The sequence below is a fragment of the Protopterus annectens genome, chromosome 1.part0 (assembly GCF_019279795.1).
Source record: "Protopterus annectens isolate FY-2018-M chromosome 1.part0, PAN1.0, whole genome shotgun sequence".
In the NCBI taxonomy this organism is placed as follows: domain Eukaryota; kingdom Metazoa; phylum Chordata; order Ceratodontiformes; family Protopteridae; genus Protopterus; species Protopterus annectens.
In genome coordinates this window covers 1,374,045,941-1,374,118,029 of record NC_056725.1, presented here as the reverse complement: position 1 = coordinate 1,374,118,029, position 72,089 = coordinate 1,374,045,941, and positions in this window count along the sequence as shown.

The window sequence follows — 72,089 nt, the reverse complement described above, 5'->3', positions numbered from 1 at the left end:
AACAGTGAAAATCTTTATCTGTCCCTGCTTTTGTTCTACCCAAAGTTGTTTCACTTTCCCCATCAATTCTAAGCAGAATTCTAAGCAGAGGTTTAAACCAACCTTCCCTTTTTTATTTCTACTTCTTCTTTCACGTTTGTAATTAAAGTATCAGGGTATCCCCAAGCCAAAAACATACTGGTTAAACTGGAAGCCTCTGTCTGATAAATATCCTCTTCTGATACCAATCTTGTAAGCCATATATATTGTCCCTTATTATTGGCTTTTTTCTGATGTTCAGGATGACTGCTGTTGAAATGAAGACCACTTATTACAATATGTAGGTTTTCTATATGTATTACTATTAAACCTACTAAAATTGTCATCTTTAGATACTTCTACATCTAAATAACTAATGTTGGTAGTAGCAAAAGGAGAAGTAAATTTCAAAAAAGATGTGGTACTGTTTATATATTGAATAAAATTATCAAATTCAATAGATGTCTGTTTCCAGATGACAAAAACATCATCCAGGAAACTTAGGTAAAATTCCCAAGGGGTTGGTCTCATGGATTCAAAAACAAACTTGATTTCCCAATACACCATAATAATGTTTGCAAAAAAGGGGGCACACTCTGCCCCCATTGCCACTCCTTTCTTCTGTAAAAAATACTGGCCATGTAGATACACATAATTGTTTTTCAAAACTAATTTCATCAAGGTGACCAATAAATTAACTTAATTGTTACTAAATTCTAAAATAAATTTTAAAATTACACTCTTATGAAGTGTGATGGATGAAGTATTTTTATATTTTATGTTAATTTTACAAGACTGGATGATTTAAGAATGACTTAGATAAAATTAAGTTTCCACTGATTGGATGTGATTTGACTGGAAGGTATTTAAAAATTTGTTGTTGATTAAAAGCCTAGTCCAACCTATGAACCTATGATGAAGTCTGTATTTTAAACTTGACGAAAGCACTAAAATGTTTTTCTGTGATAAACTTATTAAATCTGCATTTTTATAGTTCTGTTTAGTATGGTTTGTACTCGATTTTTTGTTTTTGCAACCAGTTTTACATAGTTTTGTGTTTGGTTCTTAGTTTCATTATGTTTGATAACTTGCTCTTAGGGGGTGTAGATGCAGGTATGTGATCTGAGGAATGTGAGGGGGTTTGAAGTTAGACACTTTTGGGACTGTCACAGTCACTTTAATTTAAAACAAAAACGTTTGTTTTTAAGAACAGTCCCGTTTTAAGGGTGTTCTTCTTTAATAACAGTCCGGTCGCACACACCTGTCACTTCAAATCTGTGCATTGTCACACAGACTTCCTGTTCTTTCTTTCTGCCCACATGCACAGTAGAGCATCCATCCACGTTCACAGAATTTCTAAGTTAAGGGTGTGTGAAATTTTAAGGCTGCTGTTTTACTTGTGGGATGTCTAACATTCACAGAACTTGCAAGTAAGCCTGCTGCATGTGTGTGTTTGTGTGTGTGCAGAATGCCCCAGGTAGGGATGCCTGGTTGTTAGTGTTACTCAGGCTCAAACCCTGTACCTTAAGTACAAGAAACAAAAACATGAATTCTCTCCCCCTACCACCACTTGTGATTCAAGGAGTTGAGTCCACAGAATGTCTAAAATATTTGGCTTGGCTCATGCTTTTGGTCTGTTCCTCTTAAAATGTGTGGTTTTCTGGCAAATCAGTGAGGACTGAATTCACTAAATAATGACATCCATTTATGTTTCAGTCTTCCTATCTTTCAGGAAATGCATGGTAACACAAAACATTGTATTCTAGCAACTTTCTAAGATTATACGAGCAATGTTTAAAATGTTTCCCTGGTTTTGGGCCTTTGTCCCCCCCCCCATAAATTTTGGCTTTTTTCAGATTTCTTGTGCTCCAAAGTTGATATAGTTGAGTGACAAGTGCATTTTACAAGGAGCTGAGAGCTTCAGCAGAAGAGCTTAGTGCTGGTTATGCCAAGTCTGTCAGATCCCACCACAAGCTAATCACCCTAGACATCCACATCCCACCCCCACCCCCCATTAGGGAAACCACCGTAAATAATTTCTCCAAAGCCAGCTTCACGCTTCTTAAGACAGAAGTGGCAAACTTCATGACACCCATGCAGACGGACAATAGAGCTACGACTGCTGAATCCTACACAAATGCACTTTATAAGCACTGAAACGAGTGCGTGGATCATGCTATCCCTTACAGAACCAAGATACTATCCTCCAAAAAAGGAAGCCAATCTGGTGGTCCCCTGCCATAAACAAACTCTACAACAGAAGAAAGAAACTGTTGCAAAAAAAGAGTAAAATCCCATGATTGGAGGAACTCCCAGGTTAGCCTCAGTAAGAAGCTTAGATCCCTCATAAAATCCTCCAAAGCTACTTACGAAAACAAAATCATCACTGATTCTAAAGACAACCACAAAGCATTCTATACTATGTCAAGAATCTCAATGGCAACACTCAGATCTGCTCTGAGTTACAGCACAATGGCATTAAATATACAGAACCAACTGATATTGCCAACATCCTGGCAGATAGGTTCAGTGCTAACTTTACCCCCCTCTCACCCCTTAAAGAGCCTATCTCTATACCAAAAGAATGCAAAGTTCCTGTAATCACGGCTGCACAGGTAAAAACCACACTCTCCAATGTCAAGAACACAGTATCCATGGGACCTGACAACATCCCAGGCTGCATTCTACATGAACTACAGAATGAAAAGGCACCCCACCTAAGCACCATGTTCAATCATAGCTTCACCTCAGGCTTTGTGCCCACTGAATGGTGCACAGCGACGGTTATCTCACTCCACAAAGGGGGAGCCACCAAGGACCCTGGGAACTACCTCCCCATTAGCCTAACGAGAATGGTCTGCAAAGCCATGGAATGTATCATTGTGGAACTTATAAACAAAGACATTGGTAATCTCCAAACTCTGGACCCCACCCAGTTCGGGTTTGTAAAAGGCAGATCATGTCTCCTAAACCTGATAGACTTCTTTGAAGCAGTCACCAAAGCTGTAGATGAGGGTAAGGTAGTTCACACAGCCTATCTAGATCTCACCAAGGCTTTTGACACCATCCCCCACTCTGGAATTATAGATAAACTCACTAAACTAGGTATAAATCCCGGTGTCACAAGATGGGTTGCCAACTGGCTCACTGACAGAACCCACACTGTGAAAGTAGCAGACTCCAAATCCGACTTCAGACTAGTGACAAATGGAGTACCACAGGGTTCAGGCCTGGGTTCTCTCCTGTTTGGTATCTACTTTTCTGAAGTACAGGCTAACACAGAAGGTCTTTGGCTAATGAAGTTCACAAATGACTGCAAACTAGGAGCCATAATCAAAACTCCTAATGATGTGGACATCCTACAAAAGGGCCTCATTGAGACAATGCCTGGTGTCAAAACTATGGCCTCAAGCTCAATGCCAAAAAGTGCATTGTCATCCCCTTTGGTAAAAACTCTGTACCCATGAGCTATCACATAGGTGGTAGTCTACTTAACACCAACAGTGTGATAAGAGACCTTGGGACACAGGTGGACAGTAGTCTCTCCTTTGTAATCACATTGCCACAGTAATCAGTAAATCCTTCTATGTGGCACATATCATCACAAAAGGTTTCTCATCCAGGAAAAAAGAGATCATTGTTCCCCCTCTACTCTTCACTCATTAGAACCATTGTACCTCACAAGACATCTACAACAACTGGAAAGGCCACAGCAATACCTCACAAAGAGGATTACCAGCCACAAACAGCTGCCCTACGCAGACTGTCTAAAAAAACTCCAGCTTTACTCCGTTGCATATCACCTACTCAGAGGCGATCTCTGCCTAACATACAAAGATATGTCAAACTCAGAACTGTTGGACATGCTCCACTTAAAGAAATCCCAATCCCTCCAAGCTACATGCTCTAAGGACCTGAACCTTGTCACCACAATAAACAGAACATGCTAGAGGGATAGATTCCTGTTCCAGAGACTTCCCATGCTCTGGAACAAACTACCTATCTATATCAAACAAAGCTCCTCATTAGCACTCTTCAAGAAAAGTTTTGATGACTGGATGGGAAACAGGAAATTCACCCCAAGGATCACCTCTGTGGCTCTGCTCGACAGAGGCACAGGAAAATCATTTTCTTGGGTGGCAAAAGCCAGGGTACCTTTTTGGCTAGGCTTGTATAGGCCCTAGGGCCAATAGCCTAGTACCTGCCTATGAACCTATGAACCTATGAAATGTTGAACTGCCTCAGTGTTGAATTCCAAAAGCCTGAGATGAGAAAACTTGAATGTACAGATTACTGATGTTCAGAATATCAAATGTGAAGCTGTGTGCCATGGTATATTTGCCCAATAATTAATGTAGTGCAATCTCGGAGCCAATATATTTAATGTGCAGGGAGTGTGGTGGGAGCAGTCCCCCTGCCAAAACTTAAAAGAAAGTAAGATGTCTGAAATAATTAAGTCGCTATGGATATTATGCGGACATTAGGTTTATAGCTGAAGTAGTAATGTTTGTTTGCTTATAAATTAGTTTCTACCTTATATATTGGAGTTTTAAAAAAATAGTACTTCCATTTTTGGTAATTCAATTCCGTAGTGGTTTAGTGTAGGTCGTAGGAGTTTGTATGTCTTGTGCACCATGTTGGTTACGTTAGGTTTGAGGATATTTAAAGGGATAGAGTGTTATTTTCAGTAATGTGACTCTCAATATTTTACAGCTTCAGTGTTTTGAATATTCAAGTTGCTCGTCTCGTGATTTTGGAATTCTACATTGTGGCAGTTCGACATTTGAAAGTAGAACTGTGTAAGGGGCCTGTGATTTGAAAACAGCCCAAAGGTAAACTTTACCTGCTACTGGCCAAATGCATTTTCTTTGAATGTGGGTTTCAATGCTGTTTCAATGAATGTGAGTTTCAAGGGCAGAGTAGTTTTAATGCTAGGTCTGTTTTCATTGTGAGACTGTATTGCTTTGTTTAGCAGATGTCTATTAGTGATTGTGCTATAAAATTTAAAATAAAAGTTGTAAATTATATCCAAATAATCATTCTAGAAGTAAAGCATAAACAATATGCACGTTACAGTGTTTATGGTAAATGGGGAGAAATAGCCAAGTAATGGGACACTGGAATGGCTGCAGGAGGGAGAGCTGTATATGGGTGGCCCCATTTGACAATGATTTTGTGAGGGGAGAGGGGCGGCACAAACTCTAGCTATGCCACTGCTCTCCTCTACTATATTACCAACTATCACTATGTCTTCACCAACCTCACCTCCTACCTAGGCCTCTCTTAACTCTTTTGCAACTCATTTCATTTTTATCTCATAATTAAATCAACCTTTTGCTTTCCACCCATTGAGAATAACTCAGTACTCTGTATTGTGACATCTACTGCATAGCTATTTAACTATATCTGTATAGAATATAATTAGTATAAGAAGCCTTGCAACATCTGTATAGTTACTATCTTATCTAGTTTGACACTGCAAAATTTATTTAAATTGTATTCTGACACTGTTGATATTATATAACCTTAAAGATTTTGTTTGTACTGAATGAACTGGAGTTTTTCTCCTGGGTCTCTGCTGAAAAGGGGCCTTTGTGTCCAGACAGACTTACCTAGCCAAAACATGTATGTAAAATGAAGTAAATAATATTTTGAGAGTGCCATCATGTGCCTCTTCATATAATCCAGGGAGATTTTTTCTGAAGTTGTTTACTCCCACATGTTCTATGACTGTGTCATCTGTGTACTTGTGGTGTAAGGACTTGAGAGCATGTGCGATGTGAGGAATACTGGCACTTGAAAGGAAATTAAGTATGACCACTTCCTTACTCAGCATGGTGAGTGGTGCATTAGTGTGTCTCACTGTGAAGTCACCTAGGACTAGGATTTTGGATTATGAGGAGGTTTGCCTTAAGGGCCTTTGGCAGTTAAGACACTGTGAGTCCTAGATGCATGTTTCATGGAGAGTGCTATCTGAGTTGAGTGTTTGTGAGGTGTATGACAGTAGTTGTTTCTTAGGTTCCATTAAGGACGCCTTTGTGATTTAAGTAGGTTCCTTTTAAGAGCCTCAGCATATGTAGGTCTATGTACTTTTTCTGCATTGTGTGTGATAGGTATATGGTAGGTAGTGCTGTGTGTTACTGACAATCTGTCTGCTGTTTGTAGTGGCTTTATGTGTGAGCTTTGTCTCCAAAAACATTGTATAACTACATCTCTCACACATTGGGAAACAGAGGAAGTTCAAGTTCTCCCATACAGAAGATGAGCTCTTGCTTCAGGCCAACAATTCCCATATTCGGTGGATGATGATTAATGAAAGATCTTTCTAGACTTTCCACACATATGTCTGGAATGCTATCAGTGGTCAGAATTGAAACTATGGTCAGACAATGGGTCACTGACATGATTAGTGCAGCAAGTACTAAGGCAGTCGACCTGGTGCAGGAGCAGCGGGCTATGGAATATGAGTCTACTGAATGAACCACCACTGAGAGAGATTAAATAGTTCCTGGCATCTCTACATGGGAGTCCAGACAGTTCCAGCATCTGCAGTGGTGTGACTGACGGTGGTGCAGATGTAAGCAGGCCACTATGCATATCTGTTGATGAAGCCCTAGGTGGGTTTATCTTAACATGGATGACTATCTGAAACAATAACTCAATGAGCAGGTTAATAGAACTTACATCCATAACAACTTCATTTTACAGAAACAGCAGGGGTTCGAGTTCAGAGGTAACCTGGCCAAGGTATGTTACTTGTTATTTTTCTCTACCACTACATTATGTAGTAGTAGTTTACACACAGGACTCCAACTATTAGTTAAGGGTCCTTAACAAAGCTTGGGTGACCTCTTCTGGTATTTTCAAAGATGCTGTGTTATCAGGGTGCTCCACTGTGGATAAAGGGCTTCCTGATATCAGAAAACTGCCTGGTTCTGGTAATGATGGCAACCTAATCCTGGTATGGTGGGGGTGGTAATGATGGCAACCTAATCCTGGTATGGTGGGGGTCACAATGTCAGTGGTAGACATGAGTAATATGATGGTCACATCCCCAAACCATTCCATAGTCACATCTTCTGTGCTTGCATGACCCATGCCATAGACTCAGAATGACATTCATACACAAGCAAATGCTGACCCAACTGCTTAGAGAGAGACATCATGACCTGTGACACAATCTCCATTGGTTCATGCAAGCTTCATACAGCAGCAAGATGGCATCAGGGAAAGGCATACTGGTGGGTGAGCATGACATGGCTACCATCCAGCTCACAAGCTATGTGTGTGCATGGCCACTACACAGTATTTGTGAAGGGCCATACTATAGGGACAAGACATATAGGCATTGTGGAGCTAGATAGGATAGTAAGTGGTCTTTGTGATGACTTGAGGGAGTGCATGGGCTACATATGCAACAACATGGACATGTGGTATAGGGTGTTTGCCCACATTAGCTGCCCCTGAGTAGCTAAGTTTCACAGCCAATGGCTTTCCTGTGGCTGATTCACCTCCATCCCCAGTGGGGTGGCTCACCATGGAAAAGAGATGGAATGATCTGAAACACATAGTTCCAGCAACTTCACTTCTGTATACAGTGTTGAGAGTGCTGCATTGTGACATGGATGTACATACAGATGAAGTGTTCATTCCGTATTCACACAAAGCAGGAGCCACCATTCACTGTCACAGTGCATTCTGTTCTCTCAGTGTTGTGTGGGTAACGACTGTGACCGTACCAAGAGAGAATGTCCTCACCACATATATCTCCTGTGGTTGCCATAGACCTGTTCAACAGATCCCAGCACAGTATTGCAGTGTTGTAACATCTGATGTAGCTGTGACCCAGCACACACACACACACACACACACACACACACACACACACACACACACACACACACACACACACACACACACACACACACACACACACACACATATAGACAGAGTGAGCTATCTGCAATGCTCACCACCACACACTTGAAAAGCAGTGGAGACAGGACCCCCATCTGTGGCCAGTCTACCCTACCTTCCCAACTCTCTCAGACATGTCTGACATGAACAAACACAACAGTCCTGTTCAACCACATACCACAACACAGATTTCTCATTGTTGATGGTTGTCCCCACCTGTGCATATGATAATGACTGTGTCCTTCCCTCAGTACCCTGTTACCTGGGTAGCCTATATCTGATGTACAGTGTTGCCAGTCTATAAATGTTAAAGCAGAGCTAGGGTGTCCATTTGCATACACCATTTTTAATGTTCTGGATAATGCTTTATTCCAGCTCATAGTTATGAAGCTGATGCTGACTGTTAGTCCGTGCCATAGCATAGTCATCCTCTGCAGCTGGCTGCTACACAGGCTTCTTATCCAGCACCTGTTACAATGCTAAGTCTGATACTTCTTCCTCCTGAATGCCTCTATCCTGTTGTCACAGTTGGTGTATAATGATATTATGTGACATTGCAGACTGCAAATATTATACTGCATGTTTCAGAGTTGTACTGAAGGTAGCCACCAGATATATCCAGGCAACAAAAGTGGGCCTTCAGCTGGTTAAACATCATTCTACAATGACCTGGGTCTGTGACAGGGCAGTTTTAAAGTCATTCTCTGCCATGGTCTGGGGAATTCTAATAGGTGGCTGGTCATGGCTCCATGACATATCCAGTATCATCAATAGATGTCCCTAGGTAAAATCACCCCACATAAACTACTGGTGTACATTGTAAACCTGACCTATATGTGAGTAATGGACACTGTTCAGGTGACCTCCAGACACATTGCATATTATGCTCTATTTATTACAGACCACCTGGCAGTGGAAACCCTTATTGTTAATATATTTTTGTCCCAGCTCCTCAGATGGTATCGTTATTGCAATGTGGATGAAGCCTATGAGTCTCTGTACCTCAGGAAAATGAGCTATGTCATAAACAGCCTGCATGATGTTGCTTCTGTCTTCTGTGACTTGGAAACTACATATATATGCTCCCCCAAATGCTGTAGCAATGCATCAAAGAACTGGTGAAGTAACCTTGAGTCAGATGCCTGGGTTATGCCCATTGTGTCTCCCATCAGTCACTAAAAGGTTTCTGTAGTTAGTATTCACAAAGTCACATCTATCTTGGTGTTCATAGGGATAGGTATTCCATGCATCCCTCTGGGTCTACATATGAGGGAGCAGATCTTGACCAGCTCTTGAGTGGTGCCTCTGTTCATGTGGTAGCAGTCCACAATTTCTGTATTGTGGAGGGCTTGATATGTTAGGTGTGGATGGATGACTTGGCACAGCCAAGGACAATAATGCGCAACATCATGGCTACCAGCAACAATAACCACCTCCTGATATACAGATTTACTAGTGCAGCAGCTACCCTATACATGTTTATCAGCCATAATGCCAAGTACTAGCTGTGGTCAACAACTGTGGTGACAGTGTATCTCAGTGTAAAATATATACATTTCTGAATCCCTCTGCCATATTGTTTGCACTTGTTTAAATTCACTGTTGCCCTCATTTTAATACTATCGATCATTAATGGATCATTATAGGTTCATAGGTTCATAGGTAGATACTAGGCTATCTGCCCTAGGGCATTTATAAGCCTAGCCAGAGTGTATTTGGCTTCCTCCTCCCTATTAGATTAGCCTACTGTGCCTCTGTAACGTAGCTCACAGAAGGTACCCTTTTAAGATTAGTTTACTGTGCCTCTGTCTAGCAGGGACAGAGGAGAGATCCCAGGGGTGAATTTGCGATTTCCCATCCACACGTCCAAATTTCGCTTGAAGAGGGTCAGCGAGGAGCTATGTCTAACATGAATTGGGATTCGATTCCAGAGTGAGGGGAGCCTCTGGGAAATGAATCTGTCCCTCCAGCATGTCCTATTTATTTTTGTGCTGAGGTTTAGGTCCCTGGAGCATGTAGCTCTAAGGGACTTGGATTTTTTGAAGTGGAACATGTCCATTAATTCTGGGTTTGACATGGCTTTGTACTTCAGGCATAGATCGCCTCTGAGTAGGCGGTAAGCAACTGAGTAGAGCTGGAGTTTTTTTAGTCGAGCTGCATAGGACATCTGTTTGTAGCCCATGATCCTCTTGGTGAGGTACTTTTGGGGTCTCTCCAGTTGCTGCAGGTGTCGGGTAAGCTACATCCCAAAAGGGGCATTGTATTCAATTATGGGCCTGATGAGTGACGAGTAGAGGGGCACAATGACCTCTCTTGATCTAGATGCGAACCCTTTTGTGATAAGGTGGGCTATATAGAAGGTCTTCCTAACCACTTTGGCAACGTGATTATCAAAGGAGAGATTACTATCTATGTTGGTCCCCAAATCTCTAATTACTTCTTCCATACTTAATTGATTACCACCTATGTGGCAATTTGTGGGCACCTTGTTTTTCCCAAAGGGGATGACTATGCACTTTTTAGCATTTAGCTTGAGGCCGTGGTTCTGGCACCAAGCATCCATCTCTGTGAGACCCTTTTGGAGGATGCTTGTGTCAGCTGGAGATTTGATTATGGCCCCCAGTTTGCAGTCATCTGCAAACTTTGTCAGCCATAATCCCCCCATGTTAGCCTGAACCTCAGAGGAGTATATACCAAACAAGAGAGGTCCCAGAACTGAGCCCTGTGGGACGCCACTTGTAACTGGTTTGGATTCGGACATGGCACCTGCGATTCTGACCATGTGGGTTCTATCTCTGAGCGAGTTTGCAACCCATCTTGTGATATAGGGGTTGATATTTAAGCTGGTAAGCTTATTTATGATGCCCGAATGGGTATGTGTCGAAGGCTTTTGTGAGGTCCAGGTAGGCTGTGTGGACTACCTTGCCCTCATCTATGGCTTTGGTAATTGTTTCAAAGAAATCAACTAGGTTTAAGAGGCATGATCTGCCCTTAACAAAGCCGAATTGGTTAGGGTCCAGTGTCTGGAGGCTCCCAATGTCTTTGTTTATGAGTTCCATGATAATACACTCCATAGCTTTACAGACCAGACTAGTCAGGCTTATGGGGCGATAGTTTCCGGGGTCCGTTGTGGCACCACCTTTGTGGAGTGGGACCACTGTAGCTGTACGCCATTCTTTGGGTACATATCCTGTAGTAAGGCTAAGTTTGAACAGTGACTTAATGTGAGGGTTCAGTTCTTCTTGGAGCTCATGTAAGACTCAGCCTGGGACACCGTCTGGTCCCATAGATGCTGTGTTTTTTGCTTTGGAGAGGGCAGCTTTCACCTGTGCATCTGTGATGTCAGGGAGGTTACATTCAGTTGGGACAGGCAATTTGCTCCTTTGGGGGGGAAGGGGGGGAGAAGTTTGCGCTGAATCTGTCTGCCAGGATGTTGGCTATGTCTGTAGGTTCAGTATATTTTGTACCGTTATGCAACAATTCAGAGCATGCCATGATTTGCATCTTATGCAATCTGCAGAATTTCTCATATTTACGTAATCATGCTTAGTGTATCTCTGCATTGACCCAGCCCATCAAGTTGCTGTTCTTTGTGCAAAACTGTATATTGCAACACAAAAACTATTTCTGAATCCAAGAGGAAGTCCAACCACAAAGAATAAAACATGTCCTGGTTCATTTCTCAGACACCTGCTAATTTTCAGGTGTGATGTAAATTTCATTTCACAACAAAATGAGCAAAGTTGCAAGTGGAGTCATGAGTTAATTAAAGCGGTCGATAATGGTAGACTGATTTTATTTTGTTCTTTGTTTACTTTCCTTTTGCTGTACACTCCGCAGGAAACAGCATGCCAACTGTGCCTTAAATCATTAGGTTGTAACCGGACAACAAAAACCTGACTAGCTAAAGAAAATTAATAGCTTTATGAAATGATTTATTTTTATGTTTTTACAGTATTAAATGCATTTATCAAAACATGTGTCGTCCATACTGCATCTATCTCTGTGTTTTCCCTAGTCTGGCAAAAAACATTTGCTACGCCAATTTAGTGTACATCCCATGCATATTGTAATGCTAAAAGGCATACCTGTATGTCTGATACAGCTTACATGTTATCAACAGAAGGGAATGAACATCTGTGCATTTTATTTTTGACTAGTTCTGTCTCTCATAAGTATATGGAAAGGCAGAGATTAACAGCCTAAGCTAACCTGCCATGAATGAATTTTCCAGAAGAGTGCATCCATTAATGTACTTAACATTTGCCACAGCACAAATAGCAGAGACCAGGGATAGCTCATTGATATCACTAGTGACCAGATACTCAAAGTATGACATATGCAATGTAAGGTTCTTCCTAAGACTTAAGAATGAAACAAAAAAAATGCCGCTGTATCATTCCTTATATGTCCTACTACAAATGCTTGCACTCCGATATTATCATCATTTTAATGTTTGTTTTCTTCCTTTTTGTGTATTTTAAACATTTGTCTCTTCTGTAATTGTTTTTGACTGTACCCATTATTATTGTTTTCATTGTTTTTATACAAATATGTTACTCTTATTTTTGTGGTTATCCTGGGCTAAACCTGCAATTGGACAATCAACGGTCAGTGTGTTACCTTGGTAAACAAACAATAAGCAAATAACTAAATAATAAATAAATAAGGAAATTGACAGATTCCATAATGTTACAGAAAGTTACCTGATATGTTTTAATAGCAGGTAAAAAAATCTGCAAAGATTTGTTTACCCTATATGCACTAAGGAAATCAGATAAACTCATTTAAATCTGAGAGCCAATTATGAACCATTATTTAAACAACAAAATACCCCTTTTTTCAGCATATCACTTACTAAGGAAGTGATATATAAGGCATCAGTAAAGTGTTGTTTTTTTAAAAAAATCACCTCTCAGAGTATTACATGGCAATGCATACCATTTGGTGAGAGTCTTATGGCTGATATATATGTCTGCACTGGAATGAGCTCAAATAACTACTAATTTATAAACCTGTTTTGGGGCGCAGAATTAATATGGTTAATCGATGGGAGACTGCTTCTTGATTTAATGTGATGTAATTTCATACATAACAGTGCTATAAAATAAATGATCATAACATCACACAGCATTGTTAAAATCAGATGTTCATTGTTCTACATGTTACCAAACTACCCCTGCACACAAATGCACATGAAGAGAATAACCAGTGAAACCATCACATCCTGTGTGCTCATGTCAGTAACCTGCCTCTCGAATCTGCTTCACTTACTATTACAAAACATTGTAGAGGCCACCAATGACAGCAGCAGTGTGAAAGTCTGCTGAGAGGAAGGAAAGACTTCCAGCAAATAACCTGAAAAATCTCTAACTTGAAGTTACCAAACACAATGCATCTCTCACCACATCTCTTTTCACAATGCTTCTTCAGCAGGTAGGGGCATTAAAATGTTATGTGCTGCATTCATAGTGGGAAGGCAAGAAGGCTTAAAGCATCAGTTATCTTATTTAACTATCATTTTTTTATGAACTTAAAACAGCTTTACATTAACTTTAAAAAGTAGTTGTGATTTGGGAAATTATATTTCTCCCAAGAACACCTATTTTCTCGTAAAGTACAGGACTGAATATTGGAGAGATTTTATCATTTAAAAATATAACTTAACATACCACAAGTTTAAGAGTAGGTACATTCAAGTGTGGTAAGTCTAATGTTTGTAAGCAAGTATATATTACAAATGGTAAAATACAAAGGTCTACTCAGCATTACAATTGTTTGTCAAATAAAGTAGTTTATGCTACAAAATGCAGTTGCATTGAGACAAAATGGTATAGAGGTCAAACAAAAAGGCCAGTTAAGGTTAGAATACAAGAACATTTTTCCTGACATAAGGAACAGGGATACAAATAGTAGTGTGGCAACACACGCATTACAATGACATGGTGGTGAAACAGATGCTTTTCATTTTGTGATATTGGCTAAAAGTATTTTGTCTGGGGGTGTGTGGTCCTTGCCTTATATCAGCTTTAGGTGAAATTGATTATTATATATCATATTATGTCACCCCTGTGGATTAAATGGGTCTATATTAGTTCCACGAAAGACGTATTAATTGAATAAGTCTTCAGAGAACACCAGCCGCCGAAATTCACTTCAGCGAACCGCAGAATTTTTCCCATGGTTCAAAAACACTTAGTCATCACCTCAACTTTGCCCTTTTCCCCACTGTAGTGCATTCTCAGAATTGGTATATATAGTTAGGCAGGATGTGGGGCGGGGGTGCAGCCACCTCATGTTGGGTGCATTTGATTTAGTCCGTTGTGTGTTCCGGAATTTGCTAGGTGAGTGTTTGCAAACCATGGGAAAAATTCTGCAGTTTGCTTAAGTGAATTTTGGCAGCTGGTGTTTGCTGAAGACGTATTAGATAAATATGTCTTTTGTGGAATTAATATAGATCTGATTAAATAATGCCATTAATTTGAAATGTTTAATCTAGTTCAGTTTAAAGCAATGAATTTAAAATGTCATAATATTTGATAAAAGCAGATTTATTAACCATAACTACAGAGGGATTAAACTGATTAGTCACAGCATGAAGTTATGGGAAAGAGTTGTGGAAGCTAGGATAAGAAGCGAGGTGATGATTAGTGAACAGCAGTATGGTTTCATGCCAGGAAAGAGCACTACAGATGAGTTGTTTGCTCTGAGATTGTTGATGGAGAAGTACAGAGAAGGTCAGAAGGAGTTGCATTGTGTCTTTGTGGATTTAGAGAAAGCATATGACAGGGTGCCTAGAGAGGAGTTGTGGTATTGTATGAGGAAGTTGGGAGTGTCAGAGAAGTATGTAAGAGTGGTACAGGATATGTACGAGGGTAGTCTGACAGTGGTGAGGTCTGCGGTGGGAGTGACAGATACGTTTAAGGTGGAGGTGGGATTACATCAAGGATCAGCTCTGAGCCCTTTCTTATTTGCAATGGTGGTGGACAGGTTGACAGATGAGATCAGACAGGAGTCCCCGTGGGCTATGATGTTTGCAGATGACATTGTGATCTGTAGTGAGAGTAGGGAACAGGTGGAGGAGGCCCTGGAGAGGTGGAGATATGCTCTAGAGAGAAGAGGAATGAAGGTCAGCAGGACTAAGACAGAATATATGTGTGTGAATGAGAGGGAGGATAGAGGAATGGTGAGGATGCAAGAAGTAGATGTGGTGAAGGTGAATGAGTTTAAGTACTTGGGATCAACAGTTCAGAGTAATGGTGAGTGTGGAAGAGAGGTGAAGAAGAGAGTACAGGCAGGATGGAGTGGGTAGAGAAGAGTGTCAGGAGTGATTTGTGACAGATGAGTACCAGTAAGAGTGAAAGGGAAGGTCTACAAAAGGGTAGTGAGACCAGCTATGTTATATGGTTTGGAGACAGTGGCATTGACAAAAAGGCAGGAGTCAGAGCTTGACGTGGCAGAGTTGAAGATGTTAAGATTTGCACTGGGTGTGATGAGGATGGACAGGATTAGGAATAAGTATGTTAGAGGGTCAGCCCAGGTTGGAAGGTTTGGAGACAAAGCCAGAGAGGCAAGATTACGTTGGTTTGGACTTGTGCTTAGGAGGGATGCTGAGTATATTGGGAAAAAGATGCTAAGGATGAAGCTGCCAGGTAACAGGAAAAGAGGAAGGCCTAAGATAAGGTTTATGGATGTGGTGAGAGAGGACATGCAGGTGGTTGGTGTGACAGAGCAAGATGCAGAGGACAAGAATAAATGGAAACAGTTGATCTGCTGTGGCGACCCCTAACGGGAGCAGACGAAAGAAGAAGAAGAAGAAGATGAAGAAGAAATGTCCACATGTTTATTGTGAATTTTTTGTCATGTACTCTTTTTTTAATTCAGGAATGGTACTGATTGATTGTGTATTTAAATGCGAAGTAAGAGATTGTTGTCAGATTCCCTTGGAAGGCATTTGGCTAAGGTGCTAGGGAGATTTTAATAAAATTCATTGTTGGGAGCAGTATTAACTATCAAGCCTATTTTGTGATTTTAAATATTGTATTGTTTATTTGGATATTTACTAAATTATTTCTTGCATGCAGAAAAACTAAAACAATATCCTGATATTTTGGTAGAAAAAATGTTTTCAACATATATTTAAGTATCTCACGGCACTATATCTGAAACAAGCAGCACAAACTAAATAATAGAGTAGGTCAGAAGCAGTGCCTGAGTAATAGAGGGGTTAAAAGAAATAAAGTAATAAACATCAATATTGAATAGCAGTATTAAACATTAATTTTAATAATATTACTAGTCTGTGCCCTGGCTGTTTGGCATAGACAGAGAATCCCCTGATTATGAGACAGACAACCTGAGTTTGGCTACCGGCTCAACCTTGTGAAGAGCCAAACAGGGAAGAAGAGGAATGAGTGGCAAATGCCAACTCACCTTCTTTGGGAGAGTGACTGGTGGTCTGGGGACTATTTTACTGCATGTAAAAGAAAGCTTGTAGGTGAAATAACTATGAATGGAGATATGGGCTTGGCATGACAAGCCAGTGATGGCAGCCCTCCTTAACATGAGGGTAGGAGCACTCATATGCAGTGGAAGGGTATAGCAGGCCATCACAGTGGTGCAGGTACCCACAACAGGCCTGAAGAAGCAGACTTAGAGACTAATAAAAAAGAAATTTACAGATGTGCAAGTGATAGCCTCTATGATTGGTTTTCACCTTGTGGGGAAGGAGAGGGCTGAATGATGGCAAAGGCAGATGGTTAGCAGGCAGTGGGGGTATAAGAAGCATACAAAAAAAATTGCCATCCTGGGGCCAGCTGGCTGAATTTAGGCAGCCAGCAACAGACAGCAATCTGATAGATTTCTAATTCTGTTTCTGTCTCATCTATTACTCAGAAAGAACATCTCTTGTAAAAACCAGTAGTGAGCATAGGAAGAAATAATTATATTTTCTAATACTGTACTAATCAAAAGGAGTAATTAGAAACCAAAGTTATTGTAGATTCTTAGATTCATGAAGCCTAACCTTACATCCCCATGGAAGTTTTAGTCTTTATATTTTGCATATGAATAACCCAGAGGTGTGCACAACAAGGATATGTTTGGACATTTACTTGTTGCCTCTAATTATGAGAGACATGGGTGCTGAACTGGCAGGAAATCTGCATGTTCCCATCCATTTTGTCTAAATCACATTAGAATAAAGTAAGAGAAATACTTTGTTTTATGTGGAGTGGAAAGCAGTTTCATAGGAAAGGTATCGTCTGTGATACTTACCTATCTCTCTGATACATTCTATTTATGCTGCAAAAGAGACTGAGATCCTTTCAGCAGGTGTTACCTTTGGACTTGCAGATGTAAAATAGGTCTGACAGGATAAGACCTGTTGATGTTCTATATACAAGGCAGAGGTTGCCTCTTTGTAGCCTGTATGATATTGTGAAGCTAGACAAGGCGTTAAGATGATCTGAATAGGTTTTTGTGATTTTATGCCCTTAATTTTTTTTAGTGAAAAAGAATTGCGGCCATTCCAGCTGTGACAAGTGCTTGAGAACGAAAGGGGCATTACATTCAATGATCAGCTTGATGAGAACTGAGTACAGTGGAAAAATGACATCCTTAGAGCAGGACTCTGTATCTTTAGATATAAGCTGTGCAATGAAAAAGGATTTCCTTACAATACCGGATACACAGTGATCAAACGACAGTTAGTTGATGACATCCTGATATACTATCAACTTTCAGGGGTATGTTGTCAATGTGGTAGTTACAAGGGAAGTCATGCTTGCTGAAGGATAGTATTATACTTTATATATATATATATATATATATATACACACACACACACACATATGTGTATATATATATATATATATATATATATATATATATATATATATAATATACATACATATATATATATATATATATATATATATATATATATATATTCACTTTATAATCTCAAAATACTGAAACATCGAATTTCAGTGTGTCAAGACTATAAAGTCAAATCTGCAAAATACTGAAACCCCAAAAACGCAAAATTTAAAATTGCGAAGTTAAACACACCATACACCACACGATACACCAGCCTACCCACACTACAAAAAAACAAACAAAACACAAACACAAATTAACAAACCTACATTACAAATAAGCAGGGGCAAACCCCCCCTGTACCCCCCCGCTACTTATATATACTAACTTCGAGATAACACCAAACAGAAAAAGACAGTAAATTCACAACCAAACATTCTACAGTCCCTCACACACACACACATCACATATTTACAAACACCACCACTTTCAAAACATAAACACTCATACTTTTACCTGCCTACCCTAACCCACACGTACAACTTCCAAACATGCTCACATACACTCAAACACCTACCCAAAACCCTTACAACATAGTCAATTTCCTTAAATTCCACCTAAATCCACACACTAAACCTTTTAAACCATGGTTTTGACTCCAGCTTTTTGTTTGGGGAAGGTCTTCTTGGAGGAATTTGATAGGGAGTTTATGATGGCACCATGACTGCAGTCATCTGCGAACTTGATCAGCTATAACTCTTCGCATTTGCTTTGACATTCAAAAAGTAAATGCCAAAAAGGAGTGGTCCAAGGACTGAACAAAGAGTTACAATGCTAGTGAGTTTTTTCAGAGGAGGTGGAGTCATGCACCTTAATTTACTGTGTTCTATTTGTGAACTGATTTACTATCCAATGGGTTACATAGGGATTTACATTTAGTGTGGAAAGTTCAATACTTGAGTGTGGGGTGGTGTCAAATGCCTTTGTGAGGTCTAGATATGCGGTGTCTACAGATTTGTCCTTATTCATTGCTTCAGTAACCTTCCTGAAGAAGTCAAGCAGGTTAAGTAGGTAGGATCTACTCTTGATCTACTCTTGATGAATCCAAATGGCTTGGGTCAAGAGTTTGTGGGTTGTTTATGTCCTTATTTATTAATTCCATAATGATCCTTTCCATTGGCTTAAGAAGAGTCTAATCAGACTTATGGATCTATAATTACTTGGGTCCATTGATGGCCAACCTTTGTGCAATGAGATGACTGTTGTGTCATCCAGTAGAGTTGAATAACATCTGCAAGGGAGTTGACAAGTCATGTTTCAGGATGACCAGTAGGCAGCCCAAGTATGTTATCTGGCCTCATGGAAGTAGTATTTCTTGGCATTGGATAGCGCTCTGAGGACTTGTTCTTGGGACATTTAAGAGGGATGTAGATGTGAGTATGTGATCTGTAAAAATAGGAAGGGAAGGAGAAGTGAAGTTTTTAACTAAATTTGTCACTAGCAGCTAGTAGATTGGCTATGTCCTCTGGGACCAAGTGTGTGATATCCTTTACTCTAATCTCTGTGCAGTGCTGGGCATAGTTTCTGTCATTTCTAATGTAGTTAAAGAAGGCTTTGTGGTTATCCTTCACCTGGGTGGTTATTTTTACCTTATAGCTGGCTTTGGTTGATTTGATCAGGGTCTGGAGTTCCTTATTAAGTATAGCAAGAGTGTTAATGGTATCTTGAGAATTAAAATTATTTCTGCATGCATTTTTTCTTTTATTATAGAAACTGTTATAGAGCTCCAACAAAAAGATTTTTTCTCAAATTTTGCATTGTTTACAAGGTGCAAAGTGGTGACCTCTGCCTCATGTATAGATTTTCAGCTGACCCTGTTCTGTCAGACCTATTTCACATTTGGAAGTTTAGTAGTATCAGAAAAACCTGCTCAAGGGACCTCAATCTCTTTTGCAAGATTAACATAACATGCTGGACTGATAGGTTTGTATCACAGAGAATACAACTTCTGTGGAACTGTTTTCCCTTCCATATAAAACAGAATGGTTCTTTTACTCTATTCACATGTAACTTGGATGAATGGATGGGTAACCACAAATTCTCCCCTAATTTAGCACTTACTACTAGAGAAGTGCCACGTCAGTCAGACTTTCCCAGTAAACAAATGTTTAATAATAAATGTTGTGTCTTTCGGCTTTTCCCGGTTAGGGGTTGCCACAGTGGAACTCTGGTCCGCTAATGATTGGCAGTAGATTTTTACATGCCAAGTTGCCGGCCCTGACGCACAACCTTCAATGAAGGTATGCCCATTCATGCATGTCTCCACACAGAAGAAGCTCTAGCTGAGAATCGAACAGGACAACATCTTACTGTGAGGTGACAATGCTACCGCAGCACCTCAACCGCAGTAAATGTTTAATAATAAATAAAAATAAAAAAAAAAATCAAACTTAAAACACACACCTGGTAATTGATGTTATTTCTTTTATTGTTGTATATCTTAATACATTTTTCTGGATTTAATTTTTTAATTATACATGCTTTAATTTTTAAACTGCTTTCTGCAGTTGCATCTCACTATCTTCCTTTCAAATGTCTGCCTTATGTTATCTGTATCCTTAACAAAAACTGCTGTGTTGCCTTTCATTTCCAACCTGATGTTGCTAATAAAAAGGTTAAAAAGAAGCAGAGACACCACTACCGCTCTCTCTGGCACTTCTCTAGTAGTAAGATGTCATCAGTTAATTATGATAAAAAATGCAAATCTGCAAATGAATAACAACATACCATCTCTCTTGAATAACAACAGAAGTGATTCAACCTATGATACCATAGTGATAACAAACATATGGTTAGTGATAGAGAACAGCAGAATGAATAGGTGAACGTCTGCTCAGCAAGCATTTCAGTTATTGTTGGATCTGTGTCTCTCCCACAGAACATAAATGACAGATGTTTTTCTTTCCTGCTTTGTGTTTTATATGGAAAACAGTAACGTTAAGCATTAGGAGCTTTGCTTGGAGAACAAAGCTGTCAGCTACAGTTGCCCTTTACCTCCCGCATTTGGCAGGCCAGAGGAAAGTCATTACTGCAGCAGAAATTATTTTACAATCTGATTTTAGCATATTTTTTTATTTGCTTTGCTTTATTAAACATTTACCCATTTTCAGGAGAAAGCTGGAAAGATTTACATTTCAGTTACATCACAAAACATAGTATAACAACGCACCCCCCATCAAAAACCTTTAGAAATGATTATCATTGTGCCTACTTCCATCTCAAGGAATAGAGCATAAATGAGTGCACAGATCAAAGAACATTTAAACTGATTCCAAAAGTAGTAGTCAAAATAGATAATAATTTGGTGCACAAGTCACTAGAATAGAATGGCCTGGTGACAGTGTATGTTCCTGTTGTATACATATATAATTCACAGGAAAACCTAATATCTATCATGGATCTCATACATAGTGTAGAAAAGTAGAAAATGTGTTGTGTGTCTGTGTGTGCACGCATCTGTGTTGTGCATGCGTGCGTGCATGTGTGTGTGTGTGTGTGTGTGTGTGTGTGTGCGCGCGCGCGTGTGCATTTGCTTGAGGGGACTACACACTCACAATATTGCTGAGAAAAGCACAGATAGACTGTACAACATTTAATCAAGCAAAACAAAGTTTGAATGTTGCAGACTGATGTCAGTTAATATTTGTTTACCACAGCAGGACATTCAGTGTTATGTGCGAGGTTTTGAGATGAATTAAGAAATGAACAGGTAAGGGAGTGGGAATAACTGAATAAAAAATACATGCTGCAATTTGTTCAGTTGTACTGTTAGCATGATCTTTAGCACTAAGGTAGTACCAGTTAATCCACAGTACAGCTTCAAACATTTTTAAACACTTTTATTAAATTATCACCATAGGCACACAACCATTAATACAAAAAGAAAACAAACCATATCAACATTTTTTCCATTTATATACACTAATTATGCTTTCTTTCTTTATAATAACTGCCATTCTTTAACATTTTCTTCCCTCCCAACTTCCAAACTTCCACATGAATACCATCTGTTCTTAGAGGCTTTCCTGCAGATTGATTATATATCATAATTTTATCACATCTCCTCCCATCTTAACTATTAGTTGTTGAGCATCATTTACCTCTAATATTAACATAATTAAGTATTCCATATATATTTCCATTGTGCTCTTTCTTGCTATCCACATTCCTCTGATTTATACAAAGTTTCATAAAGTTTCCAGTATATCTCTAATATTGCTATAGGATCTCTGGTTATTTATTTTTTGTCATATGCTCCTAAGTTTGACCACAATCCTTTCTACTTTCTGTTGCCTAAGTCACTGTGTCAAAAGTTTTTGTGCTCCGGAGTCGCTATCAAAAAATAGTTGCTTAATAGCAATCTTTCTAAACTCATGCATATTTACAAATACTCCCTTATTTTCTCTATAGCACTCTGCAATTGCTCCCTTTTATTTCTGTGTGATTCTCCTTATTCTGCAATACTTTACCTTTGTCAGCCACTCTAAATAGTTTTATTGCTTCTTAACCATATCTCTTTCTCCTTCATTTCTACCCTATTTTAAACTTCATTTTCATTTTATGCCACTTACTAGCCATTCCTTCTTAAGGAATTTGTATCTTCCCTAATAACTCTCAAATAATTTCCACTACCAATTTCTTACATTCCACTCTTTTTAACAGGTAGGTGGAAAGCACCAGTGTCTCATATTTACTTAACTGCCTTGCACTTTTATTGTGGTTTTTACTGGTACATGATCTGAAATAGTTATCGGATGTGTCAAAGCTTTCAATTAAATGTGCATATTCCTGTAAAGTATAATTTCTATTCAGTCTATCCCACTTACTGTACCTTGAGGAATAATATGTAAATATTTTCTGAGTTCCTACTACTGAATTGACATTTTTCATACCAAATATTTATATAAGTTTCTTCAGAAATCTATCCTCTTTTCTTATATTTTCTCATCTAGGTCCCCCGATACACCTTCACTGTTGCAAATCAAGTTTTGGACCCAACCTACAAGTAATATTCCCTGCTGAATGCTGATTGTTTCTCTCAGAATTTTCTTTAGCTCCATAATAGCAGCTTTTGGTGGAATGTAAATACATGCCAGTGTAATCTTCCTCCCTTGCCAATCACCCCGACCACCACATATTTACCATTATTATATTTTCCCTCTTCTATCATTGTTGGAGCCCCTCAAATAATCAATATTAGTCTCCTTTCCCTATGTCCCTGATATTCTGCTGAACATCCATCCTGAAATCCTTTCTTTGCCAAATTCATATGTTCATTTATTTTCAAATGTGTCTTCTGTAATATTTCTGTTTGCACTCTGTATTTCTTAAAATAATTCAGTACTTTTTACTTTTTGTTTATACCTGTAAGGCCATTATCATTCCAGGATAATATGGATATTGTAGCCATTATAGTAAAAAGCTATTGTTCCCACGTACTATACATGAACGTTTTTTTGAATGTGCATTTACTACTTGTGTATTAAGTGCACACACTTATGTTTGTCAGGTTGATCTTTTATACAGTTGTTTCTTCCCATCTCCATTTCAACCAATGTCACATTTCTCTGGAGTTTTTAATATAATGAAGCATAGCTGTAAGCAATGGTCTTCTTTTAGGAGGGTCACTATAGCAGCAAATCATAACATTTGGGTTTACCTACCTCATTTGTGACATCTCCCGATGAGAAATTGAAAAAAGCAGTGACATCTTCCTCTGAAGAACCAGCGCAGGCCTGCTACTAGCTAGGTACTAGCATAGACTGACATGTGGATCCCTTATATAGCACATATTGCTCCTCATTCTTTTCAGTTTCTCTTCAGTTTTGAAGCTCAGACAACTTCCATTGTGTAAGAAAAAGATTTGTTCTTGTTGTTTTCTTTAATAATAATAATAATAATAATAATAATAATAATAATAGTTTATTTTTCAAGTGACCCTCTTTTCATATTTTTAATTCATTGTACTTTTACAGTTTTTCATCTTCTTCTCAAGTTTCACAGATAGCATCAGCTATGTTACTTCATAAATGTGCTGCAGTAGACAGATAGCGCCAAAGCATTTTCATTCTTGGTGTTTTTCTACCTAGGCCCTCAACATAAAATAATTATGAACATTATAACATATTTAAACAGACAACTGAAATGAGATGACAGAAAGTTTTATACTTTTTTCTAACTGAAAATATCTCAGATCCTTTGAAATCAGTGAAAAAATATACAGTACATCCACTGAAAATGGAAAAAGGCAAACCACTAGTCCAAAGAAAGCTACAACCATCAAAAAGAAAGACTTTCACTTCTTTGGACTGATGTAGGTCTTGAAGTACTTTCCTTCTAATGCTATCTTTGAGATTAGCATTTTATTTTACCAGCTCACAATGTCAAGGTTATGAAGACAGTTTATTGTGTGCTTGTTGCTCCTCTGCTGACTGTGGTGCATATTAAATGCAAACAAAACTAGGTAACCTCATCAATACCAGTGCTAGTCCAAATGTCAGACATTCCAGGATTGATTAGAAATAATTCAGTCTAAACAAATAAATGTTACAGCAGTGAAATTAAACAAAATGAACAAGATTACATTAGGAATTTTCTACCCCATCCCTTATTTGTATAGTAAATACTTTCCCTAGGTATACTCCTCCATGCTTGCATATTAAATGACTGCAACAGCTATAAGTCCCCCTTGTTTGCATGCTAAGTATTTATCCCACAATGTTGAATAACTTGTCTCTTCAAACTTCACAGCCATTTGAGACTTCCTATTGATGTACAGTGTCCTCAAATCATCTTCTCCTCCCATTCTACACTTTCTGTGATGCACTTTCATATACTTTTATGTTGCTGAAATCCACATTTTGATTAGCATCCTCTGTTGATGATTTGGAATCACTGAATTACTCAGTCATCCTGGTCAACCAGTTTTTCCCTAATCCACAGCCTCACATCCATTTTAGAAGTAAAAGAGGTGGCTGAGCCTGACGTTTTTGTTATAGATGACCTGTGTTTACTCCACTGTCAAATGCTGTTTTGTCCCATTCGAAAGGGATGATTTTTTGTGCTTCCCATAGACTACAAGAGGCTAACACTAAAAAGAATACTGGCTTAATCAGAAAAAAAAAAAATCAGAACCAGCATCTGACACTTTCAGACACTAATGTAGGTCCGAATTTTGACTGCAACAATCTAAGTTACATCAGTACTGACACAGAACTTGGTTAAGACAAATAAAAGACCTAAAAGTGTTATTGATTTAGTCTGTTGAGAAGTTTGCCATTTCTGCTCCCCATTAACATATTTCTGACCATGGAGATTCTTATTCTTTCTTTTTCACTGTCCTTTGGCTCACTTCCACTGGACATTACATTTAATGAAATTGTAAGCCCCATACAGGAGAGTTATATCTTGCCAGTGACAGGAATTTCATTTGTAAAGAGGAGACTCTTGCATTTATTAAAGATACCAGAGTCTGTGGGAAGAATTCCTTCTGTATTTAAAACTTTCCATGTCTTACAGAACAAAAATGTTTTCATTCTGACGTTTCTGCCCTGTGTATAGGCCTATTAATCTGCTACCCAAATAAGATTAAGGTAATTATTATCTTTGCTTCAGACTGAAACTTGACCAAGCCAGTTTATCTACTGCATCTTCTTCTGAATTTTCTAACACATCCTCTGTGTCTGGTTAATGGCAGGAAATTTGTTTGGGAATACTAAAGACCATATTTTAAATGTTTTTGTTGCAGATATCTTTCTGTTTGGTGGCCTAGCTGCAGAACTTTTAAAATCTGTTCCGGAAAAATAAAAGATTTCAGAGCATCAGCAAGAAGACTTTCATGAATCCATTCCTTCAGCCCAAATAAATTATCCATCTTCTAGGAAATACCTTCAAAGAAAACCCAAGCCTGTCTAACAAAACCCTTTCCTATAAGTATTTCAGATATGTACCTCATAGATCACTACACACAAAATATGACTGAAGTGGTACTTGTTTAAGGTACCAGTAGCATGGTATCTTCCAGTGCTTATGTATTTAAAGATGAACTTGCATCATGAATATTGTAAATATCTACTTTGTCTCTGGACTTGAAGTATAATGCTCACCTTCTTTCATGGTTCATAACAAATTACTAATCTTCTTCTTCTTCTTATTTCAGCTTTTCCCAGTTAGGGGTTGCCACAGTGGATCACCTGTCTGCTCATGATTGGCAATGGAGTTTTACGATGTTGAGTTGCCCGCCCGGTGCCCACCCTTCCACAGAAGGCACACACACACACACACACATGCACTCATGCCTAGGGCCAATTTAGAGTGCCCAATCCACCTACAGCATGTCTTTGGGATATGGGAGGAAACCTATACGACCACAGGGAGGACATGCAGACTCCACACAGAAGGCACCCCAACTTCATAACAAATTACTAATAACTGTATTTTACTTCATCCAACATCTTGAAATTACTATGGATTTTAAGTGGGATTGCTTATTTTGCTTCTTTGTGGGCGGCAGGCTAAAACAGCTTTTTTAATTTGCTCAGGTATAAATCTTAAAGGACCATTTTCTTACTACATTAAACCTTACAAAATATCAGAGTACTTTGTTTACTATATACTCTGACCCCAGGATTCATGAAGCTTGCACCAGGCGCAGGCGTAGCGTAGGCGGTATAATGCCAAATATGGCCACCGAGCGATTCAGGTACGATCCAATTCCACGTGCACGACCAGCATACGCCAGATCTGCGCAGCCCTCAGCTCAGGTATGCTAATCACCCCATGCGCAGTACTGCACCATGAAAATGAAGGTACATAGCGATTCATTAAGTGGTGCAGGTGTAGCGTAAGCCTACAGAAATGTAAACCAAAAAAAAAAATGGTTTACATTTTGCCAAACAGAACATCGGAGCTATGAAAGCGGACCAGACTCATGTATTACAAAGTTAACATATGCCAATGGCTAAATATACAGCCAATGGCATAAGAAAAGATGCACAACACCTAAAAAACAACATTTAATGTCATGTCCACAATAACACAAAGTACAACTGCAGGGCATGTGTGCACAAACAGGAACACAAGGAAAATATATACAAATGTCATAAAATCGCAATGTAATACAAATCATGATTTCACCATAATACTCAATGGAATGCATGGTGCACCACAACCAAGCTGCAATGGTTGCTAAGGGTCTGTGACAGTGTTCGGCGCGGTAACTATGAATTAGTAGTCAATGCTATGCAAATGAGGCAAGTAATAGTGAATCGCAAACGTCCCGCTGGACTAAGGATGTACCATACGGCGCAGTACTACAACACCGAGGAGTGGTTTGGAGGTATACATGACATCAGCAGTGGGGTGTGCCACTGTAGCTGTAAGCACATTGGAGCAATGCAAATCCAGGCTGCCTGTTGCTAAGCAAAGCCGCAGGATAGGGGTGGGGATGTAGGTATAACATTGTTTAGCTGAGAGCACACATGGTGCCCGAAAGCACATGTGTACGTGGATGAAAACGTGCCCGAAACCCGGTAAGTGGATGCACGTGCTACGCATCACAGCTCAAAGAGGAAGGTTAGGGGAAGAAAATAAGGAAATGCCGCAGTAGGGTAACTGGAGTACAACTGAGCAACCAACACCTATTAACTCACAGTGGGCAATCGATGGCAGCTAAGATGTCTGCTCGCAGCAACCTGCAGAACAGGATAGGGGAGGTGTCAGATTGCAAAGAAAAGAGAACTGTCACCACAGAGCAAAGCAAACATGCAGTAGATCGGCCATATAACACATTTCGCAAGATAAGCCAGATTTTGGAAAGTACAAAAGAAAGCAGGCTGCTGGATGCATGCCAGAAAATGGGAGGGGAAATGTTAAGAAATGTTAAGGGAACAGCAAGAGGTAATCCACGGCAGCTAAATGTAATTCAACACCAAAGGCACCACAATAGCAGTACCTGTGGTAAAGCACATAAGATACCCTGTAGCTCCGATTGTACATACACACCCTATGACATCATCAGTGTTCAAAGCACAATAGTATAAAGTGTGAAGGCACCTCATACACACCTGTGTATTCCCAAACACTGCACCATCGGTGTAAACAGACGGGGAACTTTTACAATGTACATGTTGGGAGCTGCCATAGCTGTGATTTATCACCATGTGTTAGAGACTGAAGGTGTTGTGGAGAATGATGCTGACAACCACCGCAGGCCCCGGAGGAGGAGAAGAATGTTCAGACCAAGGGTAACCTACCAGGGGCTACATGATCTGGAGATAGTAGAGCATTACAGGGTGGACAGGGACATCTTACAGCAAATAGTTGAGCTGTGCCGGCCACTCCTGAGATCCAGAAACAACAGAGGGGAACCCATCCCAGTGGACACGAAGGTATGTGTAAGCTTGAGAATACTAGCCACAGGTACCTTTCAAAGGCCAACTGGAGATATAATGGGGAGCTCACATGCATCAGCATCCAGGATACTACACCAGTTCCTGGATGCCATGTTACCACATGCCAATGAGCATATATACTTCCCCCGAACTCAGGAGGAGTTGGCCAGCAATATGCGTCTCTTCCACCATATGGCACACTACCCGGAGGTACCGGGTGCTATAGACTGCACGCACATACATATCAAGTCACCACCCGGTGAACATGGTAGGCACTACGTAAACTGCAAGGGATACCACTCCATCAACTGCCAGGTCATGTGCAATGCCCAGGGCATTATCATGGATGTGTGTGCTGGCAGCCCTGGAAGCTACCATGACTCCCACATCTGGCATGCCTCACAGCTGTATCAGGTATTTGTCAGGGGGGACATCCCATATGGCCACCTTGTGGGGGATGCTGGCTATGCACTGGAGCCGTGGATGATGACTCCCATCAGAAATGCACACACCCATGCAAGAATGCCATAATGAGGCACACGCACAAACCAGAATCATTATAGAGCATGTGTTTGGGATGCTGAAATCACAGTTCCGTTGCTTGGACATATCTGGTGGAGCCTTGCAGTACTCTCCAGGCACGTGTGCCCACATCTTCATAGTATGTGCCATGCTACATAATATAATCCTGCGGAAACAGCTGCAGCAGGGACATAATGGTGAAGGCCCTCACAGCCCACCACAATTGCCAAGGCCATCACAGGCACAGAGGGATTCAGACCACGAACACCCTGTGCCAGCCCCAGTAGGCAGACGGAGGCATGTCCAATATGCCCATGCCTTGGCAAAGAGGGAATGTATAGCACATACACTGACAGTGTAGGCCCCTATGGACTGGCACACCTCTCCACCTGCACACAGAGTAAACTGGATGGCACACACACATGACCACCTGTAAATTGTAATGTATAGGTGGCCTACTGTGTGAATCCTACATAGGCAGCCCTCAACCATTGCACACACAACAGCTATTGGAACAAGGAAAGTCAACACCTGAACAGTACACACACCTAACAGCATATGTTGATACTGTATGTATAGGTTCCTAGGTACATCGGTAGGTACACGCCCAATTGGCAGAGGCCATTCATCAGCCGAGGCAAACAGTGTCTGCTGTTGCCACCACATCAATTAGCCAACTGTCCCTCAGTGGAGCAGAGCCAATTGCGGGATCCATGTGTGTAATCACTGTTCCCCACCCACTCTGCATGGATTCCCTGGTGTGTTAATGAGGGGCTCCATATAATGTAATCAGGGATGTAGTGGCAAAGCATGGGGAGTACCCATGACAGGTATCTGTCACCCCAGCATGCTCCACCTATGGTTGTGTGAAGGTGTAGCACATTATAGTGTGTGGCTCACTGTGACATAGATTCCCAGTGCTGGAGCACATCCATTAAACATCACTTGGACATACCATTAATAGGTCTCATCCATATGTAAACTAACTGAGTTACACATTTGATTGCAGTATGGAGTAACAGCCATAGTACAGTCCACATACAAAACCCCATAACACGTGTGCAAATCCCAGATGCCCAAGTGGTAAAGGCACTGACTGTCGTGCATGTTCCCGGTTCCACATCCTGCAAGGGCCGTTATGTAATCCTGAAGGCACGAATAATGGATGTTGGATGCAGGTCATCAGATCAGGTTTAGCACATGTTAGCTAGCGGGTTTATGTGTTGGCAAGTGCTGGTAAGCGTCGTTTAACCATGACTATACAGATATGCGTGAAACAGGGCTAAGCTTTGCTGAATATCACGCAGATCATGGTTAACGATGTCCAGAACAGGTGAAACTAGCATTATTCACCCCTGTACTAATAGTGCCTGCTCTGAAAGGTAAAACAACCACTGCCAGGAGTAGAACACGCAATCATGTACACAATCACCTAACACTAAGCTACCTGAGATGTACCAATGGCAGGTGTGTATTGTGACAGGTTAAAACACAAACGTGCAGAGTTCAGGAAACAGTATACACCGCCATGTACACAACAAAAGGTGTGTTCACTCTCCCTCTCACTCTCTCTCTAATATATATATATATATATATATATATATATATATATATAAAATAGAGATATAAAGGGTGATAGAGAGATATATGTCGATATATACGGATTCACCTATATCTGCAAATATATAGATATGTCAACGACATGTACGCAACCATGGAGGTACAAATAAATAGGATACTGCCAACTACCGAATGTTTCACATACAGACACGTGTAATCACGAGGCTTAAAGACCGAAAGACCACAGTACCGGAACACTAGGACCGCGAGTAATACTATCACGATATTAAGGGACATTTAGTTATCGCTGCTGGTGCTGCGGTCCAGGTAGGTACTGTGTTCAAGTGTGTTTGTGATTGCTGTAGTCTGTGTACGTGTGTGCTGAGGGTGCCATGTGCGTTTCCGTGGACTGTAATGTGTGTGTGTGTGTTTGCATTGTGTGTCTGTTAGTGCTAACTCGGAGGTAGATCATTACGGTAGGTGTGGTCATAGCTGGCCGTAGGCATACGGTTACCACCTGTCCCACTTTAAGAGGGACAGCCCTTCCTTGGGCAGTTGTGTCCTGACAACAAATATTACAAAGGGCAAACGTCGAGATTGTAGGACATAAATTATGTCCCATATATTATGTAATAGTTGCATTAAATAGTTATTCCTGTATCTAAAATACATAAATGTTACAAGAAACATGATAAGTAGCTAAAGTGCTACAAGAATAAGTATGTATTTAGGATAAAAGTACGTTCTATCCTGTGTACTGACCGTGGGTATGTGTCAGCCTGTAAACACCGATGTGTGTCCTACAAATGTCCCACTATGGCCATTTGAAAAGGTGGCAACCCAAGCCAAAGAGGTTCAGTCACCAACACAACTGCAATGAGTGCAAATATCTGTGACAGAAATACACGAGACAGCTGTCATTTAGTAACATTCCCTTACATATCCATGTATTTCCGGAGGGATTGAAGTATCAACCTCACCTGCATGCTATATAGGAACCAATTAACAATGGCTCAATGTATAAGCCTGCAACAACCATAGTTTTAGTCTACTAAATGATAGGTCTTCAATTAGGGAAGGAGCCCACACACACATATGGAATATGTAGAAATGCAGTCCCCACAAACCTGTATATGCTATGTACACCCACCTACATCTCCCCCACACCTGAAACAATTGCAATACAGACTGTAATAACATCACAAACATCCACTCACTCAATTACATCTGCAGAAGCGTTAACATACCTTGTAAGAGACACACTTGTAATGGCACCATGTGAAATTGTAGCTGTTGTATAATGGAACAGATGACGATGTTACAGGTTTTGTTTGCAATAGTCCCTTATCAGACGGTTGAGATGACAGGTACACTCACATGTAAAACCACATACTCTAGTCGTCACACAAAATCCACGGGGGACATGAATTTAAAATATCCATGTCTCTCCAAATAGCAGTTTCAATTCCTCACAACAAAACACATACAGACCGTCTCCCTCAAAGGTAGGGCAAAAGGGCAACGCCCGAGTGGAGTATTCAATTATACCCCACTGTTGTTGCGTAATTGGTGAATGGAGTAGCTGTGCATGTAATAATTTACTCAGGAACACCAATTGGCGGCAGGATACCACATGTTACAGGTATCTACGTATATAAGGGTGCCTTGCCATATATTCAAACCATATGCTCATACCATAGAACCGTTTAAACAGGAAAGGTGTAAGAGAGATATTTACGAAGACTCGGAACGCTAACAAGGTATGTAGAACACTCAGTATGTTAGTGTATGTAGAGCCTGTTTTGTATTAATTAAAGTGTACGCAATGCATAAAGTGGGAAAAGGTATTATGTAGTGATGTCTTGTTGAGCAAAGTAACGCTTCTAGAAATTGTGTGTCCTGCTGTGGGCCACAAGGTAAACATCTCATACACCACAAGGGATGCTACATGAGGGCTTTAAACACAACAATTCCACACCACCCGCCGTCAGTGGTAGGGTTTGTCCAACAAGTATGTGCCATAACAGGGGATAGTATATGTTGATATACTGTCACAGTAGGCATGCGTATGGGCATATAACGAGAATAACATGCCTAAGGTGGTCCTGCTGTGCAAGTATGCTTTGCATTATGGGATAATGTTTAAAATATGTGTAATGTACAGTATTGTAGGTAGATATGTCAGATATGTTACACAGCATAACTGTTATATCATGCAAACATAAGGTATGTCTATTGGCATGTACAATACACAATAACAGGATACATATGGCTTGTAGTCACGGGACAGTGTAACAGCATGATAGCTAATTGAAATGGAAGATCTACTCAATTATCCATGCACAAAGGACATGTAATAGCTTCACAGGTTCCTAGTTAGGTGCTATGCTGTCTGGCCAAGTCCATTTGTAAGCCCAACTACAGTGTTTTCACAGGCAGCACTGCCCTAGGGTAGTGTCCTGTGTCTGTGAAGAGCAGAGCCATTTGTTACCTACACCTGTGTACAGTACAGCCACTGCAGTGATCCCTGGCGTACATGTCTGTCTCCCATCCACCCATTGAGGTATCTCATGAAGAGTGCTAGTGAGGGTCCCTGCTTGATGTACATAGGAATCATGTTCCAAAGCATGGTGAGTGTCCGGTTCAGGAATGTATCCCTCAAGCATGTCCCACTCATTGTTGCGTTTGTGTACATATCCCTGAGCATGTTGCTCTCAGTGGCTTTTGCTTATGTTGCTTATGTGGAGTATATCCATCAATATTGTTGTGGACATCAGCCCTGTATGTTCAGCAGAGGTCACCCCTGAGTATGTAGTATGCAAATGTGTACAGTTGTGGTGCCTGTAGTTGTGCTGCATATGTCATCCTTCAGAGGTCAATAATCCTCATGGTGTGTTAATGTTGTGATATGTAAAGCTGTTGCTGTTCTGTAAGGTACACCCCAAAAGGGGTGTTGTACCCTTGAACATGTTTCATACACAGAAGTATAGAGGTACAATGGGTGCCTCTGTTCCAGCTACAAACCCATCACAGATTATGGTGGCCAAGTAGAAGGATATCCACGCCACATTGGCAATATGGTTATCAAAGGACTGGGTGCTATATACGTGTGTACTAAGATCCCATATAATGTCACATGTATGTAGGGGACTACCACCTATGTGATAGTCAGTGGGTGATTGGTGTAATCCAAAGGGGATATCTATGTACCTTGTGTCATGCAGCTTGAGGCCATGTTATTGACACCAGGTATCCGACACAGTGACACCTTTATGAAGGGTGTCTGTATCAGCTGGTGGATCAATCATGGCTCCTTGTTTGCAGTCGTCTGGAAACCTATTCAGGGAAAGTCCCTCTGTGCTAGCCTGTACCTCAGGGAAGCATATATCGAACATGAGGGGCCCTATGACCGATGACTGGGGTACGCCAAGTGTAACTGAATTACAGTAGGTACTATGGTATGCTACCCTCACTGTGTGGGTCCTGTCTGTGAGCCACTGTGCATAACATCTTGAGATGTAGGGGTCGATGTGCAGGTGGATGTGCATGTTGTCAATACCAGAATGGAGAATGGTGCTGAAAGCCAATGAGAAGACAAGGTAGGCTGTGTGGACCCCCTTACCATCATCAACTACCCTGGCAATTGTATCAAAGGAGTCCACCAGGTTTAGGAGCCATGGTCTGGCCCTAACAAATCCAACCTGGGTGGTATCAAAGGTCTGGAGCCCACCAATGTCTCTGAATGATTTCCATGATGATGTGCCCCATAGCCTTGCAGAACAGTCCAGTCAGGCATATAGAGCATTAGTCCCTCTGGTCCATTGTGGCGCCATCTGTGTGGAGTGTGATAACTGTTGCTGTGTGCCATTCAGGGGCCACAATCCCTGATACAAGGCTATTAGTGAATCTGGTGGCCAAGTGGGGAGCCATGTCGTTCTGAGGTTTGTGTAAATCGCAGCCTGGGATGTTGGACGGTCCCATGGAGTCTGTATTCCAGGCCTTAGAGAGTGCAGGTTGGAACTGTGTAGTTGTGACCGCAGGGACTCTGCATTGTTCTTGTATAGATTTTGGCCCTGTAGGGAGTGAGATGGGTGTAAAGTTAGCATTGAACCTATCTGCCAGGATGTTGCCAATATCAGTCGGTTCTGTAATGTTCCTGCCTAACTGTCGTATGTCAGAGCAGATGTGGGTATTGCCATCGAGTACTGACATACCTCCATAACACTTTGTGGTAGTCCTTGGAATGTGTCGCAGTAATGTTTACATAGTTAGCTTTGCAGGATGTGATAAGGGATCCCGGATTCCTACTGAGGCTGACCAGGGAGCTACCCCACCCATGGGATTGTACTCCACTTTGCAACAGCCTCCACCTTTTGTTGTACATTATGTCCATGGAACTGGACCCCCAGAGTGGCGTCCGTTATCTGATGGGTACCATCATGGCTCTGTTTGGGATCGCATGATCCATGCAGTCGTGTAAGTGCTAATGAAGTGCAGTGGTGTATGTTTCAGTGTTTGTAACTACATTGTCCATCTGCACGGGTGTCATGATGTTTACTACCACTGTCATAAGACGTCTGAAGTAGGCCTTGTAGAAATATTGTACTGTGTATTTCGTGAAGGGTGTGGTGCCGGGATGTGGATAACAAGGGTGATTAGCATATGTTCAGAAACTACCAATGAGGGGATAACCCCAGGTGTGGAACACCAGTCACATGTTGGTAATGTCCATGTCTAGGATATTGTTGGCCTTGGTGGTGGTGTGTATGGGTTGATCCAGCCGATTGGAGGTTATGAATCCAAGAAAGCGTTGGCCTGATGTGTCGGTACATGAGTAGGTATCCCAGTTAAGTGTGGGGTAGTGTCAGTCTCACATCACTAGTTCCTGTCTGAACCATACTGTCCAGTACACCAAGAAATGAGGGCCAGTAACTGTGGGGTATGGTGTGGAATCCGTAGCAAGTTACAATGTGTATAGCAGTTCTGGCCACAGTTAGTTGCACATGGATTACCTCTGATGCATTGTGCTAAGTAACCAGCCTGGAGGTGTGTACATCCTTGTGAAATATGGACACACCTCCACCGTGGGTGTTCTGGTCCTGGTTACATGACTGAAAGGTGTGGTCTGTGTATAACCTGTCAGTGCAGGTGTGCTCTCTGGAGCCTAGAGGCAGGTCCCAGTCACTGCAGAGATATCGAAGTGGTCCATTAGAAGGAGTGCCTTGTCTGAGTGTGTTAGAGATGAAGATGTCAAGCATTGAGTAACATTACCCCAGGTTTTGCTTGCCTGTTCCTGTTCTGGTGGTGAATATGTTATTGGAAACTGTCCAAGAGAGGCAGTATAGGAGCAGCAAGAGCTTTACATGTTATCCGTAATCCCAGGGCTGACAGATGCAGGTCATCTGTGCCAAAGCATCGTGTTTTGTTGACCATGTCATTCAAAGCAGACAGATACTGGATGCCTGTGGAATGACAGCTGAAGCATAGGCAACTGTTGAAGTGAAACATTCAGTCGTACAGTGGTATCAGTCTGGATGAATGCAGAATGCTTCTCAGGGCTTGGGCAATACCTTCTGGGCTACAAGACCGGAGAACTATTGCATGTCCCTGTACATGTAGTCCAGGAAGTTACATCTCAGGGCAGTCACACTAACATGGAGAATGACAGTCAAATTGTACCTGGTGAGGTGTGGCATGGGTGCATAGGTTAAGTTGCGGATCCTGTAACCCGGTAGCCAGATGTAAGCGACTATCGCCTTGTGTAGCCTGTTGAGTGGGGCATCAGTGTGACCGCCTACAGAGTCACCTATGACCGGTGTGTTGGGTATGTTATGACACCCTATTGGCTGTAGTTGATGGCCATACATGAGTCTGTGGGCTATAAGTAATTGGTGTTGTGTTTGGTGATGGGGGCTGCCTCTGTTGCCTACACAGAGAGTATGGAGAGGTTCTGCAAATGTAGTCATACTATGTGTGGCCTGTGGTGGTGGAGATCTAGTGAGACTATGTGATGAGTGGGGTGTGTTGCAAATGTTTAACATCCCCACATGAATGTCAGGTTCAGTCTGGGTTGGAGAGAGCATTACCTCCAGCATGGCTACATATGTGCATCTCCCACAGGCTGTAGTGTCGTATGTTGGGAGGTGAGCATTGACTGTGTACATGAGACAATTGCTATATTGCCTCATGTTTGCCATATTCATCATATAGACAGGCAATAACACTGGTAATTGACACTTGGACATGCCTGTATATTCAACCATGTCTCACAAGATATGTGAGGTACGTGTGTACAACAGCTGTTGTACTGTAAGCAAGCTGGAAATGTAAGGACAGACAGTGTACTTGTAGGAAATGAGTTGGAATGGGTGCTATAGTAATTAGTAGCTCATGAAGTGCTTACATGTTCTGAACAAGTGCTGAGCATGAATATGCAATACAGATAGGGTGTTGGATAATATAAACCCACTGCAACCCACAAGTGGAGACACCAGTCATAATGGGAGGCACTGCACTATTACCCTGCTGAGTATGGTCTGCAAGTCCATGAACCTTTAACAACGTAGATGTTAGCAGTACAGATGTAGATGACAGTACGGATGATTTCACACTGCATAGCATACCTGTGACAGGTCACAGGACATCATCACCCATACTATGTTCCAGCTACACTGAGTATACTAGATGTACCTTCATATGTCACAGGAGTGTTCTACCAGTGGCCTGTTGACAGAAGCAACACTACAAAAGATGTCTGAGTGACATGTGCATATCACACCAGTGGCAGCTACAGTAAAACAGGGTTAATGTTTTGTACTCCCCCCTCATTGTAGCCCATACCACACAGACAAATGGGAGGCATCTGCATATGTAAGGATGTGAATGGCCATGACCTAGGAGCAATAGCTGTCTCAGTGTTGTGGACAACATACAGAATAGGCTTTGTGGGTGAGGTGCGTGACATATGTGCGCAATCTGACAGCCGCTTATAGCATTGTCACCACTAGGTTAATAACTCTGTACCCATTAACTACCACCCAGGCAGCGGTCAACATTATGGACACTGTGTGTAAGGGATGGTGCTGTGCAGTTTACCTCCCTGAGCTGGTGATGTCTCCAGGCATATTAGGTAGTCATACGAGGCACCCAAGTCATGACAGGGTGCCATCCATGAGCATGGAGATCATTGGACAGGCATACTCAGCACTTGGGTGACCAATATCGGATCACATATCACCTTTAAGGGTATTGGCCATGCATGGATGGGTGACACCAGCCTTCACAATCCTCACCTCCACTATGCAGCATGCTGGCTACCTTGCATAAAGACATGTGCAACACTGTGATGTTGGACATGCTACACATACATATCCTGATCTGAAAGACATACGTCATGGACAGCCACCTTCCTACTACAAGGATCGCCACATGCTGGACAGATCCCTGTGCCATACATGTTACATACTCCTGCCATACCATGCAACCCTGTCCATCAAAGCTGCACATGTCATCTCTGTCATACATGATGCGATGACTGCATGGTAGATGTATCATTAACTGTCTGGATCAGTAATGTGGCACTGATGCACCTGGTGGTAGCAAAATGTCTGTCAGATATAGCTAGAAAACCTCACATCCTATGCCCATACATGGCCCAGGGCATACACACTACTGCATGACCTTGTCTGTACATGCTATAGTTGATAACCATCCCTGCGAATAACATCCAGCTAGCCAATGTCCCATGTGTATCACATGTGCAACACAGGTGATATGTGGCAGGATGTTGAACTGCTGTAGAGTGCTGTGTAGATGTATATGGCAAAACACATGCATGTAAAGGTTTCTGTGTGCATGTCTGCATTGTCACTGCTCATGTCCGTTAAGGCAGTGTATGTGTTGATATGTGACATATACACAGCATCAAGGCCAACAGCATTACTGTGGACACATCCAGGCATGTGCTGATAGGTAAGAACACCAGTACAGGCAAATAGACATGCCTACATCAAGGCAGCATTTACATGGAGTATGAGCTAATGAGGTGACACACATATATGGTGATGATATCCAATGCACAACGGGTGTTACATGTGTGTGACACAAACATGTCAGTCGTGTCAGTGTCATGACGATTTGCAAAGATAACTGTTCATATGTACTAGATTTAATACAAATGCATGTGCAGCTGTATCTCTGTACATCTCTGTGATACTGTGACCTGTCTCCATCATTATGTCTTCCAGATAATGCCTTGTTCACGCCTGCCAGCATATAGCCACCTGGAGGATGATGCCCTCATACCATAGCTCCATGATAACTATGAGGTATTGTTCAGCCATGTGCCACAGCATGCCCAGCAGCGTGACGACCTGTGGCAGGAAGTTCGCAGGAGGGTTAATGATGTGGGTGGCCATAACCGCACATACCAGCAGGTGCACAGACACTGCACGGACCTGATACGACATGTGAAACAGCGTGCCAATACAATCGCCAGGGAACAAGGTAGAACAGGTGGTGGGCCACCAACCCAGCCCCCACTCACACCTACCGAGGAGCTACTGGCCAGCCTGGGAACACCCTCAGAACAGCATCCACAAACACTAGCTGCCATCGTGGAGGTGGGTGTCTCCCAACCACCGAGCCTGGAGTTGCCTGGTAAGTCACTACTGCATGTATAACTATTATATCCCATTTAGCTGCATGTGTCGCTGTACAATATGTAATGTAACATCATATGCAAGGTATGTTTACACACATGCCGCATACTATAGTATGCTACCCTGTGTATGCACACATGTGCATACTATATGCTATTGTACAGGCGAACATGTTAACATGCACAGTGCACCCTGTAGCTGTCATACAGTCATGGATAATGATCAAACTGCTGTGTCACCCCTATACAGGTACCTCTGGTGTGCTGCACAGACAGCAGTCCATTGCAGGTGAGACAGTTATCAGTATCAGGCATGTTAATGCATAGATCTATTAGCCATGTGGCCAGTTAACACATGTACATATAATGTATCGTGCAGTCACAATATACAGGTCGCATCTGTCATCAATCACACTGGCTACCCATGTGCAATATATACAAATTAAATGAAACACCAACATGAAACCACAGTATCTGTCATTGCTAGATGTGTGGACAGCTGTGCATACAATGGTGGAGGTGTTGTTCAATGTAGGAATATATACTATACATTGGAACAACACATGTGTGGTACGCAAACAGTACCACACAGTGAGCTGGGATATGGGCAGCCCACAGGATTCACCATTGTGGAATATGCCCCTGCAATGGGTGCACACATTATGATGTGCCATCTGACATGTCCCAGGCATGTAGTGTTCTGGCTGCAACATTGTCTCACTATACCATTAAACATACCCCACATACCAAACATACAACCCTTTGTCTGCATAACCCTGTGGACAGTGACCTATCTGACATCTATGGGTGTATGTCATATGGGACAACACAGACATGTGAGATAGATGGCCATCACAAACATTTGGCCAACACATGTTCACACATAGCCATGGAGGATGGCCAGAGACATGTAGCAACACACAGTAGATGTGATGTCTATACACCCTGTTGCATATTGTCCACACAACTATAGCCTTTGTTGAATGGTTATATAGTTGATGTGCAACACTGGACATCCTAAAAGCCTGTGCACAGCTTGTGGAGGTGTCACTTAATTCGACCATATACGATGTGTTGAACATCATGACTGTGTCACAGCATGACAGTAGTCACCTATACAGCTTCCACAGACATAGACACTACATCAGGCCACAGATACTGTACTTTTCCCTTGCTGCTGTTGGACATCGCTGTCAGCCGTGCACCTCTTGTGTGTGGTATATAAATGTCATGTGGGGCATGGTGTATTGACAAGTCTGCCATATGTGGACATGGTTGTCAGGCAGCTAAGACATTTTAGTAGTTGTGCAGGGGTGTCATCCGTAGGTCTTCTGGTGACCTGTCACATGACACAGCATGGTTTAGTATGTATACACCTCAGCGACGTGGGTCACAATCCACAGTATTTATGTAATGTGTATGCATGCAGTCATGGCTATGCACTGTGTGTGTATTCCACACTGTATAGCAATATAGATGCCTCATGATGCCATGCAATGGCACAGTGTCTGTACTTCACACTGTATAGCAATGTAGATGCCTCATACTACCCTTCAATGCTCATGCACATCTGCTAAAAGTGCATTCTATCTGTAGGGCATACAGACAACACTGCAATGTGATACCCATTACACCACTGTACATGTGTCAGGACACCATTGTGTCAGACATGTATGCATGTCAATGCACATGTCAGCAGATTACATGTCATACTATATGTTAATGTCAAGGTCACATTAGCCATGTGTACTGTTAACCTGTGCTGGTCCACATGGTGTATCACAGGGATGCATGCTTACTACCATGATTGTGTGAACCGCATGGCTTCTGATATGACACCTGCTTGCTGTTGTGTGCAACCCAGGGATGTATGCTAACTACCACTATTAATGTCTGAGCTGCATGCCATCTACTGTATCACATGCATGCTGCATGCCTTCTGTCAAATCACATGCATGGTCTGTCTCTGTGTCTGTGTGTGTCTGTCTCTGTGTGTGTCTGTGTCTGTCTCTGTGTGTGTTTGTGCTCATGTCTGTCTCTGTGTGTGTCTGTCTCTGTGTGTGTCTGTGCTCATGTCTGTCTCTGTGTGTGTCAGTGTCTGTCTATGTGTGTGTCTGTGTCTGTCTCTGTGTCTGTGTGTGCGTGTGTGTGTGTGTCTGTGTGTGTGTGTGTGTGTGTGTGTCTGTGTGTGTGTCTGTGTGTGTGTGTCTGTGTGTGTGTGTGTGTGTGTGTGTGTGTGTGTGTGTGTGTGTGTCTGTGTCTCTGTCTTTGTGTGTGTGTCTCTATTGTAATGTAGAGTCTTTCTTTGCATTCACAGGTGATGTAGGTGCGTTACCCTCCTGTGTTCCATCTGACATTAGTGTCCTCACAGACTCTAGCAGTGATGAACATATGCTTGAGGTACAGGCAGGGTTGTCAGGGGCTGAATCTGTGCCAGTGGTTGCCATCCCAGCTATATTCCCCTCTTCCCCGCACACAGTTCTCATGCCAACACATACCCCATCACCAGTGGCCATAGAGGAAGGACAATCAGTGTGTATTAGTTTGGAACAGGAACGTGTGGTGGCTACAGAAGGTGTGTCTTCACACCATGGTGTCAGTGTAATGACTGCAGATGTGCCACACAGGCATGTGGCCAGTGCTGCTTGTAGGAGGACCTCTGGCAGACATGCACCTGCAGGACAGAGCACAGCAGCTGGTGTCACCAGATGCATGTTTCAGACTGTAATGGTGGCACAGGCACGTGCTGAATGGCAGAACAGAGAAGGGCAGAGGCTTCAGAGGGCTGCTATCCATTCTTTAAATGACAACATCCAGGCATTGGCAAATGCTCAACAGTAGATTGCTGACATTCTGGACAGGCGATTGGGTGACATGGTTGGAATCCTTGACCGTGGCATGGCAATCCACGAGCGTGAGCTGCCTGTGCTGGAACATCTGGTAGGAGTGAGGCATAGGCCACATGGACGTAGGCCAGCTACACCACCTGATGCAGGTCAACATGAACAAGCTACCTTACATGCCCACTCCCATAGTGCCGGTAGCAGTAGCAGTGCAGCTGGTGCTGCACTGTCCACACCAGGACACAGCAGGCCACGTGGACATGGCCCTGGACGTTCCCAGCGGGGACACGGTTCCAGTGGACATGTGTCATCGGACAGTAGCCAATCTGTACCTCTGCCTGGTAGTGCCCATGCAACTCCTGGCAGGCACAGGACACGTGGCTGTGGCCAGACACAGTGAGCTGTACATTCTGGTCTGTACAATCTGGAGCTGTCAATAATACCCCTGTGTAGGCCGGACACATGGCAGAACTGTGTGCACACATACACGCACACAGCAGAAACATCTGTAGGGCACCGCAACACCCACATGCATAACAACCACACATGTCCAATCAGATCACTGACCCTAACCCACACACATGATGTCATCCACTGGTGCAGCCTATGCCCCTGGCAAACATTATCACCCTGTGTATATGATGATGCCTGTGCTGCATCCCTGTCATCCACATCTTCAGTGCAGGGACATGCTCATATGGTCTGATGCACAGGGTGAACAGAATAGTGAGATAAGTGTATATTACATTTGTTGTGTACTGTTGACACGCACCAGACATACCATGTAGTACAGGTTTAGAATGCATTGTTATATGTTCGCAGTATGTGTCTTGGTAACAACAGTAATAGCATGTTGGTATTTATGCCCTGCTTCCCTCCTTAAGGTCTAATTGCATATGCCATTACATTACAGTGTTTGCAATTAGAATGCATTGTTGTATGTTCACAGTATGTGTCTTGGTAACAACAGTAACAGCATGTTGGTAATGATGCCCTGCTTCCCTCTTTAAGGTCTAATTGCATGTGCCAATAAGTACCAGTGTTTGCAGTTTCCCATGTGTAAATGTGGAGTACTCACAGGCATGTATGGCAATACCAGCATGCTATGCGTAGCCTCAACCTCACTGTTAGAAAGACTACCATTCCACAGATGTCCACACATCTACTGATCCAGAAGCATGTGAGCTGTGTAATAGGCTACAGTGGCTAGAGACGTGACATCAATACCGGGTCACATCACAGGTACAGTGACATGGTGCAGGGGGTTTACACAGCAGTCTGGCTGATGTCAAGGGTAGAGGCCAGTTGATAGCATGAGGCCTCACTGTGTAGCAGTAATACACTGTCACATTACAGGATGAGAACATGCACAGACATACACAGACACACACAGTAACATGCCCACACTCATGGGGTCAACAGCACTATAACGCACACTTGATAGTGTTGAGGTGAGGACCCCTGCCTATGTGGTAATCACCTTCACAGTACTGTGTACCCACATGAAGCGACACATAGAATGAATATGTACAGGTAGGCAGTAAGGCTGAGACTGACGGCATCAACAGGGTAGTAGATTGCATCACCATGAGGGGTTAGGGAACCTGTCTGTTCTGTATGGTAGCATACACCCTCACTCCATGCACCAGACAGCCATACATACATACATACATACATACACACACACACACTGTGGAGTCCACAAATGTCATTCACATAAAGATAGCTGACATGTGTGTGATACACACACCACCCCTGCCTATGTCTTGCTTTCTACACTGCAGTATGTACAGATCTCTACAACAGTGTACAGGGGGTGTGTAACAATTGGGATGTATTCCTCACCATACGTGGCATATATGGTCACACAAGCAAACACACATGGCAGTACTGTGAATCATACACCTGCTATATGATGATACATCTGACAGACATGCAGCAGTATTGGCCGCATTATGTGCACCAGTGCTACCTTCGGCAATTGTGCTGCTATATGCACATGGGAGGACGTAAGTGTTACAGGTGTCAAGTGATTTACAGTCAGTGACACCCTGACCGCTGTGTAGGTTGTATGTCTTCACCTTCAAGTAACAGCAACATAGCATACTATTTGCACATGTTATGGTAGGACAGCTTGTGACACACCTGTGAGCTGTCTTCAGCAAACATCCATCTGCAAAGGTAGACCACTGCTTTATGTACACACATCCATCCATACCTAATGTACATCCTACCGTACTGTCAGTATTTCACCATATACAGGTGTCAATAATGGGGCTGCATTGCAACTGCATGTTGTAGTTAGACACAGATGAACTGCATACATCAGCTACTGCACATGCATGGTAGCTGAATGCACACCACTACATGTACATGTGTGTTGGTCCTACATTCCTGTCATGTAGCCATGTTTGTATGCATTGCAATTGGTGGGCATGTGTGATGACATACATGACACATGGACTGTTGTATGATATGATAGTTGTCATGGGTAACTAGTACAGAGGGAATGTTACCTCAGTCACCTGTTACCTCTGTTACCTGTTAGCATTCGACAGCCATGGACCTACCTTCCATGTGCATGCGTGTGATTGCTGTAGCCACTTGTCTGCACGGAGGACAGCAAAAGCTATGCTATGTACATATGTGTTGTATGTGTGTGTGGGCCATGTAGATATCCACAGCAATTACATGTATGTCATATCCAAACATGAGTGTTTTTTGGTGTACAGCAACAGTTATCTGTTATAGCTGTATAAGACCCAGGGCCCCTGTTATGTGTAGAGCTGACCTGGTTATGAACAGTGGTATCATTGCATTGCATAACACATGATGGAACCCTGTCAGTACATGTGTAGTCTGCATAGTTGCTGTAGACTTATGTACAGTCCACTGGTCATGAGTAACATGGTGTTGTACTAATGTATGGATGTGTGTTGCTAGTCCAAGGACATGGTGATGTCTGAGGGCTACATAGTAGAATGTGGCATTTGCCACTGTGATCTGCACCTGAGACATCTGTGATGGCTCTTGAGTGTGTACTGGTCAGTACATGTGAGTGGCCTTCGTGTACGTGGGGACACTAACACCTGGAGCAGTCCATCACAGTCTTATGGCCCACATGTCTGTATCTGAGGTATACAGTGGTAGTGCTATTGTGCACAACTGTGCCATATGCCAGGCGTTCCTCACTGCAAAAATGTCCGTATTCCCCATTGTTGGATCTGGATTGTCAGCTGTGATTACGAACGCTACACATCTAGCACTGACGACCGGTGTCAGATATATGTAGTGCAGCATTCATGCTAACAATGTTCACTATCGACATACTGTGCCCTTCCGTGTTTAGAATCCATGTGCATACAAGACAGCCCTTTGCTACTACTAAGTGTGTGAGCATGCCCAGTACGCCATTGTGTAGATGGACACATAGTACATTCCAAATGGACGTGTGCTACTAAGTGTGTGAGCATGCCCAGTGACACCTTGTGTCAGTTATGTGCCTCTGTGTATGGGCATGACCATTGAAATCCTGTATAGCGATAGTGGTCATCCAGGCAACAGATGTCTATACCCCACGTCAGGATAGATTCCTACATTGAACACACTGGTTGACTGTCTTGAAAGGTGTACTGTCTGTGGCGCGTCTCTTATCTATGTAGTGTTGTAATAGTGCTCTGTAGATAGGCAGTTGTCCTGCTCACACCACTGCCGTGTGTTGGTCTCCGTCTGCCTTGGGACAGTAATATGCTTTTAGACTGCTCACACTCCATACAATGCCTATCGGCGTTTGTTCCATTCTTGATGATGTCATCCACCTAGATGTATGCCTGTGGGAGTGCTGTGTTCCAGTAATCTCAGTAGCGCGATCTGTAACTGCGTAATGCTGTAGTGTGATAAGATAGTTAGGGGTATGCTCGAATCCCAACCCTGCCAAGTGTGTGTTTCCAGCTGCCTGGGGACAGCGTAACGCTTTTAGACTGCTCACTCTCCATACATTCCCTATCGGCGTCTTTGCCTTTGCTGATGATGTCACCCACCTAGAAGTATGCCTCTGGGAATGCTGTGTTCCAATAATCTCGGTAGTGCATTCTGTAACTGCGTAATGCTGTAGTGTGATAGAAACGACAGGTAGGTGTTCCATTCCGAGTCATGACAGGTGTGTGTGTTTGGCAGATGTTTCCTATATGTTGGTATCTGTGAGTGGCTAGCTCCAGGATGTACTGTGTGTGTGTTTTGTTGCATTCCTATATAGTGTCCACAAATGTCATAATCGGCCAAGAGATTGGGCTGTCAACACATACACATACATTCGCCAATAGGTCTGGTGGGTAAATGTCAGCAGCCCTACTCTTACCCTTACTACCATCTGACCCATGTGATGCAATGTAACACACTTGCATTGATAGTAACACCACTACATACTTCAGGTGGCACATGTGGTTTCCCTTTCATTCTTGTCTAATGCTTTGATGTCATGTGGTCCGCTGTTGTAATGTAAATTCAATATCTACGTCTGTGTGTCTATATGTATATGTGTGTGTTTGTGTGTGTGTGTGTGTGTGTGTGTGTGTGTGTGTGTGTGTGTGTGTGTGTGTGTGTGTGTGTGTGTGTGTGTGTGTGTATATATATATATATATATATATATATATTTATATATATATATATATATATATATATATATTTATATATATATATATATATATATATATATATACACATAGAGTTTTATATATAGATATATATATATAGACAGTAGCACTATTGAATGTCTGTGCTGGATGATCTGTACGTGATCACCTCTGATGTATGTATATCTGCCATGGCTTAGTGGTAAAGTGCTTCGTCTGTGGTGTACAGGGTCCCGGGTACTAGTCATGTAAAGACTGATTATTTTGTTGATGGGAAGAACAAGGGACATCGAATATGGTGATAGTAAGTCACATTTAGCCAGTTGTGTGTGGATCTGAGCGACAGTAAGCAGTGGTTATTAATTTGGAGGATCAGTATGGGTCATATGACTATGCATGAGAAGACAATACTATGCAAATGAGGCTGACAATAGTCAATCCCGTTTATCCCCAGGGTATGATGCAGATCCCAAGAGTGTATGTGTGTAGATAGCCGGGTGCAGGACTGGAATATAGGTGAAGGCATGGGAGGGGTTTTAGGCATACTGTACGTACATTGGAGCCCTGTGCCTCGGGATTGCTCCTGCCTTAGCACGCCTAAGCTAGGGGTGTGTCTATACCTGCCTGGTGAAATTGGGAGGAACAACAGCAGTAATGGAGTAGTCAAGGTGAACAGTCTGCACAGACAGGTGATAATTAGCACAATCAGCAGATTGCATGGCCAGCCCACCCATGAACACTATGGTAAAGTGACCAGGCACCATACACACAGGTTTCTCCCACACTCTACACCACCGGTGTATACATGCGGGGACATTTCTCGACACAATCCAAACAAATGAGAAGGGCTGCAGCAGGCAACATGGACCAACATGTGCATGAGGCTCAGGGTGGTGAGGATGTGAATGCTGCCGAACAACCCTTAGTGAGGTGACAGAACACTTTACAGACCCAGGATAACCTACCAAAGGCTACATGGGCTGGAGATAATGGAGCGCTATGGGGTGGACAGACACCTCCTACAGCAGCTTGGTGAACTGTGCCAGCCACACCTGACACATCGAACAGGCTGAGGGAAACCCATCCCAGTGGATACCAAGGTATGTGTTGGCCTAGGTATACTAGCCACAGGTACCTCCTTATGCACAACTGGGGATATCTTGGGGATCTCACAGGCATCTGCATCCAGAGTATCGCACCAGTTCACAGACGCCATGTCACCACGTGCCAGTGAACACGTACATGTCCTCAACACACGTTGTTGGCCAGCAATATGCATCTCTCCCACCAAATGGCTGACTACCCTGGGGTACTGGGTGCTATAGCCTGCATGCACATACAAATCAAAGCACCACCCGGTGAGCGGGGTAGGGCCTACAGTCACTGCAGGGGCATACCCTCCAACAGCTAGGCTGTATGCGATGGACAGGGCATTAAACTGAATGCGCGTGCTGTCTGCCCTGGAAGCTATGACAATTCCAATATGTGGCATCTGATGCAGCTGTACCACACCTTTGGCAATATGGACATCCCCTACAGTCACATAATGGGGAATGCTGGGTAACCACTGGAGTCGTGGTTGATGACACCCATCAGCAATGCACACACACCTGAACAACTACACCATTCTGAGGCACACGCACAGGCAAAACATATCATTGAGCGTGTGTTTGGGATGCTGAGGTCACAGTTCTGGTGTCTGGACACATCCAATGGAGCCTTGCAGTATTCACCAGCTACATGCACACAAATTGTTATGGTATGTGCTATGCTACACAATCTGATCTTGCGGTAACAGTTGCAGCAGGAACAGCATGGGGCAGAGCCACACAGCCCCCCACCAATGCCAAGGCCTGTACAGGCACAGTGTGACTTGGAGGAGGAACTACCTGAGCTGGATCCAGTCGGTGAAAGGAGGCATGCACAGTATAACCTGCCCTTGGCAAGGAGGCAACACATGGCATATGCACTGACACAGTAGGTACCCAGGTAATTTCACCCTCTCTGACTCGCACAGACAGTACAAGGGATGCCAAACATTACACTACCTGTGCTCAGCCATGTACAGGAAGTGCACTGTGTGCATCTGACACAGACAACCCTCCAGCACCATCCTTAACTCTGGAACACCCCCAAGGTAAGTCAATCAACCTACCAATTGGCAGTTGTATTAGAATGTGTATTTACCTGTAGCTAAGGTATGTATGTGAGCATACAAGGGAATTTGGTGGCCAACTGTTAGGGCAGCAGACAGTGCACGTCCATAGTGGCACCATGACATCTGTATCACAAACTGGGGTCACAATAGTAGCCATAGTACATAGGGTGTCCTAACCCACTGCAGGTTATGGGCTGAACATCATGTCTGTCCATACAACCCACACAAGTCTCATACAGCTGGACAGGTGTAGACCACTACAGGGAAATGCTATACAATGGCCTCTGGAGATGCCCAATGAATGACCCCAACCCCCAAAAACACACACACAGACTACAGCAGGCCAGGCAGTTGGATGCAGGTTGTGAAGGCTAGGACGTCTGAAACCACTATGCTGGTAATTCAAGCTAGGATCCAACATACACTGGTATGCTTCCAACCAGCAATCTATCTGAATCCAGGAGTTTAAAGGCACTGGACCTGCAAGGGTGGTTTTTTCACCAGTTTGTTTTTTGTTTTTTGAATTTTTAGAAGGTTTATGTCTTCCACCATGCAGGAAGCCAGTGGCACTTCAGACTCGGGCGACTTAACTATACTTATTAACCTCCTAACTGAGAAAGTGGATCATCTTTCACAGTGAATTGATGGGCTTTCACAAAGTGGTTCTTTGAGTCCAATGGTGCGCCCCTCCAGTGGATTATCAACAGAATCTCCAGCTTTGTTACCAGCTAGTGGAACCGGAACTGACTCGAGAGTTATTACCATCGGCAACAAAGCTTTACATAACACCAATAGCAGCGGTAAGACTAAGGGCATTTTGGGAGGCCATACAAGTTCAGGTGAGAGTGTTGGAGCCTCTCCAGCTATTCTCTGTGAAACAGAGGCACTGTGGAGGGGCTATGTTGAATTAAACATGAACAATTGGTTGAATCGCCCCTTCAGTTTTCCTACTGGGGAAGGCATCGGCAATATTGACATTCAAACTGAAGGATTGTCAGATTTACCTACTAAGCTCAACAATTTAGACCAAAAATTACTGAGGTTAAGGAAGTTACAACTTGAGGTATCCTACGTTGGGGAATGCCGACATGTGAAGATTGTTCCGAAGGGGCTTCACTCGTGGCAATACCCTACAGGTTTGGAAGATGGGTCGAAATTCCACCTTGACCTCTTGGCACTTTTTGATAGACATGGGAATGAATTGATCAACTTAATCTGCGCCCACTATCAGGAAGTTATTAATCAATTAACCATGGAACTTTCCAACTTAGATGAGGAAATTAAATCAGATACTCATTTTTTCAGATATCATTATGAATACAAAAGAGTCTTTACCAGTATCGACCAACACATTTCTAAGACCACTATAACTAAAGTAAAGAAACTCCAGAGGGACATAAAAGCCTATAAAGAGGGGTAGCCTACCCCAAACCCCCTAAATCTCAAGGGAATTTTCTAGGGAATAGCAGAACCACCATGGGGTTGCTATCTGGCCCTGAGATAAATGGGCAACCTTTGCACCCCTGTGAACCGGAGAATGGATCCCCATTGAGGCGAACAAACCAGAGAATTTCAACGGAATGTGTTATGAGTATTGGGCTGGGCGTGAGCCAGGAAGAGCCGACTCTTGACAACTATGACGAAACTTTTCAAGTCCCAGCCTCATCCCCCCAGCCACAGTCGGGTCGGATGACGAGGAACAAATACAAAACCAGGAGGAACTGAGAGATCATGGTCTAGCTATTCCTTTAGTATCCCCAATGCAACCTTTGGAAATACTTTACAATACGGGTAAAGACTTTAAAATTTACAAATTTTCACAGTTTGTTTTTTCTCAACCTTTGGTGGATGTTTTGGCCAAAGGATTAACTTTTGTACCCTCCTGTAGAGCTGGTGTTGGGAGGACTATATTAGACCTGAAACTTTTTGTGAGAAAGTTGAACCTGTCACTGTTGTTGGGTGATTCCCAAAAATGCAAGAACCCTTACCACATACAAAGTACTTTTAATCTGCCATTACTTCCAGCTGTCGGAATTTTCGAACAATTGTGTGATCTTGACATCCGCCACCTCCTCAATTCAAGGCGCCAGGCTCATTTTAATATTACTAAGGAGGTGAGGGCCTTGTTAGAGGCACTCAGGTTTGCATCAGTTAGACTTATACAACCCGACAAGGGAGGGGGATTGGTGGCTATGGATATGAATGACTATAATGACAGGATGTTGGCTATCCTATCTTCTGATACTTACCAGGAGGTTTCTAAGAATGAATTGAATCTTAGCTTGTGCCACATCCGGTCATTTTTTGAGGAGATGTTCATCAGTGGTGTTATTGATGTGGATGTATATAATTTTGTTTCTGTGGCATCACCTAAAATTCTAGTCTTGTTTGAGAACCCCAAGATACACAAGAACATCTATGATCCACCTATGCGGCAACTGGTCAGTGCCAGAGGAAGCATTACGTATGCAGCGGCCAAGGTGGTGGACAAGATTCTCAAGAAGTATGTGGACAGAGTTCAATACATTTCGAGAGATTCTTGGGCATTTTTGGAAAAAGTGGGTTCTGTTCCATTCAATGCTGATTGTATCCTCTTGACCATTGACGTTGTTGACCTGTGCTCATCTATCCCCCATTTGAAGGTGGTTGAGTGGATGCAGTTGGAAATGGTTTTTCACCATGCTCCTGCAGAAGAAGTTACGATGATCAGCGAACTATTGGAGGTTATTCTTACCAGCAACTTTTTTACATTCAATAACCGGTGGTTCCACCAATTGATTAGGGTCCCTATGGGATCGCCCTGTGGAGCCAGTGTGACCAATTTAGTTATGGCCCAATGGGAGAGGGTGTTTGTTTTATCTAATTCTTTGGTCCAAGAGAAAGTAGCGTTATACACTAGGTTTTTGGATGACATTTTTGTCATCTTCAATGGTACTCTAGATGATGTTAATAACTTGGTGTCATTTTTTAACGGCTCCACAGAATTTTTGAAATTCACATCTGAGTTTGCCATTGACAAGATTACCTACTTGGACGTGGAATTAGAGAAAGATAGGAGCCTACATCACTTCGTGGCCAGCATACACCGGAAGCCGACCTTCTCGAATTCTTATCTACATTTTGACAGCGAACACCCATTACACCAAAAGAGGGCTATCGTGAAAGGTCAATTTGTTCGAGCAGCCCGTATGACATCAGAAGATAAGAAATTTCACGAGGAGTGCAAGTTCATCTTTGGCATGTTCGTCAGCAGAGGGTACCCCACCGATTTTGTCGCAGAATTGTGTTTGGAAGTGCAGGGGAAGAGGGCCAATGGCCACTTCCGCCCCATTTTGGGGATTATGGAGGATGGGTCTTTAGGTTTACCTCGCCTCGCCAGTGAGCCTGATACTTTCAATTATACTTTTGTAATTTCATTCAACTTGGATGCAATCGACATTGTGTCCATTATAAAGAAAAATTTGCGCTTATTAACTACCGAGTCAATAGGAGCATTTGGACTATTATCGCCCCCTAAGGTTACTTTCAGGAGGGGCCTTAACATCAAAAACATCCTGGAGTCCAAAGTTGCTGATGCCTCCCCCAGATCTGGGATGTTCAAATGTAACATGTGCAAGTACTGCAGATACATTAAAGCAAGTTCAGCTTTTTCCATCAGGGACAAGAAGTATCTCATACAAGGAAGATTCAATTGTGCCAGTAATCGGGTGGTATATTCAGCCCAGTGTTCGGTCTGCCCAGGTTTCTACATCGGCAAGACTGATAGGAAACTACAGGAACGAGTATACGAGCACTTATATGCCATCAGGAAGGGGAAGGTCGACAATGCTCTGGCCAAACATATATTAGATAATCCAGGTCACGAATTTTCATTTACAGTCATCGATCAGCTAAACCAAGCGTTTATGGGGGGACCCGATTCTTTAAGACTTGAATGCAAAGAGTTGATGTGGCAACTTAAGTTGGAAGCTTACCATTTACCTGGACTTAACAGTATGCTTTCCATCAGTTGCTTCCTCAAATTGAGAAGCCTAGTTTGTTGAAGCCCCCTGGAGTGACTTAATGCCATCTGGGAACATATTTTTGGGTTTTACCATTTTTTATTTCATTTCTGTGTTCACCATTTATTGTTTATATTAATGTTTATATTAACACTTGTGGGAATTTTTTCCACTTTTATACTTATTTTTAAAATACATCATAATTTTTCTTGTGGCTACTGACACATTTGATAATTTGTATTTATATGTAATTATGGTGGCTTTAAAATTCAATATTTGGAGCATCATAGGTTCACCAGCATTGATGGCAGCTATGAGTAGTAGATACCAAATTGTTGAACATTTTGGCTGCTTTTTAGTTAAAAATTTCAAAGTGTAATTATGTGCTTTTTAAAGGGGAGCCTCTAGGGGGCGCATTTGAGTGGAGTAGTGATGTATTTATAGTGAGACAAATGTGTGGTGCAGTTTGTTTTTCTGAGGAAGTTGGTGCAGAGCGCCGACGAAAAGCTTGTTTTTAAGCTTAATAAAATTTCAATTTGTTTTTTTCGTTTATTGGCGTTCTTATTTACAAAATAACCTGTGGCTTATAAAGAATTTTGCACACATCTATCTGAATCCAGGAGTTTAAAGGCACTGGACCTGCAAGGGTTGTTTTTTCACCAGTTTGTTTTTTGTTTTTTGAATTTTTAGAAGGTTAATACATTCCTGCCAACCAACACCTGCACACTTATGCCCATTATGGCATACCCATGTTTCCCCCACCTGACACCCCTCTACAGCACTCATGACTCATACTTACTGTGAGCGCAGCTGGGATATGAACACACCCCTACACACTGCACACACTCCCCACCTCAGGACACACGTCGTACATTCTGTCAAACCATGTGTTATCAGACTTGCACAACCTACCGTTCCGTGTACAGCTACATCCTGCTCGCATCGATTACTACAGGTTCATATGTAAAGTAAGTTATTGGTGTCCCACAAGGGGCACCGTTATCCATGTTTAAAGTGTAGACCTTGCAGATCTCTCACACTGGTACTTTCCTGCCGGTGTTTTTGACAGCAGTGGTGTATTCACCTTTATTGCGTGTCTGTATGTCTGACTGGCCTAGCTGGGTGGCGTGGGAGGGCAACGTTTGTTTCTTGGACCTCCCAGTAGCATATGCCTGGTCTGTATATCTACAGTGACATATATATATATATATATATATATATATATATATATATATATATATATATGATATTATATTTATATTTCTGTGTCTGTATATGTATGGATATATATATATATATATATATATATATATATATATATATATATATATGGAGATATGCTGTCAGGCATTACGTCTTTTCCGCCATCTGTTGACCTATATCACTAGTTCTGGTGGAGTTTAGTTAGGACTGTGCTGGATTCTGATTCGTAATCGCGGATGTCAATGATCTTTGGGTACAGGGCACTGATATAATCCATATGTGTTCCTCAAATGGCTTACGGACTATACAGTAGATATGCTCTTCATGTTTGGGAGTTATGAGCGTCAGCAATGCCCACATAGGCATATTAATTACTTCCGCTGGGCGTGCCTACTACATCTCTGCCAACCGACACCTGCACACTTAGGCCCATTATTGCATACCCATGATTCACCTACCTGACACCCCTCTACAGCACTCATGACTCATACTTACTGTGAGCGCAGCTGGTGTATGAACACACCCCTACACACTGCCCACTCTCCCCGTATCGGGACACATGTCGTACGTCTTGTCAACCCATGTGTTATCACACTTGCACAACCTACTGTTCTTTGTACAGCTACATCCTGCTTGCCTCAATGACCATAGGCTGCTTGTATAGTGAATTTTTGGTGTCCCGCAAGGGACCCCATTATCCATGTTTAAAGTGTAGACCTTGCAGATCTCTCCCACTGGTACTTTCCTGCTGGTGGTTTGGAAAGCAGTGGTGTATTTACCTTTATTGCATGTCTGTATGTCTCACCGGCCTAGCTGAGCGGTGTGGGGGTAAATGTTTGTTTATTGGACCTCCCAGTAACATATGCCTAGTCTGAACATATGTTACCCATAATTGCTTGCTGTACAGTAAACTAGTTATGTACATGTGTATATCTACAATGACATATATATATATATATATATATATATATATATATATATATATTTAATTTGTGTATATGTGTATATATATTAATAAATGTTGTATGTGTGTGTGTGTATATATATATATATATATATATATATATATATATATATATATATATATTTGTGTGTATGTATGCATGTATGTATATATATATATATATATATATATATATATATATATATATATATATATATATATATACATACACACACACACATCTGTGTGCCCGTTGACCAATACATTTCCCATAAAAACACACTTACACATGCGTATTGGGTTTTATCTCTGCTTCAACAGCATACTATTGCCTTAGTCATTATGACACTGACACTTCACTCCGGTTAACTTGTAATCGGTATATAGCACGTTATACAACGGACAGATGTCGCACTTTGTTCAAGTATGGAGTACCGCTAAGTGTGTTGTGATACAGTGTCATTTGACCTATTCCTCGTCTACACAGCCTAGTATACCTGCTACTGTATTTGTGTCTGTGCATATTCATATTATTTATGTCAGTAAATGGAGTGCATGTGTTACAGACATATTGATGTCTGCATATTGTTGTATCTTTCGGCTTTTCCCAGTTAGGGGTTGCCACTGCAGAACTCCGGTCCACTGCTGATTGGCTGCTAGACTTTTACGTGCATAGTTGCCAACCCTGACGCACAACCTTCAATGACAATATGCCCATTCACGCATGTCTCCACGCAGAAGACGCTCTAGCTGAGAATCGCTTCGATGTACTAGATGACCTACACGGGCCACTCCATTGGAACTGGCGCAACCAACCCTGGCACACCTGTATCCATAATGGCATAGCCACAGTTCCTCCAACCCACCTGTGTTGAGTTTCCACTCATAGCAGCCATTATCCACATGATATCGCAGCCATGACACACCTTTATACATTGCCCTCTCCAGACCGTTAGGGGCCCTACACACATTTTGTACCGCCTCGTGTATTATTTACACATACGTGCCTTTCCTGGTGTTATGGATTACGGCCATTTGTGGGTTACATGTGTAGGTGGTCACAACATGAAATACATTCCATCTGTGTGTAATGATGACGTAGCAGTTCAACGATATTATGCCCACTGGTATGACCCTGCTGGTGTGAATAGGGGTGCTCTGCTCACTCTTGGGCAGCTTTATCTGACATACACTGCAAGCACTGTATAATACCTTAGTTGCTCTAGATTCCCTTCACAACCCGTGTGTATGCTTTCTCCTTTCAGCGTTCATTTTATATATATATATATATATATATATATTTAATTGTTATTTATTTTCATGTATTTCTTTATTTTATGTATGTGGATATATATCTATACACACATCTATATAGCTATATATACATATATAAGTTACATCTGAACAAAACAACATACATTTCTTATGCTGGGAGCTGCTTACACACGCGCAGGCGCACTTGCATATCCTTATTGTGAGTTACATAGGTTTACTGCCACGTCTTTGTGCTTAGGTGTGCCTTATTCCTTATGACAGTTCCACTTTGATTGATGGAATCCGGTTAATGTTCCCATGCGAAACACACATTCACCTTTATTTGTTTAAATGTTGGCTTTACAGCACAGAGGCATTCATTACGCAAGAAAGTGATATGTGTTATAGTCGTACTTGAACCGGGAATGCATTTACGTTAGGCGGATGCTCTAACCACTACACTATTGGTGTTCTGCTTCATTTATATGTATACCCATGGTTCATAGCTACCCTAACATTTGCCTCACCGCTTCACTTACACAGCAGGCATCCATTCTCCTGCTGGGAAAACCGCGGTACTACACATATGACATTCCCTATTCCCTACTGTATGTCTACTCACTCCAAGGATATTCAGAACTCCAATGTTTATAGTCCTGGAACATACGTGTGTTTGATTGTCAAGGTGTTCATGTGCTGGTCCGGGTTTAGGCTTGTCTGACTGGTGACCAGCACTACCCTGTACCTGTTCAAATGCCAGACGTAGCAGATGGACAGAGTTGGTCCCGATTGTAACATTCTACCTGTGTTTACAGACGCAGGGGTTTGGGCACCTTTGACCACATTATTAGGTTGGCACTACATAATATACAGTGGGGGGTGGTTCCTCTACATGATACAGGGTGGGGGAGATGTTTCCACTGGTATTTCCCTTCACATTTGACTATTTCATTCATTCATATATACAATGAATATTATTCTGGACATCACTTATGAATTCACTACAGGTATGCAATAGTCCTGTCAACAAATGTGACAGTTGGTTGGTGTGTGTATGGACCTCTGTGATACTCGGGGACTAATTTCAACAGTGACAGGGACAAGGCAATGACAAATCAGGGACAATCATGGACACTTCTACAATATTAGTACTATTAACTTGGAACGTGTTGACAGATTCGGAGACATATGTATTACTACTTATTTTCTGCAGTTAAATGCATCTATTACTCTTAATTCTTGTCATTAGTCATCCTCATTCAACACCTTTCCTCCAAAGGTCCCTGGCTTTATGAGTGATTCAGAGGCTGGCCAGTTATTGTGTGAATGCTCTGACCATTGGTAGGGTTGCCACATTTTCAAATGTACAGGATGGGATATATTCTGGAGACACCAGATTGTTTAGGCCAACACATATCCACGGTCAGTGCAGGGTTTAGAACATTCATTATTTTCCTAGCTGAGAGCCTATTCTTTTAGCACTTTAGTTGCTTAGTCTGTTTCTTGTACAAATTATGTATTTTATATCCAGACATGACTGCTTTAGGCAACTGTTACATGCAGTATGGTATATAGTTATTTCCTACAATCACAGGACATTTGCCATTGTATCATTGATGGTCAGGACACACCTACCCAAACAGTGACTGTCCCTCACACAGTGGGTCAGGAGGTACCCTGTTTATGTCAGCGCCTTAATCACCCTATTTCCAAGTGCCACTATGCGAATGTGTACAATATATTCTCTCGATTATTCATGTGGGGAAACGTGCGTCATGGGCAAGTGTTTGATCCTGGGTAGTAAGTTCTGCATGACCGTCTAGGGCTGGACAGTCTCGTGCACCACTACTGCACATTCAACTTGTGTCTGGATGTCTACAGGAATGGACATCATGTCCTGATACCCAGTCTGATGTTTACACAGGTTACTTATCCCATGAGGGATATCCAAAAATTGAACAAGATCAATACCGTCCATTCTTTTGGCTTTACGAAAATGTGATGGGGTTTTACATGCAAGGGATACATAGTTTGCAATCCTGATACTGCCTAAGGTGACATGGCCTACTACATATGAGTAGTGGTCACTATGTGTAGATATGGCTGTGCCAAGCTACTAGGCTAAGTATGGCTGGATTTGGTGGACGTTCAGGTATGGGGGCAGGTTGTGTGCTGTGGAGGGGATGATGGGTATTCAATTATGCATCCAGGTGTGTTGGATTTGAATGGGCTGGTTCCATTCAGACCATTCTGTGGGTATGTGCCAGTGACATTTCTGTACATTTGTATCGCACATTTTAATATTCATATGTTTGTGTGATTGTGTTCTACAGTATGGCCTGTCAAGTTGTATTGCAGATGTGTATACTTGTTCTTTGTGTTTCTTTCTGATTCACCCGCTGCTCCCTCATACACCTCCAGTTCACCTATTCTGCATCCAACACAGTCTCGCCTTTGTGGATTATACCATTACCCATCCCCCCACACACATATTCCTGACACTCCATTCATCACTTCTTTGGTTGATGGCCCATGACACGGTCGAGGGAACACATTGCATACACTACATATATCAGGTACCTGTATGGTTGTGTGGACTACCCTGGCATGTTTCACCTTCCACATGCTGTACATCACGCACATAGGTACATGCCCATACTTAACTTTCATCACATGGTTGGTACACCCGGGTAATACCCGTTCAACTGTGACACATCCTGACAAGTATGGCTTGGACTGCATATGGGTGGATTTTGGCTGACTGCTCGGACCATTGGTAGGGTGCCACTTTTTCATATGTCCAGGATGGGATATATTCTGGACACATATCTGATTACGGATAATACTTTTCCTTTCTGCCTACGTTAGCTTATTGTTGTAGCAGTTTATATGCTCCTTCTGTTTTGTTTTCTTGCTTATTTTATTTCTTGTCACATGTAGTATGTTACATATGGACATACCTATTGTATGTGGCTATTACATGCATTGTGGGATATAATTCTGTCATACGGTTGCTAGATATTTATATTTATCATGGTTTTGGTATGGACACATCTGTCCAGCTGTGTACTATCCCTCACAATGTGGGACAGCTGGTAACCCTGACCACTGGGCTAGACATAGCTATTGGCGGCGCGCTAACATGTTGCGTTTCACTTCCACTTGGTATAACTATCTACACTGCGTTAGAATACGGGCACATGGATTTCAATGTCATTTGTTCGAGGGATGGAGACTCGATATTCCCTACCATGCATTTGTGTTTGCTTCTTAATTTTGTGTTCACAAGAACTGTCTTGCATGCTTTGCATACATTTCCGTATCCACGGACACTGACAGGTGTGATTACTATTGCAGGCAAATTGTTATATGCAAGCATTTTAGGTTGCACGTCGACAGCTGACATTTCCACGTCTCCATGCGGCACTTTGACACGTCCTGTGCACTTGCGCTCGTTTCCTATGCATGTGGCTGTGGCAACAGCGCACCTTTATTAATATGCATTTGGTGCTACTGTGCCATCTACATGCCGCATGGTTGGCGCAAGCCTAATGCCGGCCTTGCGCCGAGCTTCATGAATCCCGGGGTGAGTCTAGATTTTACATTTACTACTTTATTTCAGTAGAAATCACTGTGATACCAACATATTTACTCATTTACTGCCTTATTTAAAGGAGTATAGTGACATTAAAATTTTTAATTATTTGGTATATATAGTTCACTTAAATATGCATCTATTTTTATATTGCCGATGTACACATGAAAGTATATTTGTTTTCAACTGACTGTTTTGTAACTGCAGCAGCATTTTCCAAAGAGCATCATGATCTGAATTTCAGCCTGATTTTGAATGATAATACTTCTCTGCTTCAAGATATGCTTATGACAATTTCAGGACAGGACACTAGATAGTCCCACAGTTAATGTTTTGCATACTCTTCTACCATTTACTGAAAGCAAACAACAGAATATGAAATATGTGCATTCCCATTAAAACAATTACTATTACATATAAATGACATATAAATGACAGAAAATATATTTTTTTCTGAGAAAAGAGTATAATGTTTGATTTTCATCTCATAAGAACATGGTAATGATATGATTTAGATACATATTGTTTGTCAGCTGGAAAATGTAAAATCTACATGTTTACTGTGAACCAAATGGTAAAAACAGAGCACCTGTTAAAGTCAGCTATTTCAGACTACTGGTGGTACCTAGCAATGAAAAAAAAAAACATATATACGTTACTTTGTGAAACAGTACAATACAGTTGTCAGGATAGTACCTGGGATTCAGAAAGGGTTACCCTAAACAGTGATCCCTACCATGAGTGGCCAGCCCCTCATTGTAACTGTTTCTGATTGAGAGATAGCCCTATTACAGTGAGTTTCCACAACTTGAAGAATCACTGCAGAGGGTGGTCCTGACAACCTTGTTACAGGATAGTGAGGATATCTGGGGGAGTGGTTAATACTAATTAGCCATGTGTTCTCCCCTGGAAATGTTTATGGTTACTGATTAATGCAGCCAGCTGTGAGAATTAATTTTGCAAAATGCTAGGATCTCCTATTGTAGTTATGAGGTAGTGGTGGTGGTGGTGGTGGGTGAGTGTGTGTTATGTGTGCCACAATATGTATGAGTGGGTAGTTGCAATAGATGTGTTAGGTAGGGGATGGAGAGTGTGTGTGTGTGTGTGTGTGTGTGTGTGTGTGTGTGTGTGTGTGTGTGTGTGTGTGTGTGTGTGTGTGTGTGTGTGTGTGTGTGTGTGTGTGTGTGTGTGTGTGTGTGTGCATGCGCACGTGCATACAAGGGGCGGACTGTGTGAGTCTGTCTGTGAAACCGATCAAGTATGTGTCAGTGGGAGGAGTGTATGAGGTTGAGTGCATGTCTATGTTAATGTAAATGCCTGTGTATGTATGTGTGTGGTCACACACATGTGCAAGCTTGAGACTCTGTGTGTGTGTGTGTGTGTGTGTGTGTGTGTGTGTGTGTGTGTGTGTGTGTGTGTGTATGAATGTCTGAATGTATGTATGAGAGAGTGTGCGTAGAGGTGTTTTTCTTGTAATTATGTAAATTAGCCTACCTATAGTGAGCACTGTATGGGACAATGGTATCATCTTTCTGAACTTCAGGGAATTTTTCATGCCCCATAGCTACAAAATGCACTTAACTTGTGATTTCCAGTATAAAGACATGTACAATACTTTGTCTTCATATAATATACTTTGCTACATGTGAGTCTGAAATGGAGGTGGTCTGTGTGACAGAAATCCAGTGACAAAAAGCTCCCATATTCAGAAGTAAATAGAATTGTTACTCTTAGTGTAATATTGTCTCAGTAAAGGGGTATTCTAGGCCATTCTTGCACTACATATACTTAGCAAAAATGCAAAATGTCAGACTGTGGCTGTGCATCCTTCTGAAACAATGGATCTGGTGCATATGTATGAAAAAGAAACTGTATCTCAGTTTACTGCTAAGATTTAATTATGAAACTTTTAGGCAATATAAAAAAAAAAACAAAAAAAAAATCTAAGATTGCTGTTCTATCCTTAGGGGTTTCACTGTAGGAATATGCTGAGTCTGGCAAAACTGTTTTAGTTGCTCCAGTCTCCAGCATGTTAGCTACTGAATTTTGTAAATGACATAAAATAAATAAAAATAAACTTTTAAAATATATAGGATTTCTTTACTTCTAATTTAATGGCAAGTCAATAAAATGTAATCTAGGCCATTGCTGTACTCAGTATACTGAACAAAAGGACAGCAAAACACCCACAGCTGTAACTGTAAATAAATAAAAGCCTGAGATAACAGTGGTATTTATCCTGGAAATGTGCAGGAACAGATTTGTTGATTTGATAGGTGAAATTTTAGCTGTGTTTTAGTGAGTTTGCATTCTGAATGGATTTCAGTGGCAGTGGGATGTAGTTTCATAGTTTTACTATATTGTTTGAATATTGAGAGTCACTTGCAGTATTGTATGATTTTTGTTATAATAATTAGTGACATTTTCTCCACAGGATAAAACTGTATTGGGTGAGTAGAGTTGTATTAAGTCGTTAAGTGTTGGGCAGTTTTCTGGCTTATAGAAAAAGCTATGTACTGAGGTTAGCTGAGAAAGAGCTATTTAATGTGGTGGTTCTAACCAGTTTATGTCTTTGAGGGCTAGGCAGTGTTGTGTTCTATTCTGTTATTTAACATTGCTCAAGTTTGGACAGTTTTAAGACATGAAGATTAACAAGACTGGGGCAGCATAGAAGAAAAACGGCAATAAAAAATAGAGGCTGTACATCTTCTGGCTATATCAGTGAGGTATGTTATTACTGGGCATAATTTACCTAGTTTTTGATTACTTTTTTTAAACCATGTGAGATAAATGGTGTTCGAATTTCAACTGATCATCTATGAAACCAAATAAGTTTGTATGGTTTACTTGTTGAAGGTGATGGCAGAGATGCATTTTTGAGTGAAGGATCTAGATGTAATTGTGAATTATTTAGCCACATTTCAATCAATAAGAAGGATTGCTGTGTAATGTCTTGGAATTTACAGAAAGATTTGGGAGAGCAGATTCCAAAAGTCCATCTCTGAAAAGCCTAACTTGAAAACTATGAAAATGTAACAACATTTTGTGGGTTTTAAGCCCCTCTGCAACCCCCATGTGGAGGAGCTTGGCTCATCACCCCCCTAAATTATATATGCCAACTCCATGGTCACACTACAATGGAGAAAATGGGAAAATCACCTAAACGTGCACAATTGACTTGCACAATACAGCACAATGCATTTAAATGAATAGTAGCATTTATCTTTTGCTCAAAAGACAGATGACTGCATGATCCTCAGTGAAATGTAAGTATGCCATTATAACTGATGGCAATGTAAAATATCAACTCTTCAAGTAAACAACAGATCACATCTCAGCCTCACTTCAAAAATTCATTTTGAACATTTTCAGGTGGTATCACAGTGTGGTCAGTTATAAAATGCACCTAAGTCTTCCACTCTACTGTTAGGGATTTCGGTGCAAGACAATATTGAATTTCACCTCACTGCTTTAGCTACACAGAAACATGGTATTGTAGTCATGACATATTACAACTGGGATTTTTTTTTCTGGAAGACCATATAGAATGCATACTTCTGATATAATACAAACTTAGTACACATATGTTGTGGATATTAATTTCACCTAGCCTTTTGAACAGTAGTTAAATATCCCACAGGGTGAAATTGGGTATAATGCCAGACTGTGAGATCAAAAGGCCTCTGGAATATTGAGTTTTTTAGCTGTATGTGTGTCTGTATGTCAGTGCCCCTGAGGCAGATCACAATAAAACAGCCATGGAATTATACTAAGATACCTGAGTACAAGACACTGTCAATGCCATTCTACCCCCAAGGATTTAATTGTATCACAGTCCTGATTTATAAGGCAGCGGACTGCCTTCATCAGCACATAGAGTACAAGTTTCATATAGGCAGTAACAGAAATATTGCTGTAACAGATACATTTGACAATGTTTTCTTCTTCTGGTGCATTGTGGACTAAGAACATTTATATTCTGGACATACGTTTTACCTGAACTTTTGAAAACAGGTCAAATGGGTAAAAATAAGATATAATGCATACTGCAAGAACAAAAGCCCTCTGAAATGCTATATTTGACAACTTTATATAAGCGACTTTAGGCTTTATGAGATTTCTGCTAAGGCAGTACACAATATAATATCCAGACAATTTTAATAAGATACTTGGGTACAAAACAGAGTCAAGAATGCCATTCAACCCCGAAGTATCTCAGCCTTGATCTGTACAGTAGCATACCTCCTTTGTCAGAACATGCTAATTAGGCCTCGTCCTCTATATGGTAACATAATTGTTGCCATATCTGGTTTTTATATATATATATATATATATATATATATATATATATATATATATACATATATACACACACACACACACACACACACACACACACACACACACACACACACACACACGTACATACATATACATACACATACAGATATATATATATATATATATATATATATATATATATATATATATATATATATTTATATATGGATTCCCTTCACAAGCTCGAATTTTCAAAACTTCTAACTGTAAATGGTTGAAACCATAAGATCAAAGTTTCGAAACTTCGAACGTTTTGAATGGAGATTGCCGTACTTTGTGGAATGGTAAATTTACCATTTTCTTCACTGTAGTGTGATCTTGGAGTTGGTATATTTATTTAGCTGGGGGTGTGGGGCTTGTAGGGGGCTTGCCCCCCTGCAAAAACATAATTTTAACTACAGTTTCACAATTTCGAAGTTTCAAAACTTTGATCTTATGGTCTCGACCATTTGCAGTTCAAAGTTTTGAAACTTTTAGTTTGTGAAGTAGATTCATATATATATATATTTATATATATATATATATATATATATATATATATATATATATATATATATATATATATATATATATATATATATATATATATATATATATATATATATATATATATAGTTTTGATACAATGACAGCCCATTAAAGACAAACTCTGGATATGAAATTTTTCTGCCACCCTGAGCAGAAGTTATATTCTCATGAATAATAGAAACTACGCATAATGCAATTTATTAATCTGTCACATTCCATTCTAATGACCGCATAGGCCCACTGGTGGAGACAAGCAATGTAGGTTTATATCTCTGAAACAGTTTGATATTTTCCTATAAAATGTTTTGGATAACAAATATGGATATTAATTTATAAATTGTAGTTAGATTATGCTTTTAGGTGCAAACGTAATGCAAGATCTGCATACTGAATTTTGGAGTGGCAAGTCACCGTTCTTGATAATGTCTTCCTTATTTCTTGTAATTACATTTCAAATGCTGTAAATGTCACTTCTGGGCAGAAGGAAATAATGGCTTTCATTCTTATGTTATAAAAACAAAATATATTTATGATTTCATGTGTTATAAATTTGCTTTTTGTGAGAAAAAAATGACATGTTTGTTGTGAAATGAATCTAAAGATATCTGCATCAGGGAGGCTGTGAAATGATAGTAAATAACAACTTGAAAGTTTAAACAGAGATTGTGCTTTCACCATGCTTCTAAAGATAAGACAATCACTAGTTTCAGCTCATTTTGTACACATACTGTCTCAGTGGAATGTACCTCTTCTGAGGTGGTATGCAACCTTTGACTGTGAAGAAGACCCATAAATATAATGGCCACATTGCTCTAAGAGACATACACTGCTCTCCAAATAAACCATATTGACAATCATTTGACAGTTATTGATCAGTATTTTGTGTATGACCCTGTCAAGTAATAGATATAATGGTACTGTAAGTTCTTGCTAAAGTGTTCTCAGGTCATTACTACTAATTCCATCTCCTCTCTGTGCTTTGTTTGGATTGTGTTTTCATAGTTCTTTTTCAATATAATCTAATTTGATTTTAGTATCTGGGGTTACTGGATGTCACTAAGTCAATGTATCACCCCCTTTGTGGAGCCAAACTGCTTTGCATAAGATTTAATACATTTATAATCTGTTGTGTCTGAGAATAAATTTTAGAATCTACATACAGTTTATCAATTTGTACAACTTTACTCTTTCCATATTTTATGTATCTATAAAATGGTTTCCTTTTATGCTCAATATCTTTATATAACTTTTCTTCAATTTTTTTTCTTGAGCTTGTTTCACACTAAGTTTAATTTATCTGCCAGCTTGTTTATTTCAGTTTTCAAAGTTGTAGTTTGACTCTTTTCCATTTCTTATATATATTTTTGTCTCTCACCTTAATCAAGTATGTTGTTTTACAGAAATATATCATCCTGGCATTGTGCGCCTAGATCCTGATGTTAAACATTTTTTATTATTTTTTGCATTCAAACAATTTACCTTTGCAAAATTTCCATGTACCTTCTGCAGTTTTTCCATTGAATGCATCACTCCAATTTTACATAGTGACTGTTTTGTTTTCTTACAATCTGTTGTTAATGTTCTGTGCATTGGTTTTGATTACAGTTTGGCAGAATTATCTAGCAATAAATTAACTCTTATAACACTATGATCACTGCACATCAACGGTGGTAAAGCTTGATATAAAGTAGCAGCAATTTCTTTAGGAACATAAACAGTTCCCAGGATTCACGAAGCTAAATATTCCGTGCAGGAGCAGTGCAGCCACTCCTGCGTGGAATATGGCCACTGAGTGATCCACAAACATGCCGTTTTGACATGCACGAGCAGCCCTACACTGTTCCTGCACAGAAAGCCATGTAGGATGCTAATCAGCTCATTTTCTGGTGAAAAACATGTAAATGAGCTGATTGAGCGATCCTGCAAGGAGGCTGGTCTTCGTGCAGGAACAGTGATATTTGCAGAAATGTATTCCGTTCCTAACCAAATACATTTCTGCAAATAAAGAAACGGAGTCCTGACAGCACCCAAAAAAGCATGTATTAAATACATTGGGCATGCTAATGGCCAAATATATGGCCATTGGCATTTTAAAAAGCCCAATATTGTAAATAATAACGTTTATTTTTTTTGGCCGATCTCAGCCATTTAAAATGGGGAAGCGCTGCACAAATGGGATGGTGGGGAAAATAAAAAAAAAAGGGAAAAGACAAGTGTAGGGGAAATCTGCATTTTGCCATGATAGTCAATGGCATGCAGAAGGTGAACAATGGCAAGGAACAGTGGTTGCTAAGGGGGAAGGCCTTGGTGTAGTGCAATAACTAGAGATTAAGGCAGTGGGATATGTAAATGAGGGGACTTATACTGAATCACAAAATACTTCTAAGTGTCACACTGCACCTAACCCTGTAGGTGCTGTAACATGATGGTGTAGGCAGGAGGGGCCGCTAACATGAAAAAGGGGTGTGTCATGCTTGGTGTAAGCAATTGGAGTTCCGTGAACTGAGTATCCACTTAGCTAAGCACAGCTAAGCTAGTAGGTGTGTCATAAATAGCTTACCTGTGCTTAGCTAATGACATCATTGTTTACACTAGCTCCACGGGTTTGCACAGCATACCTTGGGGCTTAAACAGGAAGGATAGCTGAAAATGGGAGGAGATGTAACCAAAAAAAAAAAAAAAATAAAGTGCAATAGCACAATAAACTAGAATTGAAGTAGAAATTACTAATATGGGACTCTTGGAACTCATAATGGGCCATTGAAAGCACTCAATAATACAGCTGGCAGGTGGCTGCATAGCTGAAAATGGGAGGAGATGTAAGTAAAAAAAAATTAAAAAGGGCGACAGCAGAATAAAGGCAAACATGCACAAATTACCACTAATGCCTCTACCGCTCACAGTGGCCAATTCAAAGCCATAAGTAATATAGCTGGCAGCTGGAATGTATCATAGACCCAATCACACAGGCAGCAGTTGCAGAACACCACTATAAAGTATGCAAACACCCCTCAGTCTGTTTATTCTCACAGTACATCTGGGAATTTTAACTAACAAAACACTAGAGACTGCCATCGCTTTGATACATCAATATGTGCTGGAGGCTGATGGTGGTGAGGAGGATAATGCTGACAACTGCCCAGACTCAGGAGGAGGAGAAGAGTGTTCAGACCCAGGGTAATCTACCAGGGGCTACATGACCTGGAGGTAGTACAGTGCTACAGGGTGGACAAGGACATACTTCAGCAAATTTTGGAGCTGTGCCGGCCACGCCTCACATCCAAAACGAACAGAGGAGAACCCATTCCAGTGGACACTAAGGTATGTGTAGCCTTAAGAATATAGCTACAGGTACTTTCCAAAAACCTACTGGGGATATCATGGGGTGTCACAGGCATCTGCATCCAGAGTATTCCACCAGTTCCTGGATGCCATGCTACCAAATGCCCGTGACCACATATACTTCCCTAACACCTGTGAGGAATTGACCAGTAATATGCGTCTCTTCCATCATGTAGCTGAATACTCGGAGGTACTGGGTGCCGTAGACTGCATCCCCATCCACATCAAAGCACCACCCAGCGAGCATGGTAGGGTCTACATAAACCGCAAGGGCTTCCCTTCCATCAACTGCCAGGTTGTGTGCAATGCCCAGGGAAGCTATCACGACTCCCACATCTGGCATTCCTCACACCTGTATCAGGAATTTGCCAGGGGGGACATCCCGCGTGGCCATCTGGTCGGGGATGCTGGCTATGCACTGGAGCCGTGGATGCTGGCACCCATCAGAAATGCACACACACCCATGCAAGAATGCCATAATGAGGCACATGCACAAACCAGGATCATGTACACATGTGACTGGAGAGTGCTGCAAGGCTCCAACAGATATGTCCAGGCATGTGTTTGGGATGCTCAAGTCACAGTTCCACTGCCTGGACATATCTGTTGGAGTCTTGCAGCACTCTCCAGTCACATGTGCACACATGTTCATTGTATGTGCCATGCTACACAGTATGATCCTGCAGAAACAGCTGCAGCAGGAACAGGATGGGGAAGGGCCACACAGCGCCCCACCATTGCCAAGGTCCCCACAGGCACAGAAGGACTTGGACGAGGAACCCCCTGAGCCAGACCCTGTATGGAGATGGAGGTGTGCCCAGTATGGCCTGGCCTTGGCAAAGAGGCAATGCATAGCACACACACTGACACTGTAGGCACCCAGGGACTGACACCTCTCTCTACTCACACTCACAGTAAAAAGGGATGACGCACACATCACACTACCTGTAACTTACCATGTATAGGCAGTGTACTGTGTGCATCCAACATAGGCAGCCCTCAAACACAGTACACACAACTGCCACAGGCACAAGGCAAGTCACTTGCCTTAACAGTAAATTAATGTGTCAGTATGTACTGCTAGCATATGTATGGTATTGTTGCATGCATGCAAGGGAATGGGGTGGCCTACTGGGATAGCAGCAGACAACTGACAGCTATGTGGAACACCAGGAAATGTCTTCCCAATACTGGCCTCCCAGCACAATGCAGTAGTACCCAAGGTGGCAAATCCCACTGCAGTATATGTGTGGGGCCAATTAACTGAGGGGGGGTCATATCTCACAGCCATGGATGTCAGTGTGGGGTACCATACCCACCCCTCAGACCCACACAGCAAGTCAGCTGTAGAAAACCAGAGAGAAATCTCTGGAAAAGCTCTACAAATGGCAGCTATGTTGACTCACCCCCCTACAGACCCACACAGTCATAGCACAGTAGGTCTTGCAGTTGCAGTAAGGCTTTGAAGGGTAACAAGTCTGACATGCAAATGTATACCATTACAATCTCACCTGTGCTCTTTACTGATATGCATGTAATCCCCAGGACAGGGCACAATAGTGTGGTAAATGAAATCAAAATGTAAAGCAAATATCAGCACAGTCTCTGCAAATGTCTAAAGTTGACAGGTGTGCCTCCCCAATATACCCACAGAAATGCAGTAACATGTATGTTTGCAGGAAAATAGCAGCATAACACAGATTTGTAGGGCTGTCCCAGTCCACATGAAAACATGTTGCATGTGCTCAATATGCAGGGGTCAATGAGCTATGTCCATCTGTGGTCAATACTGTCAGGATCTGGCCAGCATGTTCTCCTGGCTTTCATCTTGTACTGCCCTAGGTACAGGCTGTCTGTCACATGGCCATGTGCAGATAACTGCAGTGCCAACGATTATGCATGTCGGTGACACCTATTGCTCTGCCACTAACATACCTGAAAGTCACAGTGCTATGTGGAATATGCTACACATATAATGGATTTCTTGAGGGCTGTGTAGCCGAGGTGCTAGGGCTTTTGTGAATAATCATGCTTCTTGGTACTGTTGCCAGTGGTCATTGTCAATATGGATTTTTTCCTTGTTTTATGTCTGCTTTTGTATATAATGGACATGCCTGCACAGTTCAATGCAGTCTGTACCCACACCCATAACACCAAACCTCTGATAGCAACATGTCTGAACAAGGGCAGAAGTAAATGTGGAATAAAGGCACAATGATAGGTGTGTGTGGTAAATATTGCCCTGATATACTGAGAAAGTTGGTAGGGTGAGGGGTCTGCAGTAGCGGGAATTGTCTGAAGGTTATGTAGCCTGACACAATTATACTGAAATAACTTGCCATAAAAACGCATGTTTATGCAGACTGGAGAAAACCTCTAGCCAAACACCCGGACAATCTGCCAAAAAATGTACAGCAGACAGGTATAGTCACACTAGGATATCACATCTCAGGTTACACAGATACAGAAGCAGAAGATCCCCACCCAGTATATCAACAAGTTGCTGGACTATCACTCAACTGGCTGGAGCCACACCTCCCAACTGGCCTTGTTGGACAAGAATGTACATAGCTGCCATTATAATATCAGTCTATGCATCATACGACTAGTATTCCTCTGGTAAAGCACTGTGATGATTTGAGGATGTCTGACACTAGGTAATGACACAATACACTGCACTGTCAGACTGCAGATATGTCAGACAATGTCTGCCAAAACAAACCATTACCCCGAGAAAAGTCCTCTGTACTTCTGAGAGGTATGTCTGTAGCACACAAAACCCTGGACTGGAGTACACTTATCTCTGGAATGGAGTCCCACTCAAACTATGCAAGGTCACACTAGGTATGCTCCTACACTTAGAGAAGCACAGAACATGTTGGAATGGAGTCCCACTCTAACAATACAAGGTAACACTGGGCATGTTCCTCCACTTAGAGAATCACAGGACATGTTAGAACCTACATTGGTCTATATGACTATATTGTGTAGAGGTATCTGTGCATACAAACAGCTATGTACATCTTAACTGTCCCTACACATACACATCAGACATGATTACCCCCAGCTAGCTGTAGGTGGCCCATATCTGATATATCCGCATCTGTTGTGTGTGACACACATGCAGACATATATGGCCAACAGATAACTATATATGTCAAGCATACACGCACACACACACACACACGCACACACACGCACACACACACACACACACACACACACACACACACACACACACACACACACACACACACACACACACACACACACACACATACAGATGTAGGGAAGTGAGAGACAAACAGTGATAGACAGAGAGATACAGGGGACAGACACAACAGCATGGGTCACACACATGGGTACCCTGAATGGCATACAGTGATGTCCTGCTGTGGACAGTGGCATGCTGGTTTTAAACAGTGGCACATGCAAGCATAAAAGGTGAGCCCCATTGTGTAATAGTATTGAGGTTGGGGTGTTAATATCACATCACCTGCCTGTGTGTGTGTGTGTGTGTGTGTGTGTGTGTGTGTGTGTGTGTGTGTGTGTGTGTGTGTGTGTGTGTGTGTGTGTGCAAGACTGAGGGAGTTGTGTGTTTGCAGGTGAAACAGTTTTATGCCATTCCCACCTACAACACTTCTCAGTGTCCCACTTTATCAGTCCAGATAATGTCATTCCCTTTATCAGCAACTTTGGCCAGCTGTCAGCCCAGTAAACTCAGTAGTGCATGTGATAATGCCTAACACTGTAGTAAAAATAGCTAGTCAGCCAGAGGTTCTACCCTCATATCTGGCAAATGTGTGTGTGTAAGTGTATGCTTGTAGGCAGAAGTATTTTGATAAGTTTCCCACCCACTGCCCTACTTTATCAGTCCTGCTGATGTCATTCCCCTTATCAGCACCTTTGGCCAGCCATCAGCCCAGTAAAGCTCTGTAGCATGTGCGATAACTGCCTAACTACTCTAGTACAAATACCTACTTAGGCAGGGTTCTACTCTTGTATCTGGCAAATGTGTGTGTGGGTGTGTATGTTTGTAGGCAAAAGTATTTTGATACATTTCCCACCCACTGCCCTACTTTATCAGTCCTGCTGATGTCATTCGCCTTATGAGCACCTTTGGCCAGCCATCAGCCCAGTAAAGCTCTGTAGCATGTGCGATAACTGCCTAACACTCTAGTACAAATACCTACTTAGGCAGGGTTCTACTCTTGTATCTGGCAAATGTGTGTGTGGGTGTGTATGTTTGTAGGCAAAAGTATTTTGATACATTTCCCACCCACTGCCCTACTTTATCAGTCCTG